Source organism: Eucyclogobius newberryi, unplaced genomic scaffold (genome assembly GCF_026437365.1).
Source record: "Eucyclogobius newberryi isolate DKJ021-1_F unplaced genomic scaffold, fEucNew1.0.hap1 SCAF_9, whole genome shotgun sequence".
Taxonomy (NCBI): Eukaryota; Metazoa; Chordata; class Actinopteri; order Gobiiformes; family Gobiidae; genus Eucyclogobius; species Eucyclogobius newberryi.
The window spans coordinates 27,449,351-27,510,659 of NW_027316532.1; the positions used below are offsets into that span (position 1 = coordinate 27,449,351).

Genomic DNA, 61,309 nt, shown 5'->3' on the forward strand with positions numbered 1-61,309 from the left:
CAAAAGCTAAGCGCGTGGTGTCCTTCTGTCAAAGCCAACGTGTGTCAACATCAGGCTCATTCCCCCTAGTTGTCTCCGCTCATCTTCCCCACGCCTCCTGACGCCTCGCCCCATTGTTTACCTATCCCGGCTCGTGGCATGCGCGTTCCCCTGCTGTCAAACGCGATCAGGATTAGCGCGCAGCTGAACTTGAGTGTCAGCCGGAGCAGGAAATGGGAGTGAGAGCCGGGTGGAGAAGCACGTCTCCTTCACTGGCTGTCACATCTCATCACATGTCCGCCGGTCCGTCACTGCTCGTATAGACTGAGGCTTTATTAGGTGCGCTGACAGCGGGGAGGGAGAGACGGGCAAAAGCAGGTGTTGTCTCTCAGATGTAGAACTGTACGCCTCGCTGCGAAGAGGAAGGGCTTGCATGCTAAGAACGCGATATTCATTCAAGATGGAGCTACACCCACACTATGAATCACATTAATATTGCATATTGCAGGCTGTAAGAGCATTAGAAAACTGGTGAGGTAGTATTCTGGTGACGCCTGCAACCTGGATTTTCCAACATAAAATTGCCCTAGTTTTAAGAAAGTACTCAAATTGCCACATTGCAGCAGTCAGTATGAACAGACACTAACTCAGGGTGTGGCTTTAACTGTTAGTCTCCCCCTCTGATTTGCATCCAGACAAAAGAAAGAAAATGTCAACTAATAATCTTCTTTTCGTGTAGATTAAATGTGACCAGTACTGGCCGAGTAGGGCCACGGAAACCTATGGAATGACACAAGTGACACTTCTGGATACCATAGAATTGGCCACTTTCTGCGTTCGCACTTTCTCCTTACACAAGGTAAGCTTCATCCGTAAGCACACACACGCATATATACTGCCTTACTCCCTTTTTTGTGTCATAAGGGCTTTTTACACATAATGGAGATGTTTTTCAGACATTCGCTTTCAGACATTCGCTGCATACTACTGTACTTGGACAACTCCTCTCAGCCACTGTCCACTGTCCTTGTCTTTTACCTTGTTCAGCTTGTTCTCCCGCTCCTCAATAGATCATCTGTTTATGTGGCCCTGCCAAATTGGAGCACTTAGGTAAAGTGAGCAGAAAAGAAACTCAATATACATAATTGGCAGACGGCTCTCCGTCTTCTGTGGCTGTACACACACACTTTCACACAATAGCACACATCTGAACACAGCAAAGACACTGACTTCAGAACACACATATTCTCAAGCTTTGCATAAGTACATTTTATAGGAATAAGTTGTTTATATACAAGGTCAGCACAGCATATGCAAGCTGCATATGCACGTACTACATCAGGGAACATAAAAGCAAAGCATTTCACCACAAGAATCCTTACTATCTGGTTGACTTCCCTTCATTTATTCTCAGCCAGAATCCACCCCAGTTCTCTTTAGGCTTGTCTTTACCTCCACCAGTGCTGTTGGTTCCAGCTGACCTGTTTTCAATGTACATCTGCAGCACAAACAGACAGTGCAATTGTGCCGAAGCAGCCATGATATGCTTTTATATTATGCATGTATGCTGTGCACTCAGGCAGAATGTTCCACATCTAAATCCTCCACAAATTTAAGGAGAAAACAACACCATCCAAGCACCAATTACAAACAAACCTCTTCCTTAACTCTAAAACAGGGATGTCAAAAATAAGGGAAAATAGGATCTAGGTCAGTTTGCTTTTAATTACCACACTCATTTATTCAGAAAGGAGAGAAACTCTCTTGCTAGAGCAGCAGAAGCACTGCATTGAAATGCAAACAGTACCTCCATTAGAGGATCTTCTGAGGCAAGAGAGGACGACCAAAAGATGCAAGAGATTTCTTTCTTCTTATCCTCTTCTCCTGGATCTGCTCATATCTTTGGTACATCAAGAGTTGAGTTAGAGGGGGGGGGGGGCAGACCGCTGTGTAATGTGAGGGTTGCATGTATCTTGAGAGTCTCCGAGCTGCAGGAACATTACAGCGCTGACATATACGAGCCAGCACACTATAGATTTAAATGTTTTTATATATTGAAAAATATGGAGCTTAAATAAAAATTATATCTATTTTAAAACTGAACTCTACTTAGTCTTGGGCGTTTCTATGGGTTTCACTTGTGCATAACCATTTGGCCAGTAACATTAACATAAGCACTGTTTCATCATACATACAGCGCTAACTCTAAAAATACCCATCATGACCAGGAGTCTTATTTTCTCACTCCAGAATGGTTCCAGTGAAAAGCGCGAGGTGCGGCAGTTCCAGTTCACAGCGTGGCCTGACCATGGCGTGCCCGAGTACCCCACCCCGTTCCTGGCCTTCCTCCGCAGAGTGAAGACCTGTAACCCTCCGGATGCCGGCCCGATCATCGCCCACTGCAGGTCAGTCTCTGCCTTCAGTTCATTAACCAACATGGCTTTTTATTACAATGCTAATGTGTTTATGGCTATAAGTAGGGCAGCTCCTGTGCTTTGAGGGCTCTTGCATTGCACCGCTGTGGTTTTGCCTGACTTAAGGGTAAACATGAAGGCTAACCTACACTTCAAAGGGTCTCCTTTCCTCTCCAAGTGTTTGTGTGAGCGTGGCCATGAGGAAAATGGCTGCCACGCATTATGTAACACACATTATTCCAACACATGCTTCTATTCTTCCAGTCATCCTTTTCTTTTCTTCATCGACCACATCATCTTTTTTCTTCAAGGCATATTTTGCCTTCCTACTTTCATTGTCAAAAGGCTCTCAGTAATCCCCTTCTATCTTATTTTCGCTCGCCCTAGTTTTACAAGCAACTTTTCTCAAAGGGCTTATACAAATTGAAACCTTTCTTTTTAAAAAGCGCAGCCGCGGTGACTCCAAAACAAAAGATAATAACTGTGAAATTTGATAGCTTACAATTTTCCCTGCGTCTTTGTTGTTGTTTGTCCCTAAATATTTTATTTTACTGTTATATATTTCAGTCCAGCTTGTTTCTATATGATGAATGCAAAATACCACACGGTTTCTTAGCATTATATATGTAGTCTATCATTATTGTGTATCTCAAAATACACATGCTCAACATAACTATTGAGTTGTGAATAACTCAGCTCCTATTAACACTTTATTAGATGTGGTACACAATTTACAGTATTAGGGAACAAGTAAACATTTTGTCTAATTGTGCGCATTATAAGCTGTACGTTAAACCTGTTAGACAATCCGGTCAAAGACATAAACAACAGCGGTTTGTCTCCACAGCGCGGGCGTGGGCCGGACGGGCTGCTTCATTGTCATCGACGCCATGTTGGAGCGCATCAAGCACGAGAAGACGGTGGACATTTATGGTCACGTGACGCTAATGCGCTCGCAGAGGAACTACATGGTGCAGACAGAGGACCAGTACAGCTTCATTCACGACGCACTGCTGGAGGCCGTGGCCTGCGGGAACACGGAGGTGGCGGCGCGGAGCCTCTACTCCTACATCCAAAAGCTGGCCCAGGTGGAGAGCGGCGAGCATGTGACAGGCATGGAGCTAGAGTTCAAGGTACGCTTCACTGTGCCCACCACTCACACTCATCTCATACCGTTGTACTTTTATTTATACGCAGCAAAAGGAGGTTCATATTATTTTGGTTCCATTTATACATTGTCAAAATAAGTGAGCCTATACATCAGTTAATGAGAGTCTAACATATTCACTAATAAGATTGTTAAAATGATCGCGATTGTTCAGGTCACAATTTTAGAAGCAACGATTAGTCTTTTTAATTCAATCTACAGAGCAAACACTAAATGTAAAGTACTTTTTATCTGGCATTTGCTGTCACATTAAATCATTCAGAAAGCTGCTCACAAACTTGAAGCATAGTAACATGTCAGACGATGGGATCTCAAAATCTCACAGTAGTTTGGACTCAGTAATTGTGATGTTTTTTTCTCACAGTAATTGTAACACAGTGAAATTAAAATTAAAATTAAGGCACTTCTCCTCAAGATGTCTTATCCTTCCGCTGCAGGTAAATAGATTAAAGGCGTGTTATTTGTCAGCTCACTTGTTCATTTCAGGTAATGAGATCACAGCGCAGCACTAGAAAGACAGCTTGTCTTTGACCCACTTCATTTCACACAGACTTTGTACAGTATTTCTGCCTTAAAGAAGCAAAGGAATTATCAAAGCTTTTCATGATTGGCCTGAAAATTAATTTCTTTAGGATTAAGAATAATATGCTCAAGCAAAGACCGCGTGTTTAATCCAGCGGGCACAAGACAAAGGATTTCACAATGGCTGGAAGCGTCCTGGATTTACTGTATTGCAGGAAAAACCCTGACAAAGCAGTAAAGCCAAGAGAAACAGTCATGCACAATGTTTACATAGATCTCCATTAAAGATCTCGACAATCATCAACTTTTAAACACACCTCACCCTCGTCGTTCCCGCTCATATCTGCTGACCTTGGACTGCACGGGCGCTCGCCACTTTGAGAATCATCCGTCATGTTGCCGTCGCCATTCATCAGCGCAGCCCCCTGCCAAGAGACAATAATAGCGCTGGTGTGTTTTGACTCTTTTTATAAAAATCACCGGCGCACAGCGGTGACGAAATCTCGTCGTGGGTAATGCTGAGCCGGCGTTCAGACTCGGGAACAGGGATTAATAACGTGCGCGGCGCTGCACGGGTAGTGAAAGAGGCGTGTGTGAATGAGGATTGGGGAGCGAAGTAATTAATACTTGATGATGACAAATGGAGGTGGATGGCGGGGCAAGTGGAGGGAGGGACGTTTGGCTAATGAACAAAGGAATGGCTGTATGCTAACGCGGCACTTAGGAAGCGTTCTGACAGAATGGGTCTCCGCGGGGACCGGATGGGCGGGCGGCGGCGATCTCAGGTGGGAAAATGGAGTCGTGCGGAGTTAAGCGGGGGACTGCTGGGAAATGCGGTTCGGATCGGATGGAGGGCGGGGGCGATCTTGTCACACGGACCGCTTACTGTCATATTTGTGGAACTTGCAACGCATCACGAACAAAACAAAACATCTGGGGCTTCGGGGATCTGTAAAGAATTAGGTGACGTTCATCATTTCTGTTTTAAAGAGTCTCTAAAGTGACAGTTTGATTCAAATCTCTTTTGTGTTGGCAAGCGGTTGAAATTTGCACAGTTCTAGTTAAACATGTTTTGGATTTTCTCTTTTGGTACATGCTCATCATCTGTAAACATTTATCGCAGCAATTGTTTGTTATATGAAATAATTAATAACTACACTTTTAGTTGTATGAACAAAGATTTCATTCTTGCTTTGTCTGTGGCTCAAGTTACTAAAATGCACTGCAAGTTACTAAGCCTGGATCATTCTTAATACACCATTTGTGCATTTATTAAGGCTAATTAAGGTGTATTTACTATAAAGTGATGCCAAGAAATCTTTAGTTTGACCAACCAGCATTTGTGCATTCATCTGACCATGAGAAATGACCCCTGAAGTCCAACAAAACTGTTATTTCCTCTTTGTTCTCCGTTAAAATTACTGTATAATCCTGTGATGTTTTTACATTACATTCACACACTAAATCCCTGTTGTTACAAAGCCACATTAAGTGTACCGGTAATCCCATTTGACTAGTGCGCTGTAAATGGTGGCCACGTTGCCAGGTTTGGCACATTTCCTCGTTCCCAGTTGCAGTGTTCCATGGTGTGTGGTTTTTGTTTAGTTTTTTTTAGCTCTGCCAGGCCACCTTTGTGAAACATGGATCAAAGAGAGGACACTAGCAAGGGATTGTGGGAATAGAAAAGCTGTTGTGACTGATACAGTATTTCATTCCAATTCTCCTCGCACTATCAGAAATGAAAAATGTATTTCAGTTGTTTAGCTTTTTTTCACGTTCTTGTTCAATTTGGCTAAAACATGACTTCCATTTTCGAGGGAGGCTTTGACTGACTTCTCATTATTCCACCCAAAAGTCAACATTTTTACCGTTCAATTGGCAAACTTGATATTTTCTTTTGTGAATAGAGCTGTGCCGATTCTCTACCATATTTTATGCACACATATTAAAGTGGCATATTCAAAGGTGCAGATGACCCACTTTTTCACGTCTTTTCTGTTTCCTTGATCTGCAGCCTCGTTAGTCTCTCTGTGTCAAATCTTCCCAGTCATTAAATGCAACCTAACAAGACCTCAACAGCAGCAAATGTATATAATAAATGCCATTCCCATCAGACTACCATAGATTGAACATGTTTTGTTTCATGTATATTCGTATCTCTGTATGTTCACTGTGCACTCGCCTTCCACAGCGTTCATCACGCTTGGCATTCCTCATTGCAACAGCTCTTTTCATTTCCCTTTCATCTCACACCTCCCATTCCACACTTTTGATAAGATTATTACGTCTATATATGTTGCGTGTTTTGAGCTGTGCCGCCATTTTTGTTACCCTTACCTTTATATTCTTAAAACCCTGCTCACAATCTCTCCATCTTTCCCCCCCCTGCAGCGTTTGGCTAACTCCAAAGCCCACACGTCGCGCTTCATCAGTGCCAACCTTCCCTGCAACAAGTTCAAGAATCGGTTGGTTAATATCATGCCCTACGAGACCACGCGTGTCTGTTTGCAGCCGATCAGAGGCTTGGAAGGCTCCGACTACATTAACTCCAGTTTCATAGATGGATACAGGTACGAGGCAGATGTGCTCAATTTATGGATGTATGTGTCGAGTCGATGTTGTTGTGTGTGGAATTCTGTCACACGCCTCGCCTTTTTCCCCTATTAAAGCTCATCGATACAGACATATTATGCTAAATCTACTTAGATGAGCTTTTAACCTTGTCTCAGCGGTGTTTCCTCATTACTCAAACTTGTATTTTGATTGATTGATACATGTTCTTAGTTATTCCTGTATTGTCCTGCAACTGAGGCTCAGAAAAATGCACCTACCTCCCTTCCCACTTTTTAAAATTCAAAACATTCTGCAGTTTTCAACAGGAAGGTTCATTGACAGTCAGTGGACCTGTTTCGTTTATTAAGCCGCTTTAGATCAATATTGCGGTTTACAGTGAAAGAAATGTAAAACGGCAAAATCTACTTATGTCATAGTTTAATACTGTAGTACGTGGAGAAACATGTCTCCTTAACAAACTGTACTCTCGGGACAAATCACGTTTTTGCATTGTATTGTAACGTATTTTTGCATTGCTATTTTGCTGCAGACAACAAAGAGCTTATATCGCTACACAAGGGCCTCTAGCAGAGACCACAGAAGACTTCTGGAGAATGCTCTGGGAGAACAACTCAACCATCGTAGTCATGTTGACCAAACTTAGAGAGATGGGAAGGGTAAGATACAGCTTAACCATGGTGCAGACTGACTGTGGACTTTAAATTCTTTGAAAATGATGATGATGTTGTTGTTGTTGTTTTTTACTTGAACAGGAAAAGTGCCACCAGTACTGGCCAGCAGAGCGCTCAGCCAGATACCAGTACTTTGTGGTGGATCCCATGGCTGAATACAACATGCCACAGTACATCCTGAGGGAGTTCAAGGTCACAGACGCAAGGGTAAGACCAGCCAGTCTCATCAATGCAAAACATGCCACGCACACAATGACAAGAAGTGTATGATTGTAATAATATTGTGTATCCATGGGTTTCAGGTTGATGAGAAATTAGGACCGTCGCCATAATTAAAACAAAATCTTTTGAATGGAGGGGAAAAAAATCTGAAAGTCATGATCTGACACAAAATATACAATGAAAATAACATTGTATTTGACAACAAGAGCCACTGTTAAGTTAGACTCCTGCATTTCACAGCTCTTCTGTGGCGGAGGCTAAAGCGCTAAAAGGTCTGAGAAGCAGTGAACCTGTGACAGAGCATTTGTGAGATGTGTCGGACAAATACGTGAAATCCAGGAGGACCTAAAGGCTCTTAAAGGATCTCACATGTATATACTGTGGCTACAATATGACAACCCAACATGCATACTGTGTGAAAGAGCCGAACAATGTTATCTTTCCAATCATTGCTTTCTCTGTAGACCCGGGGATATTGAGTTTTCCCTTCATTTAATCATGTGTGTACATTTTAATATTTGATGAGTACTATGAACATATACAGAACAGTGCATATGGGTGCACTGAGAATACCATGCAAGGTTTATTTTTTGATTAATTGAAGAAATAATAGCACAGCTTAAAAGGACAAATATGAATCTGTGTGAGATTTAATTGCTCTTACAACGTAGAATGTAAGACGTTTCTGACAAGTTACAAGTTTATGCAGCTCAAAATAAGAAGGATCTTTGCCAATGGGTTAAGTAGAATTTTCTTTCACCATTGAACTGTAATCTATCTAATAAGAATATGCAATAAGAAGTAACGTATTGAATCACGTGAGAAACATCTTGAAATAATAAACAGAGCTACATTTATTTGTAGAGCACAATTTGCACAAGCGTTCAAATGACTTAAAATGAAAATACAAATGCGTAGAATCACAGTTCACTATAAAATCCCCCAAACAAGCAAATAAAAACATAAATAATCAGTTAAAAATGTATGCTAAAAGAGAAAAACGGTCGATAAAATAAAAAAAAATAATGATAATCTTTGTCAACGCTACTGAAATTAGGATAAATGTGCTTATTTCCATTCTCGAGCTGTACTGGTGTTTCGGTGAACGTTGCATGCTTTTGCGCAGTAATAGCTCTCAACGCTCACATCCAGCGAGCCAGTTACGTATTTAATCACACAATTTGACACGGTAGCATTGCCCCTCAGGTTGTGTGTTAAATTCTCCCCGTCTTTCTCTTTCTTCAGTTGGTTTGTTGCGTTATTGTCTCCGCATCCCCCGTTTAATTTTTTAATCCCCCCACCGGAGAAGACAAACGTGCAGCGAGTCCTTTAACAGGCAAACAGTCGGGGAAACAAAAGAGGTTGCTTACTGTAGTCTGTAATTTACTGAACGCCACAGCTGTGTGATGTGCACGGCTCGTCTTGAAACAGAGCAGCTGGCAAACACGCAGCAGGTTTACGCACTCTTCAAACGGGCTGATTTTGGCGTAGCCTCTGACATTCACGCTCTCGATACTCGGATGAGAGACATGTTATCGTAGAAATGCACAATGTCGGCAAATACCACTTTTCCCTCGTTACAACTGTAGAAACAAATCCATTAAAACAGACTCTAAATGTGTAGTTTTGATTGAGTAAATTTGCTCTATTGTTTGTTAATTTAAAGATGCTCAAATGTAGTTTTTCTAGTTTGCCACCTGCTTGTTTCCATGGAGATGGCATAAACCCTAAAGAGCTCCGTGAAGATAAGCAGGGCAAGTCAAGTCTGTGGCGAGGCGGGTCTGCTCACAGGAAATGGTTGTCACAGTAATTTTAGTATTAAAATTCAAAATAACGTTCATAGCAAAGCAAGAAGATAAGATGGAGACAAGCAGGTGACAAGCCCCTCACCTGAAAAGTTACATAGTGCGCCTTTTATGTATTTCTGACTGGATTTAATAGTTTTGGTTCTCTTTGACTGTCAGATCAGTTATAAAATTAATTGCACATCAAATCAAATCAAATTTATTTATAAAGCACAATTCATACAAACTGCAATTCAAAGTGCTTTACAGTGTTTAAAACGCAATTTAAAACAAGTAATGAAGTAAAAACACAATGCAGTTTATAAAAATGTAAAACAATGTACATTAGAGTAAAGTAAAGAATAAAAAATAATGTAGTATGTCACATAAGTCAAGTGAACTAGTCAACAATTCTTATTACAATACTTTGAAGCCAGTCACAAATACATTGAAAAAATAAATTAAGATACCGGTACATATTCTGAATTTAAACTTGATGTTTTTTTTTTCAGTAATTACAAAATGCCTTTATTAGAGTATTGATATTGCTTTGCTCTCCGTCGCACAAAATAATATCAATACTGGAATAAATTGCTCCAGCTGACATTTCGCCTCGTGGCCTGTCAGTATGTCAAGCGTCTGTTTTCAACTTGAATCATCCCGTCTCTCTGTGGCTGTGTTAGTGCGGCCTTCTCGCGGCTTTTTTGCCCAACTCATTCGGCTCATCCATCAGGTAGCACTATCGATCCAATGGCGGGATTATCCTATTCAACATGGTGTCTGGGAGAAGACGCTTGTCACGGCAGATACACTATCGATTAGCTTTAACTCATGCTGCTCGCACCAACTCACAGCAGTGCAAGCAAAACAAATATAGCGCTCGGAGGTTTGGAAAATGTGTAACATGTATTGCAGTGTAACGTCAATGTACCGGATTTTTCGGACTATAAGTCGTACCGGAGTATAAGTCGCACCAGCCAAAAAATGCACAATAGAGAAGAAAAAAAACATATATAAGTTGCACTGGAGTATGAAATGTGGTTGCAAGTGTGAAAATAACAAATAATATCACATATAAGTCGCGACGAAGTATAAGTGTATAAGTATATAAGTATAAGTCGCACCCCGGCCAAAACTGTGACAAAAAGTGCGACTTGTAGTTCGAAAAATACAGTTAGTTTTGCATTTGAAAGCTACAACCTGCATTTTGGACAGACATTTCTTCAAATCGACGGCTAACGGATTCAGTTTTTCAGAAGCATTCCTTTTGTAAAACGTTCTGAAATTTCCATGTATTTCTAATGTGTTTCTCCTTGTTTTGCAGGACGGTCAATCAAGAACGGTTAGACAGTTCCAGTTCACAGATTGGCCGGAGCAAGGTGTCCCCAAATCAGGAGAGGGATTCATCGATTTCATTGGTCAAGTTCATAAAACCAAGGAACAGTTTGGACAAGACGGACCAATCTCTGTCCACTGCAGGTTAGTACACTTTGCAGACGGCGTGCAAACTCGCACATCGAGACATGAACTTGTGGCATTAAAAGTTGAAATGCCATATTCCTCAAAGGGATATATTTAACCGGGCGTCAAAGGCCCTAAAGGCTTTATGCATGAGGGCAAGATGAAGTCACTTGCGGAGGTGGCTGTTGTTTTGCAGTGCCCCGCTTCCCGCTGTGCAGCCCCACCAGCATAATCAGATATTCCCCTCCCATGTTTTCGCCTGCGCCGTACTCTACCTCTCAACCTCCACAGGCCAATCTGCTCCATAATTGATAAGACTCGAGATGTGGCTTGGCATTTGCAAGGAGGCGGCACATGAAATGATACAGCCATTCTTTTGGGTTTTACGATCAGGGCTCATGATGCATTTTTATCGCATGCGGTGCTGCTTTCAAGGTAACCTTCATCATTATCTGCACAAGATGGAGCCTTATAAGCAGTGGTATTTGTTATTGGTCACCAGTAAGGCCTCATTTTTTATTTCAAAGGAATAGATTATTTTGTATGGCAGAGGCATAGGAGGAGCAAGGGTTTATTTACACCGTTCGTTGACAGGTGTAAGTTAACCATAACTGCAAACACGAATAGCAAAGATCATCTTTTCATTACACTTGTGGACAGTTTGTCCTTAAATTTAATCTAGAAACCTCAAACATGTGCAAGAATAAAAAGACAAATAATCATCCTTGCTATGAGTATTGGCCTTCAATCTCTAGCTCAGGCCAATGTTTTGTTTGGCCTGACGAGCTGAAAGACCTAACACTTTAGTACAAAATGTGACTACCTCTTTACAGGTTTGTAGTGAAACAGGGAACAGATGTCTAAAAACACTAGTTTTCCTCTTTACACTACTAGAACAATGTGCAGTTATTCAGATGTAGTCACTACAGATTTATTTTGGGTTAAAAACATAATTACATCAGCCGAGCTTATTGGTCGTCAACTGCTCTGGATTTTTATTTTATTTTTAAGTGCATATGACAAGTTATACAACACAGTTCATAATTTTCCATCCTGATTGGACATGAGCAGCAGATGGGACACTCCACAACTGTTACCTAGCAACCGTAATCTAAATCCAAATCTAAATCCAAAATCCAAATAAATTACATTTGACAAATAATAATGCCTAATAACCTTTATTTTGTCAAGTGATTGTTTAAACTGTCCGAAAAATGTGTGTTGTGAGTAAATGATGCCTGCATTTTGAATGTTGCTGATTGGTGACAACAAATGAGTGATTCTGTTTCAGAACTCAGCTCTATTTCCTGTCTTATAGTTTTAGTTTCTCAGGAAAAGTCTCCAGTGTCTCAGGGAGCTTGTGATAAGCCTGAGTGAGGGAAATGCAGAGCAAAAGCTCACATCAGAGGAGTTTGTACTTTTTTGACACTTTATTTCATATAAAACATCCCAGGAACCAGGGAAGTACAGCTCAGAGAGCAAGTCTGAATTAATACGTGCTGCGCAGATCATCGCAATCGATCAGCATTTTTAAATGTGCAGCAAGGATTTTTGCCTTTAGATATGAACAGAAGAAGACACATAACCTGCTTCCCATAACTGTGATTGTCCTGACGAGAAGAGAGGGAGAGACAGGAGCAGATCGGAGCAGTCTTTCTGCTTTACAGTTATCATCATTTAGCAATACAGAGACTGTTTATAGGTTCTTAAGGCTTCAATATATATATATATATATATATATATATATATATATATATATATATATATATATATATATATACATTTTTTTATTCAACAGGAAAGGACAGAGTGAAATGGGGGATGAGAGATGGGGGGACATGCAGTAAATTGTCAGGAGTCAGGATTTGAACTCACAACACTGTGGCTGGCTGCACTTGGAGCCTGGCATATGTGTGCTGTGTCTTAACCACTCAACCATCGGGCAGCACTACCAATATGTTTTAGAGAAAACGGCAATGGCGTCAAAGAAATTCTGTATATGAGATTTACAGCTTTAAAACAAAACTGGGCTAGTTTAATTATCATGCAAGAGGCCAAAATGCTTGAAAACCAGAACTCAAACCTTCATGTCTGCTTTACAGTATGTATTTTATCCCACAAGGTAAACCTCAGAAGGCCTATTAAGTTAAATGTAAACGTAAAGCATAAGGATACGTTTAAGGGTGCCCCAGAGCTGAAAAGTTTGAGAACCTCTGGGTTTTCCACAAGCGATAAGGCGCAACAAATCCCCCAGCAACTTAACTTAACTTGTCTTAAATATCTTAGCACATTATGTCATCTCCTCATTGGACATCATTTGGATTTACCTTTTTTTTTCTGTACCAGTAGTGTTCCCTCTTGTGGCGCAGGCGCCATGACCTCACTGAACGTCACGTCACCTCCCCGTGTGTTAAAAAGCCATGATGTCATCGCCTGTTAGATGGCCTTATGGGGGTTGTAAGACGTGTCAAGGAAGCTCCAATAAGACTGAGTTATTCCGCGCCTCTATGAGCCCGTTATTGGAGAGGAAGAGAGCTGTCTGAAAGCCAAAGGGCCTTTTATTGAGGAAAGAACGGCGGTGCAGAAGTAATGGGTGGAAGAGACCAGGGCCCATTACGCTATAGGTTGTATTGAGCAGCACGGTTAAGAAAGAGAAGGCTCCTTTGATAAGTGGAAATAATTATATGTATGTTACCTTAAGCATTTACACTCGGCAGCAAACACGCCTTGTTCATATTGTACGAGTAATCACATTAATAGTCGTGATTTCCTTTGTCGCCCTATTATGTTACAAATGTGTTAGAATGAAGAATAGAATCAGCTTCTGTTCAGATTCATGTGCGCTCGATCTGCTGCTCACAACCTGGAGCAAAGCCACTCGTCTAATCCACACATCACTTATATATGTGAATATATGTATTCACAGCGCTTCATTTTTTCCATTTTTTCCTTATTCCAGAAAGGATTAAATGCCTCAAAATTCTACAAACAAAACCCCATAGTGATAACTTGAAATAAGCTTGTTAAAATCCTTTCCAAATGTATATATATATATCTAATTGTCATGAGAGTACGAAAAAAAAATCTGTATTTAGAGCCTTGGTATACATTTGCTAACCTAAGAATTTTGACCTGCACAGGATACAGTACAATGTATAGCGTATAGTGCAAGACAATACACACTGTCCTACACTTTGACGAGATCTGTAGTAGTTTCATACAAATATGTTCACAAGGAAAACAGACAGGGAAAAGAAATCACAGGACAAAGAAAAATATTGTGAATTTCCTCCCAGACTAAACGCTCTTAATCTGCGCTAAGAGATTTTGATTTTGTGCTGGATCTGGATCAGCAGGCGCCGCTCTAGTGCCGGTCTATTGTTACTGCAACATGGAAAAATTATCATTAAAAAAAACTCAAGCGTTTGTCAAAGATTGTTCAAGTGCGGTGCCGAAGTAATGGGAGCGAAGCAGCCGAGCCCATTAAATCAATGTTGCATTGAGCGGTGGGTAGGCACAGTTAAGGAGGTTTCTTTAGATTTTTATAGTATCATAAGCGGATTAGCGCTACAGTGTCACTCCAAGTTGCTGCCTGGACCAGTTAGTTCTACTGCTGAAGTTAACGTGCTAAAACACAACCCCTCAATGTGCAGAAAATGTGTATTTAATTTACGTTTCAGTCCAGTTTGAAATGTTGTGGAGTAGAAGTTCAGATACCTGCTCTCAAATTGTACCCACTGAAAAATTGGCTTGATGTGGATATGACAGGTATTTTTAAATATATCATTATGACTTTGTTTGGGGAAATAGTACATAAATATTCATCATAGCTGCAACTGCAATGTCATCAATAAGCAACATTTCTTTAAAAAAGCAGACAATTTACACTCAATTGAAACAACTTTCAGGCGGTTAAAACAATAATTGAACCAAATAAAGGTGTTATCAGGTATTATCATTTGTCAAATCATAAATATTGTGTCGTTAATTTGGATTTTTGCCCTTGTTTACAGTATGGTCGCTAGGTTACAGATGTGTAATTACCTCTATGTACGTCACATCCAGGAAGTACAATTACAAATGTCACCAAAAGAGTAAAACATTGAATATAAAGATATTCACGACAGTTTAGTGCTCACTTTTGTTCCACCACTGCATTATATAGAGTCTGACGAGTGAAGTTTTCTCAGACTTTTGGTCCACCGTTAAGAGGATTAGCCCTACCACACGATTTGAACTCGCAGACTGATTCAGATGCTCGGCCTAATTACATTCTCACTTTTGTGGCTTAACAGCAGGTGTCAGTTTTTCTCGATAGATTTAGTTTTTCCCCCCCCTTTCAGAACCACTCCCTGTTGTCATCCATTTCCTTCAGGCTTTGTCACTGGCGGTGGTAGAGCTTATACCTCCCTCTCTGCTCCTCTGTATCTGCCCTCCGTGCCTGTCAGTCCCCCCCCCCTAATCCCCCCCCATCCATACGTCCCGACCCTCGCTCCCGAAACTCTCCCGCCCGCACGTCTCTCCGCCGCCACTATCTAATAAAGCCACTCGCGTTTTTGTCGTTAATTGCCTGATTAGTCGGTGTGAATGGGAACGCCAAATCCTCTCAGTCTGCGGCGGCTCAGCGAGTGTTCAGATTTGCTTTGGTTGATGTTTGAGTGAGAGGCAAACGCAGAGGAAGAGCGGATCGAGGGGCTCTTGATGGGGGGAGACGAGAGAGAAACAATCGCAGGGGAGAGAGTCAGGCCAAGTCGGGCCCTCCGAGCGAAGTAATCCGGCCCACAACCCACAGTGCAAATATTTTAAAATAAATTCAAAAAAACTTGTTTACTGGTTTAATTCTGGGTTAGGACTAGTTTAGATTCTGGGTTCGTCCTGGTTCAGACCTGATTGGTGACGGTCTAGTCCTAGTTTCATTCTGGTTCAGTACTGGATTTGGTAAAGCGATGTTGTTTAAGCATTTTGTATGTAATTTCTCTTAAAAATCTAATCTAACAGTAGTTATTTTATTGTATTAACTCAATTTATTGGAACAGTGTTGGAGATATTTTGTGCAACCCAAACTTTTGTTACACTAGTGGCCCTCGGGAAAATTAAGTTGAATAGCCCTGGTGTAGTAGTAGTAGTAGTAGTAGTAGTAGTAGTAGTAGTAGTAGTAGTAGTAGTAGTAGTAGTAGTAGTAGTAGTAGTAGTAGTAGTAGCAGTAGTAGTAGTAGTCGCTGTTGTAGTAGCAATAGCAGCAGCAGTAGTAGTAGTAGTAGTAGTAGTAGTAGTAGTAGTAGTAGTAGTAGTAGTACCAGTAGTACCATTCATTAGGTTGTTGTTATGTTTATTATGGTCACCACCTGTTTAATATGAGGATTCTATTCATTTGCAAAAATCATATAATCGAAAGTACAATTACTTCTGTTCAGAATGAAATGTACGTTCTACAATAATAACAATGTGCAATCTACAGTGACAAAATGAGTAGTAAATGATATTAGGTCTATAGTTTTTTCTTGACAGTGGAGTAAGCTTTTGAAATAATCATGTTTTCAATCACGAGGCAGATAATACATGTTCTGTTTGCGCTAAAAGTACTCGTAGTAGTAGTAGCAAAAATATAATAGTAGCAGAAGTAGTAGTAGCAGTAACAGTAGTAGTAGCTGTACTTGCAATAGCAGTTGTAGCAGTAGAAGTTTATTAGTAGTAGTAGCAGCAGAAATAGTAGTAATAGTAGTAGTAGCAACAGTAGTGGTAGCAGTGTAGGTTTAGCAGTAATTGTAGTAGTAGTATTAGGAGAAGCAGTTCTAGCACTAGCAGTAGTAGTAGTAGTCGTAGCAGTAAAAAAAAAAATCCAAACTTTAGTATCAGACCTACCAAGATAAAAAGGTGTCACTGCGCCTTCTTTTCATTTAATCGTCACATTTGTCCTTCAGCACCAGCATTAAAAACAGTTCACGCTCTTTCAACCGCTTTTTCTACACATCCGACAAAATAGCATCAGAGGAATGGAAAAAAAAGTCTAAATAAATCTGTTGTCACATCAATTATTGTTCCATTGCTGAAGTGGAAGTTATTTCACAGCAAAGCAGCTTAGAGAGGACGCTCTCAGAGTATTTCAGGCCTTAAGTCTGCCGGGCTGTATTTCTGGAGAGCGCAGCAGTGGTGGTGATGGTGGTGGTGGAGGAGGCACAGGGGAGGGGCTTTACTGTGCTGATGAATTGGTGCAGTGGTCCCCAACCTTTTTTTTTATCTCGAGCACCCCTAAGCTTTCTCCCACGCGCCGAGATCCAAAGAAATCTTCAATGTTTTTCAATATTGATGTCCAAAATCCTCCATTAAAGCTGTGAAATGTACTGCAAAAGAACATTTCTAAAACTCAAATTAGAGCTGGATTAGATATGATTTTTTATGGGCTGATATACAACGTGTGTCTTACTGTTGTGGCCTATTACCATAATTTGCCAATACAGATAATAAGACAACGGATATTTATTTTATATGAATTTATGTACTTCAGTTATTTTAAACATCATAAGTAAATATTCAAGTTTGATTGAATAAACAGGACAATCTCACTGAAGACGTTTAAAGAATTAGACACAGGCAAGAAATCAAAAGACACTAGTTAATAATGCTGATTCTGAAGATTTATTCTATTTTAGTGTTTGTGTTATGCGAGCAGTGATGGGAAGGAAATGGTTAATAAAAGGAAACACTGGTTTGGTGTGTGGCAGCTCCTTTTGTCCTTTGTTTGTTTTCTGATTCCACATCAAAGGGGATTATTAGATCATTTTTGGTGTGTGATATTAGCTAAACGGCCACATCTCCATAATGTGTGATTCAGAAATCGTATACTTTGGCACTCGCTCAGAAACGTGCAAAAATAGTTAAACGTGTTGACACAAATGCGCTGCAAAATTCAACCACAGAACTACAGAACCACAAACTTTTTTGAACAATTATCCTGCCGGCGTCTCCACTTTTCCAATACTAAAATCATCCCGTGGACTAGACGCAGCCGGGTCTATATAGTGCGAGTGTTAGTCGGGGGGGGGGATGTGGATGTGTTACGGGTGTATTGACCGTTTGGATGTTTGCAGCGCTGGCGTGGGAAGAACCGGCGTTTTCATAACCCTCAGCATCGTGTTGGAGCGGATGAGGTACGAAGGCGTGGTCGATATCTTCCAGACAGTGAAGATGCTCCGGACACAGAGGCCGGCCATGGTGCAGACTGAGGTAAGAGCCCGGCACATTCATCAACCGTGACATCATCAATCCGATAAATGCTAGCAACAATACGCTCTAAAAAACGTTTGCGTACCACTAATAACCCCGCTTTTCTTTTCTCTCTTTGTGTTTCCCCCTTAAAGGATGAGTATCAATTCTGCTATCATGCAGCTCTGGAGTATTTAGGAAGCTTTGATCACTATGCAACGTAAAAAAGCCATCTCTTCCCCCCCCCACCAGAACCCAGTCACTACCCACCCAATCCTTGACAGTATCCTGAGCCATAGAAACGTTACAATCTGACCGCAGACGAACACAAGGACACACTAAAACGGATTCTATTGTAAATTTTCCTTTCCGACCAAACCAGATTCCAATTGGACTAAACGGAAACGTCCCATCCAAAAGAACCCTCGGCAGGAGAGGATCCCGGCTCGACTGTGGGGCGGAAGAATTGATCAAAGTGTCTTACCTCAGCTCTCTCGGTGCGGAGGACGCCGTAAACATTCGTGGATATTTCTCTCTTTCAAAAATCCTTCTGCGAGACACAAGCAACAGTTAATGACGGAGGAGGGGAAACGGCTAAATCGCTCGGTGCAGATGGATGTAGCCAGGTGACTTTCTCTTGTTCCTTTTGATATGCCTGGTTGACAAAGGGCCTTTTCTGTATCACACGCGCATTTTGTGGGTGATGTTCAGAAGAATCTGCGGAAAATCACGGCTGCCTGAGTGAACACTGGTCGGCTCGACGGGGGGACGGCAAACATTGCGAGCGGAAATCTCCTTTTCGGGCAAATACACAGCGTCTTTATTTGCGTGAAGCGTTAACACTTTTCCATCAAATCACATTAACACAGAACTGATTATAAACGTGAGGTACCACGATATCAGATAAACGGACAAAAGGACAGAGAAAGCTCATCGACCGCTCCTATCGATGACACCAGTGCGACGTGGGGGCGCGGTCTCCATGACGACGCCACACACGCTTCGGGACAACAAACCAACACGGAAGGCCACACAACTCGGCCTTCCCTGTGTACAGTGACATCAAGAACCCTGATTTACAAGGACGTCTCTTTTCTTTTTGATAAGTTGGGTCAGACCAAACATGCTGCTTATATTGTGTATGCTGTATGTGTGACTCGGGGGGAATGACAAACGAACAATTCCAACTTTGCTTATGCTGAAGCACACGCGACTGAACTCATCCTCATGACATCCTTCACCTCTTGAGTTTCTCCTCCTCGACATCCATGTGTTTCGACACTCGAGAGCGGTGGAGGCCCGTGACAGCCGCACTGTCCTGAAAGTGATCATCTGTTCGTTCGTGTGTGCTGAGTTAAACCCAAGTCCACGTTTGGGCTCCGCAGTGTGTCCATTTATGAAAAAAAAAAATAATGTTTCGGCAAAGAACCAGACCTGGCAGCCATGTCTGGATGTGTAAATGAGATCTTTGGTACTTGCACACGCCCATCAGAGAACATTATAAACTTGAAAGCGAGACTCCAGAACAAGTGCAGGTGTCATGACGCACCACAGTGTAATGTGAGCGACAGACGGGACGTTCTGGGGACGGGTGCACAAACATCCGAGCGATGGACACAACTGTGTTTAATCTCTTCTTATTTCCAAAAAAGCCTTATTGTTGTTATTATGGAGACATTAACGTTTTATTATGACAACTTATTTTACTTTGTTACATTTTCTAATTTTTTTTTAAATTTGTTTTTATGTTTCGCTTTTAACAGAGATAATGTATCACTTTTTTTTTTATCGCAGGATAAAAGAAATGCTTATTTGTTCATATTATGTTTTAAAGACATTCTATTTTTTCACTGTAGAAATGTTAAGTATAACATGTCTGTGATCATATGTGCGTATTTATACATATCATGGTATGTATATGTACTGCACCCTCACACAGACATATATATTTAAAGTAAAATATAAAGATATATCCAAACCTTTAGTATAAAACTCATCAATGTTTAAATAGCAGCCAGTTCAAAACATTTGTGTGTGTGTAATTGGAACGTGAAAGGAAAGATTTTTATTTTATTTTTTACATTTTCTTTATTAACTTGTAGAAATTAGTAGTTTTTTTTTTTTTTTTTCTATTATTAATGTTGAAAAAAACATTTATCAACCAAAATCTCGTAACTGGTCTGTCATTCTTTTTGACATCACCTTGACGACGTGCTGTACCGGTCTGTACGGGGGGTCAAAGGGCGTCATACTTTTCTTCATTTCAGCTGATTTTCTGTCCTAATTTTGGTTTCAGATCCACAACTATCTAGAAATATGCCTGTAAATAAACAAATATATAGATTATATGTATTTGTATCATTCGACCCTCGCGATCTCATACTTTAAGTGGGCACACACAAAGATTCATTCGGACCTCCTCTTTTCTACTCTCGGGACAGAACACGCTCCTCTTAAACCTGCTCCCAAATATTCAATCAACAATATTCAGTTGGATTGAACATGAATTTTGTATCGTCAAACCCACTTTATTGGTATTAAAGAGCCGTATACTCAACGTAACACTGTCGATTGTCAAAGCACACAGTATAACAAAACGATTAGGGGCCAAATTGTGAACAAGACAGTAGTAGAAGTGAAATAATGATGAAGTTTTAGTGTGAAAACTGCTTTTAATCACAACTCATAATGAAACACCACGATACAGAGCCCAAATGTCCAAATGCCTTAGATGTGTGAATTTGAAATGAAAAAAACACCGAAATGCACATTTTATCTGTCATTATTTTGCCTACTGTACGGTACTTTTGACCATTGTACGAAATCATATTGTCCGATTATGTTCGACCGCGTGTTCTTCTTCTTATTTTTTAATTTTTTCAACGGGATGCAGTTAAAATCAGTGCTCTGTAGACAAGAGGAGACGCGACGAGACTGAAAAACCAAAACTTGACCGAGAATTGACAGTTTCTGAGCGCGTCTCTCAACGCAGTGGGGGAAATGAACTCCTGGAATACTGAACTTTGGAATCCTTACTAAAAAAAAAAAGAGAATACACGCCGGTCCACACGCCAAACGGTGGAGATCTGTTTTGGAAGCTTGTGCAATGTGTTACTATTTTTATGTAGAGGTTCTAGACTATACACGGCACCCTACGAAATTGGTGAAATATGTGGGTACAAAAAGATACGGGAAATATTGAGGCTTATATGACGTAAAGAACCCAAATTTGGTGGTGGGTTTCCTTTGTATGGGGCAAGCGCTATCACCATCCAACTGTTACTACGGACTGAAATAAGAATTGGTTAAAAGCCACTGTGTATGTAGATATGTTGACTTTGTATTAAAGAAATGTTGTCTGAAAATCGTGCGACTGACTGTTTTTTCTGTGATGAGTTTTGCATTTTGAGCCGCGATGAGCCGCTGACAAAATAAGATATTGTGGGTTTGATGGAAAGGTGAATACATTTACTTTTTTTACTTTTACTACTGCCACGTCACGTTTTATTATGTTTTGAAATGTGTCGTGCAAGTTCTGTTCTACGTTCTTTTGATTGAAAAACGTAACTTTAAACCAGTGGTGGAAGAAGTACTCAATTTTGTTATAAGTAGGGTAAAAGTACACGTATACACAATAAAGTTTAACTTAACCAAACCTTAAAAATACTCGTGCAAAAGTAAGAGTAGCATATAAAAAATCTACTTGAGTAAAAGTATTTAGTAGCTGTTTAAAAATGTACTTTGAGAGTAAAACAAAGGTATTTCACACAGATTTTGAACATTTGAAAATTTAAAACGATAAATGTAGTGAGTTTGGTCAATAAACGTCTAATTCAAATAAATATTTTATTTATCGAGTAAATGTAAGTGTTTTATTTTGTATGTTTTACGCTTAAAGTTCAGTCTTGAACTCAAAACCTTTAGGCAGAATAAATAAAACAAATAAGCTAACTACTTGGAAATGTTAATCGTCAACTTGGGTTCGGGAGCTGGACCACGCCTCAACCTCTACTCCTCCCGTAACCACGCCCCACTCTTTAACCACACCTCTAATTACCCAGAAGCCCTATTTATGAGGCCTATTCACAGCATCTCTTGTTGTCTCTGCCCTCTCGACCCCATGTCTCCATCATCTCCACCTTAACACGTCACCCATCATCTCAGGCTGGGCTGATTACCTGAGACAAACCCCCCATCCTGAGTCTCTACCCAGCCAACTCTCGTCGCTCCATCATCGATCCATCATCACTATTATCAATAAACATTCTTTCATATTCCATTGTTGTGGCGTGGTCCTTGCTAGTGAAATTCTCTCAAATTTAATGAAGTAAAAGTAAAAAATGATCTGTAAAAATGACTAACGATACCTAAACATTTGACAGTAGGGCAGTACTTTTACTGTCGTACTTTTGTTACGTTCCACAGAGATGCACAGACTTTTAGATGTCATTTGTGGAGCCAATCCCAAACTACTAAAACATGATAAAGCTTGAATACTTAAATCTCCCACAGCGTTTCTTCAGCTCTTGCTTAACATCTGAGCTGATCTACTCCCAGGCCACATTGTCCTCTCTCACGACTGTACCTGCCCCGGGGGAAGCGTCCGGGAGAGCCGCCTCAGCTACTCTCAATGCAAAGGAGCAGCAACTCTACTCTGAGCTCTCCCCGGGGGTGACTAAGCGTCGCCACCCCTGAAAACTCTCACATGTCAACCTAACATCATTTAACGCGTCAATCATTCATCGACAAATGTTCCCTTTGCAGATTTTTACGCCGAGAAGGACGAGCACACACACACACACACACACACAGGAGACAATGCCCTTTTGTGTAGGATGCTGTGTATTTCCCCCTGGCATTTGTTCTCCGACCTGTTCAAACACTTTTGCTTCCCAGACCTGATATTTGCTCTGCTTTTCCCAGGAGGCGTTTATTTGTGGAAGCTTAAGACAGATTTCACACATGTTGGTCCCGTTTTTAGCAAATACCGCCGGCTGTACATTTATATTTCAAGTAAAGGAGTAATGTGCATGGAATGAGGAGCATTTGGTGGCGTCCCAGCCCGGCCTCCTCTAATAGAAGCCAGAGGAGCGAGTGTTAGGGCAGGGAAGTGAATTAGGGCGGTGATTATGCAGTGATTCAGACAGCAGCTCATTAGGGCCCAGCTAAGCAAGCAATCAACGAATCGATGTGACAGTGGACCCCAAAAGCCGCAGAAATTTGTAATAAATGGCAAAGCGATAAATTGGATTATCCACAGCCCCGTGGCCAAAGCTCTTTTCTGTTGCAAATGACAAATCAATCCAATCACGAGGAAAAGAAGAAGAAAGAAAGCCAAAAATCACGAGTTAGAGAGGACTTTGAATGTATCTGTGTGAGATGTGCCTGGTGAAAGTTTTCCAGAGGTCATTTTTCCTTCCCCGGTGTTCGAGACTCTGAAATATTCATGACCATTAGATGTTTATGGCCGCATTTTATTACAACTAGATTTACGCATGTTTCACGACCTCAGCCGGAATAGTAAATTTCAGGAGGAGCTGCCAGTTGTAATATGCACATTACTTGCCTTTTAAAGATGCTGTGCGCCTTTCATTGAGGCAAATGAGGTGATACATAACTGGGTGGAGGTCTGCTTTGTTACCTCTGCCTATTTTAATGTAAAAAAACAATATGACAATTTGAGTTTTTCCCTCCATCCACCTTCCCATGTCTGTCAGAGGCTTTGGCACACACTGTTAAGCTGAGAACATCACACAGATATCTCATCCAGTCTGGTTTTTAGCGCACAGCATCAGATCTGAGCACGACTTCAGAGGGACCAAAGTGTGTTTTTGAAGTGCACTGCTGCCATCTAGTGGAGGTCAGTTTGTAATAAATGCAACAACAAAAGATTTGATTCACATTATCAAACTGGAAAACGGCCCTCACCAAAAAATGTATGACACAAAATGTACCGACTGGTTTATTTTTTGATTTTTTATGAATAAGTGTTGAGTCAAAACAATGAAGACAACATTCTGATTCAGGTGGTGCCCCCCTTACCTCAGACGTTTGGCACATTAGAAATACCTTTACCATTACCATACCATTATTTCTTCATAACAAATAAGTAAATACATGTTTCAAAAAGGAGCAGAGGAAATTATATTGACAAAAAAGGAAAAATGTAAAGGAAAAATTTGAAAAATGTTTGGACAAATATGCCGGACTGAATATGTAGGATTATTTAGATGTGTTTGTGTGAATTGTAATGTTTCCTCTCTGTGTCATGTTCTTTGTATTGTTCTGTTTAAAAAAAAAAACAAAAAAAAGTATCCAAATACTTTCTTCAAAAGTGCTCCCTTCATTATTTTGGAAGTTATGGAATCGCATTCATTCTTTTAGCCCTCTTTATACCTTTTGACCAAGTGGAGTCAAAGTGCCCCTGATTACAAAATGTTTTGAACCGTTTTTACTGTAAATGCTGAGATTTGTTCAAAGTGCTGGATGTTACATGTGATATTAACCCTCACCTTGCCACACAGACACTTCCCTCACACGTGCCCAGAAGTGAATTGAGGGAATAACATATTTGGAATGCAATGCTGTCATCTGGTGGACACATTCACGTTCTGAAATATATAGTCCACATAATCCCTGGGTGTCGGTGTAATCCCTCATTCGTCCAGGCGTGTTCCATAGTAGAAAAAGCTTCAGTTGTAGTCATCTGGACTCAGTTTGAAAAATAGACGTTTCGACTCTCATCCAAGAGTCATTGTCAACCTGACAATGACTCTTGGATGAGAGTCGAAACGTCTATTTTTCAAACTGAGTAAATTAATTTACAAATTAATTTTGCTTTTGTAGTAGGGAGTGTCTACAGAGCCGCGGCGTGCGGCCGAAACTGTCATGTTATTTTGTGCCGCGGCGTTTTAGACCGCGCCGGGTTAAGGTCAGGGTTAAGGTTAGGGTTAAGGTCAGGGTTAAGGTTAAGGTTAAGGTTAGGGTCAGGGTCAGGGTCAGGGTTAGGGTTAGGTTTAGGTTTAGGGTTAGGTTTAGGGTTAGCCATGAGGCTATATACACCCCCCCCCCAAAAAAAAAAAAAAAATTGACCAGTTCTACAGGAAAATACTACTTTATTTATCGCAAGAACAAGAGTGCAAAGTGCATAACAAGAATAAAGTGTTGGGAAATATAGAAGGGGGCGCAAAAAACTCTGCCAAGCAAAAACAGATATATCCATCCATCTTCTGCCGCTTTATCCGGGGCCGGGTCGCGGGGGGCAGCAGTCTGAGCAGGGACTCCCAGACTTCCTCCTCCCCAGACACTTCCTTAACAAATATTTAAAAAAATGTATTCATTTTTTTCCCTGAGGGTGGCGCTGTTGGCATTCAATATTCTAGCCTGTCTATCCAGAGGTGATACCCCTGACTTGCTAGAATTTCGATTTTCGATTTTTCAATTTTCTCCTTTCGTTAGATTTATTTGTCAATTCCAAAATAGTGTTAGGATACATAGAAGGGGGCGCAACAAACTCCGCCAAGCAATAAAAAAGGTTAAAAAAATCCAGAGGGGGCGCCCCCCCGCAGTGCCGCCCCAGGCACCCGCCTATCTGGCCTAGTGAAAGGGCTCTGCAGCCACGGCCTTTGTAATATACTAACATGAAGTATTTACCTGGAATATCACATTATTTGTTGCATGACTGTATAAACTTGCTCTTCTATTACCATGTTCACTCATTAGTTAAAGAACTCAGAAAGACAAATCTGCTGTTCAGTGTACAAACTGGGAATGACACTTGGAAACAGAATGAGACAGAGCGGAAAAAATATTGGTGCCAAATATTGGCTAAATTTACAATATTGGACCGATATCTGGGAAAACCCTCTGATAACTCATTCCCATAACATAAACCTCCACAGACAAAGACTTAATATCAGTCTGATGTTTGTTATTGAGGATATAATGGTAAAGAGAATCTGAAACTTGCAGTCGTATCATTTGGGCCAATTCAGCAGGAAACCCGAGGGTCAAGAAAAAAATGTGTCTGCGGGCCACATTTAGCCTCCGGCCACAGTTTGGCTCTAATACGATAGAAAAAGAAACTCACACAACAAATTTCATATTCATACAAACGTTCTGGTTAAATTGTATTTTCTTTTTTTTTTAATTGTTTAAGGATTTTGTGCCTGTAGGCTGTATTGTACAATTTTAATCCTTTCCCATTTGTTATTGATTGTTATTTAGACCAGACTTTTCCCCAAACTGCTGGCAGACTTTATTTTTTAATGTTAAGACATACTGTAGCTGCTCTCTCAGATTTGTGCGGGCCAGTTGTATTATTGTTGCATAAATCCTGATCATGTGGTTTCTGTGAGAGCATTAAGCTAACTGCTCAACGTGCCCATAAAAGAACAAAGAATGTGCTTGTAAAGTGTTTCTGCTGTAGTTTATAGGACCAGATATCAGTGACCCTAAAATAATAACGTTAGGCAAAGCAGACTATTTGGAAGTCCATCAAAGGTGTGTGAAGAAGAGGAGCCCGTTTGAGGCTGATGGGACTGACACGCTGCATTCTGTGGAAGGAAAAGGTATTTATGAGCATGAGAGATTACACAAATATCCATGAAAAAACTACCGTATTTTCTGGACTATAAGTTGCACCGGAGTATAAGTCGCACTAGCCAAAAAATGCATAAAAGAGAAGAAAAAAATAACATATATAAGTTGCACTGGAGTATGAAATGCGGTTGCAAGTGTGAAAATAACAAATAATATCACATATAAGTCGCTCCAGAGTATAAGTATAAGTCGCACACCGGCCAAAACTATGAAAAAAGGTGCAGCTTATAGTTCGGATAATACGGCATATTGTATCTGGGTGGCAAGATTCTTTTTACTGCTGCTGCTGGTGTTGGTCTTTTTTATTGTTGTTGGGTTTTTTTTCAGGCCAAGAAGAAAAAGAAAAGGAAACTAAGACACTAGTAAATGTACAATTATGAGCCAGTCAAAAAAAAGAAAAGAAATAAAGATAGATTTGAGACATTTGTCGACTTGTTATGCTAAATTTAAGATTACCACGTTCTCATGTTGATTCCAAAGAGGAAGTTGTTTCTCAAAGGGAATTTCGTCTTTCAGACTTGGGGTTAATGGCAGCAGTGGTGAGCATTTGTGCATTTGGGGGACGTGTTAGCCGAGCACACGTGAATCCTGTTTCGTGAGTGTAGTCTCTGCTCGCTCTTAGGTCAACCCCGCTCTCAGAGATTTACTGATGTGCACGCAGGGAATCGTCACACATCTGTTTCGCAGGCGGAGAAAAGAATTTGTACAACACACATGTGATTTTAAGAGGCTATACTTACTCCTGCAACTAATGACTACAAAAAGCATGTGTATTATGCTTTTATTTGGTGTTTATTGTATTTAATTCTAATATGAGGTAGTGAATACCATACAGGTGAAGAAAGAGTGAAACACATGACGGCTCAGAATCATGTTCCTTTCTCGTATATTGTTTTTTTTTTATTACATTTTGGGTATTGATGACGCAGAGCAGCGGTGCCAAATCCTTTTGTAGTCGCGTACCCCCTGCTTCCATCTGAAATTAAACATTTTGATCAAAATTCCTATCAAATAAAGACAATATAGCAGTTTTATATTTCCCTAAACTCCTTTTGCATATTTTTTAATCATTCTCTGCACCCGGACATCCAAACTCATTTTTCTATTTGGTCTAATTTTCAGCTTTTCTTCACAAACTGTCACTCGACTGGTGTAACACTGAAAATATTGATACATGTACTATCTAACTGATAACTGACACAATACATGAAAACCTGCCATACACACTTTCACTGTTAATAAACTTTATGCTGTTTTTGCATAATATGTGTTACAGTGAGTTTCTTCAACATTAAAACAACAAAGAGCTGGAAATAAGAATTGACTAAAAGACTAAACTGTTATTTTCTATGCTTTACCTGCCCTTGACCTTCCTTATGTCCTAATTCCCTGATAAAATCTTTGCATAATGTGAGATCAACCCACAAACCCTCATTTCCATCTTCCTTATAGGCTCATCCTCTCGATTACTGGATTCCTGACTACACTGTGTGATGTCTGACTGTTCGTCCCACCCTCTTTTCCTTTGGGGAGGGTCTTGGTGAGCAAAAGGAAGCCCGTTTGGGAAGTGAAACTTACACAAGAAGGAGAACAGCAAAGGGAGAACTGGGTGATGCCGGATCATTCATGTGAATCTCTCAGCGCCTAAAGATGCTGTAGATGGAGCTGTGCAAACTTTAGGCTTCATTTAAATGGTAAGAAATTGTCTACGTTTGTGTCTTATTGTTTGCTTTTGAAAGTGCTAACCTTGCTAATACTGTTTTGCAATTATTCAGAAAGAAAGGTAAGATGTTCAGTCACATTTAGTCAACATGAATGAGCCTGTGAGAAATTAATCTAGAAATAAAAGGGAAAAAGAAAACGAATGATGCATGTACAGTCAAGAAATTTTGGCAGCTTTAAAATCCTCGGCAGGTACCCGTATTTTCCGGACTATAAGTCGCACCGGACTATAAGTCGCACTTGCCAAAAAATGCATAACTGTTGTACGGGACCCATATGTCCCACAAAGACCTTTGAAAGACAGTACCTTTTCAACTCAACACCCTGTTGCAAAGAGCAAAGCACAGTGTTGGGTGTAAAGGAATGTCATCTCTTCTGACCCCCACGGACCAGGACGCTGTCCTCACTGCCCTTCCCCCTTTGAATCAACCACCTCTGATAAGGGAAGGAAGGAACGTTTCCTTGATTACTGTATTCCACATTTAAACTGACTTAATGCTTACTGTGTGATCTAAACTTAGTTTAGTTCGCTACAAGAACTGGTTTGAAATGTGTTCATGTCGTACTTAATGTACTTTCTCATTACCTGCTAATGATGTGTGTTCATTGACAATGTTACAGTATTTTGTTATAGTTACATGTAATTTTGCTGGTTTAAATCAAAATTGTCCAAGCTGAGAATAATTGACCAACAGTTAAAGGTTAAAGGTCACTCCCAGGTCAGATAAAACAGCGAAACGAGCCCTGCTCTCTCTCTCTCTTCTTCCCATGATCTGCCAGGACACTGGGTCGTGGACTGGAGTTGCACTGGAGTATAAAATGTGGTTGCAAGTGTGAAAATAACAAATAATATCACATATAAGTCCCTCCGGAGTATAAGTATATGAGTATAAATTTAAGTATTAATAATTTTAAGTCGCACCCCGGCCAAAACTATGAAAAAAGGTGCAACTTATAGTCCGGAAAATACGACACTTAAACTCAAGGAAAGATATTGCAATTATGAGCTTAGTGATACTATCACCCACTTTTGATGTTTTCAAAATATCCCTTTTACAATGAAGGAATTATGATGTAAAGGCATTAATGAAGGAAAACACTATAATACTCCACAAATTTCACTTTTGAGTCCAAACTTGTTGCATTGGACCAAATCATTAAGATTAAGATTTTTCATTCTTTCTATTTTAAGATTGTGTGTTTTCAGAGGCAATATTCTCAATAAAATGTTTGTGGTCACTAGACATTTCAGAATACAAACTACAACACTCCTTTCATAGTCAGAGGTTAATGCATGGTGGGATTGATGGAAGCTAATGGCATCTTAAATGCATTCATACCCCGGACATCATCCTTTACCCATTTGTTTGTTCCCATTAGGAAGCCCGATGCTAAGTGTCTGCTTAGAGTTGAGATGTACATTCAAATGCCTCCTTCACAGACGTCTGTTAAAACCAAGAACTCAGCATTTCCTTGTCCTGTGCCTTCTATCTGTCTGACCCTAACTATTCTATAGATGGTATGACTGTGGCCTTTTCAAATTCTCCTTCAAATTACAGCAATTTACAAAGAAAGAGACACAAATATCATGGTGTCTTAATTTAAATAACAATATTGTTTAAAAAAAAGTAACATTCAGGGCAGTTGAAAATATTTGGCTTCAAAATGTATTTTCCACTTGATCTCAGAGAGGCTGGAACACAGGGGAAATAATCAGGCTTCAATGCAGAGTGCACTTCCTGTCGGAGCCTCGGTCATTACACCAGTGCACTTCCTGTCGGAGCCTCGGTCATTACACCAGTGCACTTCCTGTCGGAGCCTCGGTCATTACACCAGTGCACTTCCTGTCGGAGCCTCGGTCATTACACCAGTGCACTTCCTGTATAGATGCGTCCTTTGGTCCCTCTCATTACCCCAACTGACCAGGCTACTGTCAGTCTGTGCTCAGTTTACTTACATCACTGTGTGTGTTCCAGAGGAACTTCTTCTGTTGATTCAAACATGCTACATTTTTGTTTAGAACTTTAGTTCTAGGGCTAAAAGGCCACAAATGTGCACTGACTGGTAATCCTAAAAATAAATTGTGTCAATACTTATAAAATCCTTTTATTATTATAATTATTTAGTGAAACCCGTTTGCAGCAAGTTATTTTAACCACACATCTTCAAGTAGGCAATTCAACCGAAAAATATTAAAACTGTATCCTCAAAAAATGCACTTTGTTGTTTTTTGTTGTTATTTTCTAAATATTGAGACTAAATATGGGTAAAATATGTAACTGAAAGTTTAATTAACTACCATCCTTCAAACAGAGCCTCAGGAGTAGTTAAGTCAACTTTTTTTTTTTTTTTTTTTATAAGAAATTGTTCCTTATTTGGACAGAAAAATCCATGTCGCTTACTAATGAACAGTTTGGTGGAGTTTGATGGATCACAGTAAATAACCTACCAATTTATTATGAGCCTATGAATCATCACCATTACTGCCTATTCAGACGTCCCGAGTCCAGTGTTTTTGGAGCCTAAAGAGCTTGTAACAGCGGGCGCAGCTATCAGAGCATGTGGAGGCAGTTTAATGGAGCTCAAATCTGGAACAGTCTTCCTGAAGATGTGAGACAGGCCTTTACTCTGACAATGGATAAAACAGTTCTGCTTAGCTGTGCATTTGAAAAGATTTTATCTGCACTCTTTCTATTATGAGAGAAAAAATAATAATGATTCTATTTACTTTTTTATCTCTTTGTATTGGGATTTGAACGCATCTTTCCCCATCATTTAAAGCACTTTGAATTACTTTTGAATATGAATTGTTCTCAAACATTAAACTCGCCTTGCCTTTGAGCTGGGGCAACCTGGGAAGTGAACCACTGCTGATGAAAATCCTCTTTTGTATGTTACAGGTTGAGGAAGATTTGCTAAGCCTTTTCAGATCTCCACGTTTACACCGCCGTCCACCATGAATGCCTCACACCAGAACGACACCACCCCGCTCTGCTACTCCCTCAACAGTCCACCCTTCGCGTACCATCCCACCATAGCCTCCGCTTACTTCTCCTCCATCTTCTCCGCTCTCGGACTCACCTCAAATCTGATTGCCTTCGTTGTCCTCATTCAGTCCTTCAGGCGAGTCAAAACCCGGTCGCGCTCCTTCTTCCTGGTCTTCCTCGGCGGCTTAGTCGTCACCGATTTTCTGGGCCTTTTGGTTACCGGTTCTATCGTTGTGTCCTTCCACGTCACGCATTTCAACTGGCGCCAACTGGACCCCAGCTGCCGTTTCTGCAACTTCATGGGCATGTCGATGGTCTTCTACGGGTTGTGTCCGTTACTTCTTGGTGCGACAATGGCAATCGAGCGCTTCATAGGAATTAACTGTCCATTTTCAAGATCCCAAGCCATGCCCAAGTGGAGAACTATCTCCATGGTCTTTATTGTGTGGATCATAGCCGGCTTCATCTCGTTACTTCCGATCTTTGGAGTTGGTAGCTACCACATGCAGATGCCAGGGTCATGGTGTTTCTTCAACATAAGCTCAATTGGGACTGATAAGATCTTCTCGCTGATCTTCTCCCTGGTTGGGTTGACGTGCCTGGCCGTGTCGTTTTTGCTTAACACTGTGACTGTGGTGACCCTCATCAGAGTCTGTTGTGGACCAGGAAGTGCCCAGAGGCGACGGGATCATGAAGTAGAGATGATGGTGCAGCTCATTCTTATAATGGTCATAGCTTCAGTCTGCTGGTGTCCGCTACTGGTAAGTGTACATTCAATCAATACAAATCAAGATTCTATGACAGTATAAGCAAACACTAAAGAAGGGTGAGTGTGTCCAGGTCAAGGTATAGAATAATCAGTAAGTCTCAGGTCACAGTATGATTATAGAAACATTATAAGACATTTTAGAAGCTGAATTAAGTCATTTTAATTTAATCTTTACTCAAAATAACTTTGCACTATACTTACTGTATTTTCAGAATGTTTTATTTTATAAAGCTGTTCACATACTGGAGTAATAGTATCTGTAAGTCAATTATTTAACAACAAAACACAGAGATGCACAGATATTTTAATGAAAGTGCTTGGTCTTGTCAACTTGAAAATGCTCCGCTGTCTGTCTCTGCTGATAAGAATGGGTCTGTTTTTTGGCGCACCAAAAGCAAAAGGAATGCAACTTTACATTCTAAATGTTACAATGGGTTTCAATCATGTATAAGAGTCAACATTAAATTAAACATAGTCTTTTTTTTATTTTTTAAACATGACAACCTCGTGACCAAACTCTCTGCTCTCTCTGTTTCCTATCTCCATGCCCCATTTCCTCTCCGCAATGCTACTTTACCACTGTAAGTGATTTGCACACGGCTGAGATAAAAGAGGTGCATCATTACAACTGGAACTTTGATGTTCATGCGAAACAGCCCAAATGGATATTTACCTGTCAAATATTTAATTCAACTCATTACCTTTCACGTAACACAATTTTAAACGTCTTACAACAACACATGGTAAACCGATGCCCTAAAGCTAGCGACCCTTAACTTTCAAAACACAAATAAATGTAAAAATCAAGACGACCACTCATAATTCAAAAACAATGTTAAAAGTTTTTGTGATTTTTTTTATATTTTTGTGTTGATTAAAAATTCTTCCGAGAACCAAAACACTTTAACACATGCATCATTTATTTACTTCATGAATGCACTCAATATTTTACTTTAGTAGCTTCTTTCAAGTGTGCTTTTTGAGTTTAAATGGTCAAAGATACATCAATCGAAAGAACTAAAGCTACTAAAGATGTTTACAAGCATACATGAAGTACATAAAGGATTGGTGAGTTCCTCCGCACTTCCCTCTGGCGTCCACTGGAGATCATAAACAGACAACGTCCCCTCTAACAGCAGTGTTGTGACTCAGGGCTGTACTTTTCTGAGCGCTGTGACTGGGGATCCTGTATCGGCTGAAAATATATTGTTCTACATCCGAATGGCCACCTGCAATCAGATTCTGGACCCCTGGATTTACATCGTGCGTCAGTGGTCCAAGCTGAGGCGAGTAAACGTTGGGTTCAGTGTGATGTCATCGCTCCGTTGCTCTGGGCTGTGATTGGCTGGCTCCCCAACATCGACCTGGACTGCCGACTCAACTGCCAACTGAACGACTGAAGTGTTTCTCCTCATGCGGCTTTATTAACTTACCATGAGCTCACTGTACATGGGCGCTTGCTTGTTCATACAGCACTTCATCACATCTGAACTCACCATTGATTGAAGTTTTCATTCCATAAACTAACCTGAATGCATTTTTATCACGACCATCATCACAAAACGATCAAACAGAGAGTGCTGTTTGATCGGAATATACGTTCTCTTGCATCCAAAGAAGTGATTTCAATGTGCAAAGCTTGGTTAATTGTAATGTTTTTTTTTTTTTAACTCTGATCATTAATTGACAGTGAAAATATTAGGAACACACTATTCATCTTATTCCACACTGCCCACTTTTGCCACGGATGAGCACTTCCGTTGTAATGGCAGTTCCGGTTGAGCAGAAAGTGGAGAACGAGGGGAAAAGTCTTGCCGCTAAAAAATGCTAAAAAGTAAATTGATTTGTGTAAAATTTCCAATGTTCGTGTGACGTCAACAATGCATCGATTCCCTGAGCGGCCCGAAAATGACTTTTTAGTCAGTGTAGAACTTATTTTAAGTTCGACAGCCCAATGTTAACTAATACAACCGGAAGAAGGATTATGTCTTATGGCGGGGCTCAGGTCAACTTCCAGCATAAAGTGAATATTCACACCTAAAATGATAATGCCTTGCACTTATACAGCTATACAGGCTTGCTCGTCAAAGCCTCACAAAGAGCTGTTATTCCTTCACTCCAAGATTGTAAAACAGATTCCTGGACTATGTGTTGTTGGTTTTTGTGTTTTTTTAAGAGTTTGCCTTGTTAGAGTTCCTCATGGTGCAGTTTTCTCCATCCTGTTTAAACAAGTAGGCAGTTCCTTGGAGTAGGTAGTACAGAAGGCAATTGTTTTGTCCAGTGTACTCGGAGGTGAGGTGAACAATAAGAAAACCATTTTTGAATTAACCCAATATTGTGTTCTCTGCTTTCTGTCCTTTTACTGTTTTTGCTGTATTCATTTCTTCCAATCCCAACTCAATTTTCCATCTTTTTCTTGATCCCCCTCACTCTTTTTCTTCATCATCTATTAGGTCTTTGTTGCTCAAACTGTGCTATCCGAAAGTCAGCTGCAAATGAAGCATCTGCTGCTGTGGCTTCGTTTTGCCACATGGAACCAAATCCTGGACCCATGGGTCTACATCCTGTTCCGGAGAGCGATTTTTAAGAGGATCCGTCCCAATTTCCAGTCGTCCAGAAGGTCCATTATGACACTGTACCCGTCTCTGAACAGCACTATGCGCAGACTGACCACATTTTCATTTAATAGTGACCACGAGCAAGAGGATACTGCCGAAACCGCGGGCACAAATGACAGAATTACTACAATAAAGACCATCAGTACCACATAAAAACAGTCTGCATGTCTTTATCACTATTGAAAGTGCACTTGCATGGGTTTAGGTTGAGGACACTGGCATGTCCGAGCATGTTATTGATGGGAAAAAAGTGTCTGCACAACATTTTGCTAAATTTACATTTGAATGACTAACTATCACATGCATTTGTCATGTATTCTTGACCTAACTTTGCACAGTGTTGCAATTGTTTATCTGTCTTCTCTTTGTTTCTTTAAAGGGTGCACTATGTAACCTTTCTGCTGGATAGAGCTTGTCTCTTTGGAATTGTTGTAAGCATGGTATTAAAGGAGATATATAATGTGATTTTTTCCCCCCCCAGGTTCTTAGTATTGAACTAGATCATATAAAGTAAATCAAGATTTCACATTTTGCTCATTGTAAAATGCTAAATTGATCTAATACGGCTTGATAATAGTTACAAATCCATTGACTTTCTGTTCAAAACTGAAATGATAAGCCCTGCCCACCTCTTCATAGTGACATTTCACCGTCACAAGCAGAATATATTCATTTAAATGTTTTTTGGTACATTGTTCATTTTTGAAGTGGCTATGTAACGTTTTAGAACACTAAACATCACATGTATCACTCAGCATCAAGAATCACAATTAAGTATCGGGATGTGGGCGGGGATAGGGGGTAGGTGAAAGAAGGAATTTTTGGAGCACTCGAGCCTCAATTGCAGGACAAAAGAGGATTACTCAAACATGCAAGAATAAATCAAAATACATCTTTGAGTACAATGACGTAACGAGGTAAAAAGCTAATTAAAGTTGATTTTACATAATATGTCCCCTTTAAATGTATCTTTTTCAACGTACCAATAAAAACACTGTAAATGAATAAATGCAAGATGGATGAATGCCTGACAATAATATCTCCATGGAGACAAGCAGGAGGCGTACTCACCATCAGAAAAGTCACATAGTGCACTTTTATCGAGCTGCTTTACAACACTTAATATGAGAAGGAAAATAAAAGTCTGTTTGAGCCTGAAGTGAATGTAGAGGTTTGAGGTGTTTTTATATAGCACTGCAGACACTCCCTTTTATATATGCTAAAATGTGTTTTTACTGAAGGTGTTTTTGTAAGTCTCAGATGAAGGGTATAAAGCACACATACATTGGTATAAAGCACTGCATGGATACTTCAGTTATCTTTAATGTATAAAACTATTAACAGACAAACTGACTTTAGACTTATTGCTTACCATTTCATAACTGTGACTGTTTTATAGTTTGACACAAAGTAAGTGACTTTGTTGATTTTTTTTTCCTCCAATATTTAACTGTTTTTCTCTCATTTGTTTTAATTTACTGTAATATAATGCATCATCTGGTGTTTGGCGTAGCTGAATCTTGTATCTGTTTTTGCAACACACTGTGAATAAAGTTTTCAAATGTAGGTAATGAATCATAATTGGTCATTTATTATTCAGAAACACCACAAAACAACTATTTTGCAGGTGTCATATTTTATATACATAATTTCAAGGTTTCAACATCAAAAATGCAAAAATGTTTTCAACATTTTGCAATACACGTCGATGTAGCAAAAGAAACTGAAAATGGCTTTGTTGTTTTGATCATTATCATGGGACGTCATGGGCTGGGTTCCTGTTTGAGTGCAAAGCATTGTTTAAACATCAGAGGTATTCAGGGCTGCAGATATTTGATATATACATTTTACAATCTCAAGTGGAGCAACCCGGATGTGTCACTCAAACGTTTGTCTAGATTCTGCCATTTTTGACATCACCAATAACGCCCCATACATCAAACAGGAAGACATCTGGGAACGCGAAATCACCCAGCACGGAGTCCAGAGCCTCTGCAAAGTCATCGGGGTTCTCCTTGTTTTTTCCAGCTTCCACAATGGTTGTAGCTATGAAGACAGATAATGCACACAGACTTTAAATTGAGTGGGTTTACCTTACATTTAATAGCTGATTCACATTGCAAACATGTGTTAATTTGTTTGGATTGAGATATTGACCATAAACCCGGTCAAAACATGAAAAGAGTATGTAGACAAAACCCTAACTATTATACCTCCTCACCACCATGGTGAGGAGGCATGTGAAATAGCTTCTTTTACGGTCCCCTTTGTAAATGTCAAATTACCCCATTTTCAAAAATAATATAATAGACAAAGGTAAGAAGAAAATATTACATTTTGCTTCACAGATTCTAACAGAGGTGTGTAAAAACAAAGCTGTGCTACTATAGCTATAACCAGATGTGTTTGTTATTCAGGTTTCTCATCAATCATGTCTGTTTACCTTGTACTGACACTATAGGTTTGCACGAAGCTACAAAATGCAAAGACGAGCTTATAGGTTAAGAAAATATCGATATAACAATATTTCCTATACAAATAACTGCAATACACTTGTCTTTACCAAATAATTCTTTACTTCTTAGCTTCAAACACAAAGACTTTGATTGCCACCATCACTATTACTACGACAACTGTTATTTTCACAACTAGGATGATTCAATTGTATCTATATCTGAAGGTGGCACCGATTGCGCCTGATGCACGGCTAATGTGTGGGGAATTACCCAGCTCCACGTCACGTATCCCCATGTAGCTCTCCAATAAGTCATCCACTCTCTGGGTCGCCTGCTCCTCAAACTCGTTGGGCTGGGAGGAGAGTCACAAATGTTTCAAAACACTTCTATCCATATATGGAGACACAAACATGATATTTTCGGTGTCTACTCGTGCCAAAAGCATTACAGCACTTCTCCTATTTATCCACTGGCACTGCTCAGTAAATATAGCACTTGCTGGTTGTGTAATAGCCCTGCATTACGTATATTGATTTATCTGTTAATTCAGTTGTATGTGCTTTGAGTGCTGCCGGGCTGTTCTGTCTCAGATTAGCCAAGGTGAAATTCTGTACGTCTTACATTATTCAGTGATATTTGAAGCCAGATATAGCGTGTGAGGATAGTTCAAGTTTTCCAGTTGTCAAGTGGAGGTGTTTAGTTCAGTTTAGTGTGTTTCAACAGTGTAATGGTCCATTTAAAAGTTGTGTGTGCAAGTGCAGCTGTGAGATAAAACTAAAGTTCACTGACAGGATGAAACTCACCACTTCCTGAACCGTGGCTGCTCCTTTGGACCGTAGGCGCAGCGTCTCCTTCCCATTCACCATCTTGCCCTCGCTGGACTTGGGCGCTTTAGTTCTCATGCCGATCATGTCTAAAGTCATAAGAAACAATGCAGCACTATTGCAATTCACTTATTGTTATTGCAGTCAGTTTATTTCAAAGAAAGAACGGAAGTTAAAGTAAGTTACAATTGTGCTAATCATCAACAAATAAATAACAACCGGCGCCTGAGCAGTTAAGTAAAATAAAAGTAAGAAATACACATAGATAAAATATTTATAAAGTTTCAAACTGAACAGATGCTTGGTTTGGAAATTCCACCAAGAATTCCACAGAGGAAAAGGCCCTACAAGAGGTCAAAGGTTACATAGCTGTCCATTGGTCCCTAGACAGTCATTTGAATGTTGGCTGACGTATAACTGCCAAATTAACCTTCACAAATATAATATATCAATAATCATTTGGTAGAAAATTCATACAAATAAAGACAAGTTTCATTTCCTGTATTTTCATCAAACTTGTCTGGGTCCTTCCATATCAGCAGTCGCTAATTGTTAGTGACAGTAAAACACAGTAACAGAACGGAAAAGGCCAAGGCTCAGCTCTGATAAGGCTGTCCCTGGCCTGAAACGAGGTTATGGTCGCTGGTTGTGTAAGAACATTCACTGACATTTATTATGTATAAACTATTAAGACGACACTGGAACTTTTCAATTCAACCATTTTAAACACTCGGGGTGCCAGCTTGCAGAAAGAAAAGAGAGGCATGTTAACTATGGAACATCTTGAATAAATATCAAGGTTTTGCCAGCTGGAGTATGAGAGATGTCGTTCTGTTTTTCCGACACGCCATATTTCCATATTTAGTTGACCCTTCCCTGGCCGCACTTGACCAATCATGCAAGGTTGTTTACGGTACTTCGAGCCGAGAAGATATCATGAAGATGTTGGCTCATAAACAATAGCTTCTGTGGTGACTTGGCCAAACACAAAATGACCAATGGCCAATAACTTCCAGTTATTATGTTATTGTTGGAAAGGTTCCTGTGCATAATGAGGTCAGCCAACATAGCATAAGATGTCAAATCCACTTTTAGTTAACACTAGGAGGTCCAGAGGGCTAAGACAACCTGAGAAGGAATTGTATTATTTGTAATATTTGTTGCCAGTCAGGATTACTGAGGGCTTCAGGCCTATACATGAGTATTAGAACAAAATGTTGTTTGTTGAAATGCTTTAATTTGAATGTTTGGTGGTAACTGTGTAAATAAGATAAGATAAGATAATCCTTTATTGTCCACACATGGGGAAATGTCATTTAATTAAATTTCATTTAATTAAATGTGGCACATTTTAGTTGTTGCATGTTAAAATGCAGACGCTCTATCTTTGCAGTCTGCACATGAAGGGAGCTTAGAAGAGGAAACAATAGTGTCATAAAACAAATCTTGGAATTTTTTATGTATATTCTAATTTTATATATCTGATCCTTTAATCAGCTACTTAATTTTGCATGATTTTACAAATTAATTTTGACAGCTTGGCGATCCATAGAAGGGTTTTATAAACAAAGGCCATCTATTGTAGTAAGAGGCAGTTACATTGAAACGCTGGAAACGTGGAGGAGTTGGAAATACATTTTGTGTTTCTGAAGTCTTGATTGCACTCACCAAAAGCCCTCTTGGGTTCGACCAGTCGTAGGGTGAACGGCGTCCCTCGGGGCTGCTCTTTCAGCATCTTGGCCACCTCATAATGCCGACAGCCCACAATGCTCTGGTCATTGATAGCCTCAATGTGGTCACCTACACACACATTCTTCAGTCGATCTATGGTGCTGCCCTCCTTTATTCTCTGAAAGAGCAACACAGGGGTTTCAGTGTTTTAAATCTAGCAGCTGTTTTTTAACTCTAGTCTCATTTACCTTGATAAAAGCATAGCCTGCTCCATTGTCTGTGATGGTAAGGCCCAATGCATCTTCTGTTTTGGTGACCTCCACTTCTTTGGTTTCTCCTCGAACATGAGCAAAGATGAAATCTTCTAGTCCAATCTGGCCACCCAGCAGCTTCTGCATGTCCACTTTGTGGGAGTTGAGGGTGCAAAACAATATCTGGAAATGTAAGATTATGTTTTAGACATTAAATCCACAAATTATTGTAAATTTCAGATGTGCAGGCAAGTAGCCCGTACATTGGAAAAAAAACAACGTTTGATAACTGTTTTTTTTTTTATGTAGGCCTTAAATAAAGGCTGCTAACACCCTAGTGCCTTCATGATATCTGTAGGTCTATCTTCTGACCAGCAGAGAGCATTAGTGTTCTGCAGGTGTTCTGCAAGTGTTCTGCAAGTGGCCATTTTGATCAAATGCTTTTTCTTTTTTTTTTTAAATGCCTCTTTATTTTTTTTTATTTTTTAGAATTTGTATTCTAAATAGCATGGCATTGAAACAATTAAATAAATAGAACCCAAGCATCCCCTTAATTAACATTTTCTGAACAATGACTGGTAATCTGGGAGTCAAAGTTCAACCCAATAATCGTCAAACAGAAACTTCTTTCTTTATGTTTGTGTGTTATCTGGCTCACATGAACAGAGTTCAAGGTCTTAGTTGGTGTGATCTACAGATGCTGTGCATGGATTAATTTTATCTTTTGTTTTACCTTATAGCCTATTTTCATCTTTATCTTATAGCAGATTTAGATTTACATCGTTTTTCTTTTTGACTTTATAGGTTGTTTTATCATTGTTCATTGCTGATTTGGTGCAACATAAAAATGTTGCACCAAATCAGCAAAGCAAGTTCCTATGTTTGTGAATTCTGTTCATTGGCAATGGCAATAAACCTTTTCTGATTCTGATTGATGAGAATTCCCATAGCTCGGTGCACACCGATGAACAATCATTTATCAACCCAAAACACAGGGTGATTGACAGTTATATATAAACTCCATATCACTTGAAATGTATGTTGATAATGTTGGCCTATAGCCTGATAAAATGCCTCAAGATGTCCTTCAGAGTAAGATAACTGAAGAAGGCCACTGCGAGATAGAGAATATTGTTTTGTTGCCATGAGTCATGCTACAACTGCAGAAAGATCATGAAGATCGTGAATGAAGAAATAGGTCTACTATTATAAAACTTTTACCATCGGCTTACCATTTTATTGTTCTTTTACTGTAACTGTAACTCCCTTGCCAGTTTCCATAAAAGCTTGAATACAATAAAACCATAAACAACACAGTTATGTACATGTTTTAATATAATCAATATTTAACCTCTGTGGCGGTGTCTTATGAGATACATTACATTCACAAACATAAGAAGAGAAGTGGGAAGTTTGCAAAGATCAAACGTTGTCTTTATAGTCAGGCGTTGTCTGATGAAACTTTGTGAATTTTGTGATGACCAAAAAGAGATATACTACACAAAGGGCAATCTGTTTGAGTTTAAATGAACATCGAGTCATTTTTAAATTAGTCTCAAAGATTTAATAAGGAAAACTAAAGTTGTTTTTTTGTGTTTTAAAGTAATTCCACCTAAATATTTCCCACTTGTATAATTAGTTTTTTTTTTTGTATCTTTCTGCATAATTTGTTGCTTAATGTTGACCATATGACCATTTTATTAGTTCTGTGAAGTGTCTCTAAAAGCGCTATGTAAATAAAATGTATTATTATTGGTAGTTACGTATATGCTTCCTGTATGTTTTGGTGGGAAGTATTTGTGTTTAGGTTTTTTCTGGTTGATGTAGGGAAGCTAAATATAAAAGTGTATTGGGAACAAATGGAATTAAATACAACACCTCAACGTTCCACCAATAAGCAACATAGCGTGATATCATCCAGTCTCACAATAATATCGTGGGCAGTCACAATCTATTGTTTTGTAGCAGCAGCAGCTAAATACAGATAAATACATATACAATGATCTAATCTATGCCATGATCCTTTGCTCCATTTCAATACAGATGAAAAAATAAGTTATCAAGCACTTTTATATCTGAATTCTTTGGAATATGGCAGTAATTATTCACACCAAAATCTTATAAAGTAAAATTTGAAAAGAAAAAAGGTATACTATCTACAATTCTGTTTGCAAAATATTATTAATTATCAATATCGTACCGTGAAATAAATATTGTGGTAATATCGTGCCGTGAGATTTTCATTTTGCATCGTTACACCCCTCCTTCCCACCAAACCAAATCCTTATTGTCCAAGCAGTAACGGAATATGCCACACCCGCTGTGTTGTTTTGCGTACCTCAGACGGCGAGATGTTGAAGACTTCTGCGATCTTGACGTACAGTTCCTTGACGTTGGTGAATCCGTGGATGCGGCCTGTGGGACTGCCGTGTGCCAGCTGTGTGTGGAAGATGAGCCGGGGCCTGGGGTAGTCGGGTGGTCCCGGCGGCGGAGGTGAAGGAGGTGGCAGCGGCGGCGCAGAGGGCTCCACATTCGGGGTGTGGGCCTTCTGATCCTCCATGGCCCCGGCTGGCTTGGTCTCCTGTGGGCTCATCGGATCCCCGTTCTGCATGGGCCACGGCACAGGTGTTGGCGGGGGGCCTTCGGGAGTGTTCCTGCTGCTGGGGAAGGTGATGTCTGTCCCCTTCGACTCGCACCGACTAACCATCCAGAGCTCAGCAGATGAATTAGTGATGAGAGCAGCCCGGTAACAGTAGCTGGAAGAGGCCGTCCTGCCCTGTCAGGTAGAAACCCAATCCACCTGTAGTTGAGGTTGTATGTGTTACACCTGAGACAAAGCAAACACACATTGGATAAAAGCAACCGGTGATTATGACACAGTTACGACATTTTATCTGTCAATCTGTCTGCTGGTTTGACTTTTGGAGATGGTGCGGAAGCAAACGTAATATGTTTTGAAGATGTGTTGTAGGTAATATGATATGTTGAAGTTTACTGTAAGGTGCCCCTCCCCCATCATTGGCTTATTAGATGAGTTGTATAGATACATTGAGTTCTTGGTGAGGCACTGACCTTTCTGACCTGACACAGTGCACAAACAGATGCCATGTCTGAGCAGATGAACAGATTATTTATTCATTATTCGTTTTCTTTAGGATTCTAGAGTCATCCCTTTCTGACAGAATGACAAATAAGAAGAATTGCCTGGAATGCCTCACAAACAAAAGCACCCGTTCATGAAGTAAGTATTTGTAAACCATGTGACATTACCACATACTTGCTTTTTTTTTTTTTTCTTGGGAAAAACAAATCAATAGTTCAGTTTTTCCTCTGCTTGTTAGTTTCCCCCAGCATGAAAAATGTGATCGTCGTGTGATTTTATGTCTCAGCACAGAACTATTTGCATGTGGAACTTTCCAATACAGCACTGAAAATTCCAGCTGGAAGACCTTGTGGTAAAAATACAACTATGCCTTTATATTACTAAAATGAAGAGGCGTGAAAGCCGTAGTAGTAACAAATGGTCTTAATGTAAATCTATTGCTGTTTTTAGCTTAAAAATAACACCTTTTAAATGTATTCAAATTAAAAGGTCTTTCTTTAGAGAAATTCTCTACAATTCTAAAACTACTATTTAGATACGATTGCATTTGAACATGTTAGGAGTGTCTGGAATGCCAATGTGGTCCGATAAATTTGGATTTGGCTAGGTGTTTTTATTTTTATTTAGGTAATTTTATTGTATTTCTGTTTCTGTAATTTCTTTGTGATTTGAATGCATTTTTCCTGCTGTGTGAAGCACTTTGAATTGCCTTGTGTATGAAATGTGCTCTACACATAAACTTGCCATGCCTTGCCTTACCACAAGACAATCAACCAATTTTGTCGTCATTGGGATAAGATGAACTGGACCTGGAAGTAAAAAGAATACATTTTATATTATGCCAACATGACATAATTTAATCTTATATGCAAATATGTGTAGTATAGGAACTAGTGATGAGTGGCTCAATACCAAAATATAGATATTTCGAAACTGTGTGAGGCATAAAAATGTTTTGTTTTTCATGCAGTTTTTTTTAAATATTATTGTTTTTTTTTTAATTTATTACTTATTATAATACATTTTGGAAACTCTTTGTTTATATTTCTTTATTCACACATCAGTTCTAGCTGGGTTTGAGCAAAAATAATTATCTCTTTATGCCTAGGTAAGCAATCAAACCCATTGGCGTGTCGGGTCGATATCATAATACTCACCTAACGCTATCAGGAAGAGCTTTCCCAAGTTTTTAAAGTTCATGCAATTTCAGCAGCATGGATAATTTTGGCCTCATTTGAACTGCATCACCCAAACTATTGCTCAGAAATCAGACTGCTTTGTTTTACAATCATAAACATCATAAAGTGTGAATGAAAATAGTCTAAAAAGCATGAACTACACTCATAATAAGATGAATAACAGTTCTTTTGAGAGATGCTTTGAGGATAATCTCACTGTGAGCATGAATGCAGCTGTCTGTCTGTGCGTCACTGCTATATCCAGGCCAAGGTGTCGTCGTTTGCTTCCAAGGTTGAATATTCACTTTAGCCAATCACCATAAAAATAGATAATTCATTGATATTCAGGCAATTATCCCCCTGCCCATTTGCTAAGAAAACACATCACACTTACTTTTTTCGTGTCTTCCATATACTTCAGGTTCAGGGTGTTATTTTGTGATTTGTTATTTAATTTTCGTGGAACTATTTGTTTATTCCTTCATTACACATGCATTCCCATTTGTGGGGGTTTAACATCCCAGTCTTGGTTATGCGGTTGTGGGTGTGAAAATCAACACATACAGTTTAACCTGATATGCATAGGGAGATAAAAAGGGAGATAAAATGCATAGAAAATCTGTTAAATGTGCACTTCTCTGGTGGGCAGACTGCTACCTTGGGAATGTTACTGCTTTATAATGCACAGTATGACCTTAACTTATCTTGCATTTATTGTGCATGTTTTTACTGCTACAAAATGCATAGAAAATGAAGATGGATAAGCGCAATGCCTACTGTCGAATATATCTGATAAAGCAATAACATCTCCATGGAGACAAACAGATTCCACCAGAAAAGTTAGTGCACCTTTGAGAAGGTTTGTTGGCTATAAAGACATTCAGTGTGTGTGTGTGTGTGTGTGTGTGTGTACAGTTGTCTTTGCATAACAAGTGGATGAGAGAAGTTAGAGCACCCACACCATAGGCCTACAAGTTCCTACCATTTTTGTAGCCTTTGGTACTCACCCCCTGAATGAGCTCACAGTCACACAAACGTAATTATGAGGTGGGCATTGTCTTGGCGTAGGCTGGAGCAGGGAAGACTGCCGGCTCATGCGTAGGACAGCCTGTGTGCGGGTGTGTGCTGTGTCATGTGCCTGCAGTACAGTGCTCCTTGTGTTCCTGGTGCGTGCGCCTGTGACGCTAGAGCTTCCTGGGGTAAAAATTAGACTGTTTTGGACATTTATTTTGCATGAATTCTATAGCTGCTTCCATATGTGTTATTTCCTGTAGTCAAGCTCCCATGCTGCACGATGTAGTAGGTCAGAAAGAATGTTTTCCATACCAGAGAGTATAGGTGATAGACAATACAGAAATAAATACATACATACATACATACATACATATATAAACAAATAAATACAAACATAAATAGTTTTACTGGTCTTTAACTTTGTCATCTCATCAGACTGAACATGTGTAGGTTTGCAGTGGACACCTTGCCATTTGCTGCCACAGTTGTTGTCTTAATGAGGTGCGGGTGGGGACCCCATGGTGGGGACTGGGGATGTTTCGCTTAATCCATGCAGTACTGAGAGATCAAAACACCCTGCGTTTTTATTTTTCAACGGTTTAAACTTTAGGACATTTGAACATTACAAAATGAATAAAAGTCTAATTAAGCTCTAAAGCACTTCTCTACATTAAATAGGCTAGCACACTATGTTCTCTTTTGTATGTTTTTGCTGCATTTTTCTATTTGCAGTTAGAGAACTTACAGTTTGTTTGTGTTGTGATTCACAAATTGTTCTCATCCAGGATCTACAGTACGTCTGAACGTGGCGTGTAAAGAGGAGTATTCGCCCGTGTGAAAGTGATACGCCCCACACACCATATATGGCACTAGGCGGTCCTCACAGCCCAGCCTCCGCATTCTGATTGGCGGATCAACCTGACATGACCAGTTTTTTCACATTCACCCGTGGCTCTGATTGGCTGCGAGGCTTGGTCCGATTCGAGCTTATTATCTTAATCAGCCGTAGATGAAGCGAGAAAAAAGCTCAGGCTAAACAAGAGCAGAGTGTGGCGTGGAGCGAAGTGGCTGTGACACGGAACAACCACCACAGAGTGAAGGAAGGATGCTTGAAAACAAGAGAGACAGATTAAAAACCTTCCTCAGGAAGATTGACGAAAAGGCCATCGTCAGAATCAAGCATTTCATGAAAGAGAGGTGAGTGAAAATGAATGTGGCTAACACGCTCAGCTAACCTGGGCTGTCCCGTTATCTGCATCAGTGACGATGACAGCTATTGTCTGATGTGCTTTAATTCTCATCGTTTTTATATATCTTCGCTGCATATTTAAACCTGCTTCTGCTACAGTATTTAAGTGAAAATGTCATGTTTGTAGCCTTTGGCATTGTGCAGAAGCTAGCATGCTAGCTGTCCCGTTAGCAGGTGTGTTGTCAGGACTGGCCTCGTCTGTCTTGGGACAATCTGTACTACTCTCTGTCCAAAGGAATATCAGAACCACAATATAGTCACGGGGAGCTGAGGGTCTGTGTGACTCGGGGTACACTATGCACGTCACACAGATGTGATTCAGGGTGTTTGTTGACCCTGAGTTCGTCTTGCTCATCCTCTGTGTGTCCTAATGTAAGCACCTGCTCCTGATCACACACATTAGAGCCTCTTTTATCTCTTTAAACTGTCTGCGAACTCTCTAGAAAGTCTTGCTGATGTTATCACAATTACAACTTGATAGATGGACACAAAATGCATACACACATTTTATTTGTTACCATATAAAGCCTATTAGACCTTTTTAAGAAACATGACATGCCAATATAAATGTTAGTTATTATTACTGACATTTTTTATTCAACATTACACCATTTGTAACTGACATTACTTCATGGCTGTATTTCTTTATTTGGCACTTACCATACAGAGGCCTGACATATCTGTGATTTCCTAGAGAGCCCTATTTATAGGGTGCATGAGTCAACTATGGTGCAGTGTGTCCTGTGTCAGGGTCTGTCCAGGGGTGCTGCCTTTCACTTCCCTTAGATGGCGATTTGATGTTGAGTTCTTCTGTCTTATCAGTTTAACTTTGTGAGCTTCACAGAATGGAAGTGGTTGTTGACCAGACCATGTTCATGAGTTTTAGGCATTTAGACTTGTTACTTTTCTGCAGGGCTGCAACATATATTGAAAAACAATGAATGTATCTGCAGTTATCTAAATATATTGCAGTACCATCAAAGTTCTTTCTCTGACACAAATTACTGTATTTTGAATTAAAATGATGTTAAACTGCACTTAACCGGCATACTTCCAACATCGTACAGCGCCACTTTTCATGACCACCAAAGCTGAACATCATGTGAACTTCCTTGAGTGGAAAGCCTAATGGTTTTGCAGATCCGGGAATAGTCTGGGTGTGGTGGCCTTTCTGGAGGCGTATTCTTCAAGCTGCTGTGGTGGTAAATAATAAGCATCTGTCCAGGGCTTTGGGCACCGATCGCCTCCAGCGGTTCAGAGGCAGGACAAGTTTTTGGACGCAGAAAAATCACATGTTCTGAAGAGTTGCTTTAAACCCGGTGGTCAGGGTTGAGTTTGTCAGAGAAGTGTTAATGGATTCCCCTTTGAGCTTCCCATTATCTGTGGAAAAATATCCTCTTTGTAACATGTCACAATAGGCTGTTGAATTCCATTTTCCTTTGTCTAAATCTAGGCCTTTCTTGGTAAACAGTTTTTTTGTTATTTTTTGAGCCATATAAAGAATACACAATAAATTAATTGCTCAATGAAACAATTAAGTAGATCATATCGACAAAAAGTTTTAGATCGTTGTTCTTCCTTTTGCAAAATGTTCAGATGACAAATGTACGACAATAAGTCAGTTTACTCCAATTAATCATAGCAGCCCTAATAAATGAATTTTCTATTAAAATATGTTCATTATAATTTGATCATCATTATCTGAATCATACAAACTCTAAAGCACATTAAGATAACTTGAGCCGTTACAAAAAATACGCCTTCAGTCACCATATTCCTTTTCAAGCCCATCTACCATTATCTGGAAATATTATACCGTCACCAGAAGGAGTGCACCTCTTTCTGTTGTGTGTTTGTTCTTGCGTTTCTTTGTTCTGCTTTGGCACGTAATATCCCCGTGGCCTGCTTGGCTCTGGTCAGGTGAGATGTTTCCACTGGCCGCTCACATGTCTGAGCTCTGTGGTCTTTTAAAAGGCTTCTCTGTCCCTGCAGTCAGGGAAGTAGCCTCTGGTCTTGTGACTTGCCACACTGGCGAGCACAGTTGGTTACTACATGTTTGGTTACTGCATTTAGGGCTGGGTATTGCCCAATACCTCCAGAGGGTCCAGGAGGAAGGTGATTATGTAGAATAACAGAATGCATTGAAATTGTGTATTCACTTTGCCCCTAATATCAGTATATCAATGTCGTTTCTCACCTTTTTCAGCCTTAATGGAGTAGTCGGCAGGTTAATATGTTTATAATTTGGCAATTTATAATTAATATAAATTGTTTAAATGTATCTCAATACACTTGATCGATACATGTATTGCCAAGGACTCCGTCTGGATAAATTGCTGTATCGATATTTTGAGTACAGCCGTGTTGATTATTTCTTCAACTTTGTGTTCGGATTTGTCTTGATATATATCTAAATGGGGCTTCATAATGATGTTAAATCATTTTATTAATTGTGTTTTGATCATTGTTATTTGGACTACACCGGCTCTAAAACTTATTAAAAAGATTATATAGGATTTTCCTAAATGCAGTTTATATTCTTTTGTTTAGAAGTCTTCAGTCATCATATTTAAATTTGTATTTGGTTAATAATACATTTTCAAAGTCTTAATATACAAAAATGATTTGCTCAATTTGTCAATTAAAATCTAAATCTGAATCTAATCTTATACAACAAAACCATGTTGATCAGGTTCCACTAGATGGTGCTGTTATGTCAAACAATACAATGTGACTGAAGTGTTATAATTCTAAACAATTAACATTCAAAGGAAGGAAAACCTCCAATGAACGAATGCTTCATGATTTTCATGATGTTACTCTTAAATTACGCTCCTTGCAAATACAGCTCGTCTGTTGTAAGTACATTATTCACATTTTTGGACGGCTGTAGGTTAATTGTTCTTGCATTTGTGCCCATTGTCATGTACATTGTACCATCAGCTTTAATGGCCGCTTCCTTTGTCATTGAGAGCAGAGTTTTTGTGGGTTTTGTCGAGTCTCCCGAATTGGGAACAGTCTGGCATTGGCCCCAAATTACCCTCCTCCACTTTCACCCCCAACCTCCAACTGTTAAAGTCCTTTGAGACTTGTCCATGGTAACCATTGGCTGGGCATTGTTTACGAGCTCCTGTGAGAGTTTCAGAACATTCAGTGCTTCATTCATGGTGCTTCTTGTAGCTCACTCTTGGCTCTGGTTTATGCTGCAGTAAAGAGGACCTTTATACCTGAGCGTGTGGAGATCACAGTTCAAGGCAAAAGGAAAACTTCTTGGACGTGGTCAGAGTTTACAGACATGGACAAAGGCAGAATGGATTCAGACCGGACTCTTTCTGCTAGTTCTTTGTGTTCTTTGTCTCCTGAGAGGTAAGTGGAGTTAACAGGGTTTGTTTTTTAGTTTGAGGTTAGTTTTCTTTTTTGCATAACAGAAATTACAGGGTTTTATCTCGCAAAAGTAATTCTAAAAAAGGTCTTAATCTGTAATCACGTTTTTGTATTTCCATAGTCCACATTGTGCATAACCTGCTGTTTTGAAAAGGTCTCTTTTTTTTTTTTTTTTTTTTTTTTTTTTTTTTTAAGAGTAGACTGTATTTGGACTGGGGCCAAGTGATTGCTTAAACAAGGAACTGTGTCAGAGGTTGTTCTTGTTGTGCAGCTATATTGGGCCCGGTGTATTGATTTAAAATCCCTGCTTTTAAATCCTGAAGAAAAACAATTAACCAAACACATTTTCTTCTCGGGAAAAGAAATGTGTACGTTTTCAGAAGCAGTTTTTTTTTGTCTGTTGCTGACTTGCTAAACAGGAGAAAGTCTGTTGAACTAAAGGTGGGAGTTTGTGGTTTTGCGGCTTTTATAGGAAGTGGTTTCAACAGGGCCATGTTCACTATTGCTTAAGTCTGTGTTTTTACTCTGCAACTCATAATAAACCTTTATCCTAGTTTCCATATGATCTGCCATATCACCAGCTGTTCATCTTTTCACCGGAGGAAACACACACTCTATTATAAACCCTAACCTTACCAGACCAGTCCAACAGTGGAGTTAAAAATGAGTTGGAAATATTCAGAGTGTAAATGTTTGTGCTTCGCTTTTCCCTCCACACATTCTGAATCCAGTTTGGAGTTGTGTTGGATAACAGTCTGTAAAGCGCTCTGTTCCGCCCGTTTGCCTCCGAGGGAGTGGTTACGTTTGACGTCACTGACTACGAAAGTGTCACACCATTTCACCAGAGCGCTCGAGCAGCAACAGGTTTTTTCCTCTGGGACTTTGTGGCGAAGAAGTCGCTCTCTGATTAGACCGAGTTGAGAAGTCGCTCTGCAGGCGAAGGACTAGAAAGTGTTTTTTTCCTCATAGCTCTGGAGAGTTCACGCAATAGAAGTTCAGACCAAGTGTGGTACTTACAAAGAAATGCCTACAGTTAGTAGGTATATAAGTTTCCGTGCATCCAAGCGTTTCAAAATTCCAAGGTAAGAGTTGTTTTTAGTCTGTTGAATTTGGCTTCGGTCAGTGGTATAGTCTTTTAAACTACTTTTTGGGTTAATCAATCCTACTTTATTTGACTGTATTATGAGCGTGATGTCTTTTGAGCCTTTGAGCTTCTCGTTTGAACTTGGTCTGTGAACGTGTTTAGTAATAAAGAGAACAGATGTACTCGTACAGACGCCGCTCCAACACTCGTGCAGCTCTGACAATAACGCTTTGCTCTGCTTGGAATTTTCCAAAGACTTTAGTGGATCTTCTGTGACCATTGGTCATAGTAAGTATTCATAGTAATAGTAAAAAGTATGTATGTTACGTGTGCTTGTTTTTGTGGTTGTAGAGAGAAATGAGAGACGTTTTTCTTTTCAGCTTGAGCATAATTGTTTTGACTATTATCTATAATTGGCCTGTTGCAATGTTGAGAGAAATTTTTCTCTAAATCTGAGTACTGTCACTTTATGGGGACCTGATTGACAACATAATTTAAAGTTCATATGTGGTTTTAAAATAGGTTAAAGTTGGCCAAATACTAGCCATTATATTTATGGTTAGAATTGGTCTCCAGGGAATGAGTTTGAGTCAGTCATCAGCCCATAAGTCAGGGGCGTCCAAACTTTTTTCACCAAGGGCCGCATTTATAAACTTAAACGGGGCAGAGGGCCACAAACAACTGGACAATGTCGAATTTGTTGACTGACAAAGTGAATCATTCCAAATTTTGCATTTGATGTAATTGCGATGAGCCTCCACACCTTTTTAATTAGACCTGGAACATTCATATTAGGTTTGTATAACATCAATATGCCTGAATTTTCCCAATTTCACAGTAAAAAGTACTTGTTTTTGTTGTTTGGGGCGACATAGCAGGAAGCTGGAGGGCCATACAAAAATTGGTCTGAGGGCCGCATTTGGCCCCCGGCCCTAGTTTGGACATGCCTGCCATAAGTATTAAAGTGTGTCTGCTCTTGTAAAAGTCTCCCGCTCAAACCCCGTCTCTCTCTGTGTCCAGCAGTTACCCCGTCGAGGGCACCGGTGGTGGACTGACAGCCAAACTGAAGAAAAGTCGGAGCAGTTTAAGTCATGGAAGCGCCAAGAAGGTGGAGGCGCGGAAAGCCTTAAGTCTGGAAGCGGCCCAGCTGGAGATTCAGCAGCAGCACAAGACCCTCACTCGACAGGGCGCTCTCAGGTGCGGACACTTTACTTTTGTCAAACACAGGAAATGCACGCGTGTTGACTTCGGATTTAAATGTAAGCCGCATCTTTTATTGGATCATAAAACGCGGCGGCTCTTTCATCACAAGACCTGATCAGACGGCTGTTCAGTCCTGACATGCACATGACCACGGGTCATGACTTTGGCTACGCTCAAATCATATGAGTCGGACGTCCTTTACTTTCTGCTGCCTTCTCTGATACACATCCTACATGTGTTTCTACAGGTCTCAGACATTTGACGAAGACAGCAAAGGTTTTGAAAGGACGGAAGGCACTGGCTCCCAAAGTGTAAGCTTATTTTAATTATAGGGTTGGTGTATTTTGGGAACATTGCACACCTGTTTAGTTCAAGTTCACATAGACGTGTATAACAGGTTTATTTTTCTGTGTTCAGAGCTTCATAAAGCACAACAAGACATTCCACAAATTGTTTCCTGATATTCCTGAGAGTGAAGATTTGATACATGGTAAGTAAAGCTTTGTATCCTAAGTGTAACATTTTAAAAATGGAGCATATTTGCTAATGGCAGTTCTTTTTTCTCCCTCCACTTTTCCAGCTTACCTGTGTGCGCTGCAGAAGGAGGTGCCCTACCATGGAAGGCTCTACATCACAGACAAAAATGTTTGCTTTTATTCCTCCGTTTTGCTCAAGGATACAAAGGTAGGCACACATTTCCCCTTGTCCTTTTTGTTTGTTTTTAAACGTGTTCTGACACTGGTGATATTTGCAGGTGGTTGTTCCAGTTTCCTACATCCACATTGTGAAGAAGCAGAACACGGCCCTGCTCGTCCCCAATGCCGTGTCCATCCGCACCACAGAAGGAGACAAGGTTTGTTTCTTCACCTCAATAACACGACACATTTACTTCTGACCCCACTGTTAATACTTTGTTCTTCTTTTTTAGTTTGTCTTTGTGTCTCTGCGTAACAGAGAAGGCTGTTATCAGCTTCTACGTTCAGTGTGTCCTCAGATTGAGGTAAGCTACTTTGGCTACATCAGTTTCTTTTGTTTCACTCAACTTTAAAAATGTTATGTCTTTTCAGGATGGCAGCACAAACGGTAGCCCCCTGGTTTCCTCTGCTGAAAACAGCTTTGAGAAGAGCAGACTTGTGGTAAGAAAACTACTTTTTTTTACCATTATTACCACACCATTGCCCTATATTAATGATATACTAATAATGGTGAACTTGTGGTTTTGTAACAGAACTCCAGCCAGTCGAGTTTGGAAGATGGCTCTAACGTCCAGACCCCAGCGCAGCCTCTCTTCAGACACCACAGAGGTGAGGGAGTCTTCATACCCACGCTCACTTCTGGACTTTCAATGCCGTTTGCTAATGTTCTAACGTGCCATTTCAGAGGATGTGCCCAGTGATAGTGTTTCAACTCTAAGAAGCCTGTCCGAGCAGCCAAGTGATAGCTCCTCGTCTGAAGACCTGTCGGTGTCAGGTAAACGTCTTACTCACCAGCTCATGCAAATCGCAGTTTGAAAAGTTGTTCAAATAGAAATGATTAACCTGTTTGTCTGAACTGGCAGGTGGTTCCTGGGTTTGGAGTGTGACTGAAAAGGCTCGAGTCATGTTTGTTCAGAGGGAGGCCAGCACTCTTAACACTTTACTTTTCATTTACTTGATTTTGTAAGTAAATACATTCACATGAAGAATTAAATGAAATGAAATGGAGAGAGTCAAAGAACTGACCGCAATTTGATCTTTTTTTCCAGGGTTGTTCTGCTGCTACTGTCTTCTGGCTATATAGGCCTGCGTATTGTTGCCTTGGAGGAACAGCTCACGTCTCTAGGAGCCCTACCCGAGTTTACACTACAGAGCGGGTACGTTTCTGTGCTTTAATCTTTTTTAATAGCTTTTGCTTTCAGTAGGTTTGACTTCATGACAGTAAAATGGTTTTAGAGCATACAAAAGCTATAAGCAGTTGCATGTTCTACTGTCGGAAGGATCTAATCATTTCTGTAATGGGTGTGCCTTTGCTCGAAGTTATTGGAACAATGCCTGTCTAAACTGTATTTTTCTCTCTTATAGATATCGTCAGGAGACATAACCCACGCTCGCTGAAGGCGATATTATATGACTTGTGACTAGAAGAATATTTGCATCTCTTCCGTGGAAAAGAGAAATGTTAAGACTGTTCACAAACTTGCCTGAATGACTGGCCAGCCTGTGCAATAGACGATGACTCAGTGATCTGAAGGGTGCTGAAATCAGCATGCCACAACTTGTTTTTTGAGCCTAGCCAAAATGGATCAATTCACTGCCTGGTTGCAGTGTGGTTAAAACCAAAGCCAAATGGCTCTGAACTCGGTGTGCCACGTTGGAGGCAAACACGAGCTTTCATATCTTGCTCATTGCTCTTTGTTCTTAGCATGCAATCAAACAGGGCTATACCTCTGCGCAGGTTTGTTGTGCTATGCATCGCCAAAGACTTACTTGGGGCATCTTTTGCATGATTGCACAAAGATTACTTTTAATATTGGTTACTGGGTATTCCTCTCAACCGGGTCCTCTATTCTCTTAATGACTGAAGTGCTTAAATCTGGTTAGATCGACCTCCAGAGGAGCTTTTTCCGGATGGTTATTTCTTGCCTTCCTCAATCTACTGTAGTTTCAGTATTATATTCATCTTTGTTGAGGTCTAACTTCACATTGTGATCCATGTTGAGAGAAACTCCCAACAGACTCGACTAGAAAATGCCTCATCAATGCAGTTATTTCAGTTTGTCAGGACATGACTGTTTAGCCCAGGTCCTCAAAGTAGGTTTGGGAACTGTTTTCCAGCGCTGTCTGAAGGGGATCGGCACCTTGTGTTAATGACCTGTAACAGGCCTAAAAAGGACCAGGTGACGTTCTAGAAGAAAGGAAGTATTTAAAGTAGCACCAGTATTTGTACTTGTCCACATTTTCACCGACAAATGGGTATTTATTCTCTTCCATTGAACGAGAATAAATACCTAACTATTTTAAGGTCTAAATTTTCAACATCTATTTGATGGTCTCAAAATACATTTCAATATGCAAAAATGTATCTGTATGCATGGTAATATATCTATGTGTGCCGTTTTAAGGAACGTTTTCTTTGTGTGAGGTTGTGACGGGAAAGAAGGTGAAAGGAACAGCTCAAGGGAGCGCTGCACTTTAAAAGTGCTTTGCTATTCGGAATCTGAAGTCGTGTTTAGGTTGAGTCTGATGGTGCTAAGACCTTTTTAAACTCTTTTCACTCAGGGGTGAGGGCCACTGCCCACCATGTTGAATCATTTACTCCTTTTTCTTATGACCTTTCCCTCACTCTGATCTTTTAACTAAAACCCTCCTGGATTTGTAACTCGAACTGTATTCCCATCCATCTTTGCGTAACACATTCACACTGTAGCCAAGGTACAAAGCCCACATCATCAAGTCTATTTTAAGATCAATATGGTGTCCACAGCAGTGTCAAGTGTATTCCCTCATACGGGGGGCACGCATACCCTCTGTCGTCAAGGCGACCTGTGCAGATTTCTCACTGAGGATAAGATGTGGGTGATTTTTGCACTATTTCAATGTGTTGTATATAATTTTGTATTGATTATGTCCTTAAATCTATTATGGTCCTATATTTATTTTTCATTCTTTGTTAATTCAAAGTGGTCTCTGTGAGATGACTTTGTTATTGTTGAAAATAAATTGAATGTTGCGAAGTATTTTCTGAGTGCTCTATCTGAATATGAACATAAACGTCAGTGGTCATCGCTCACATGGAAAGTTTAGTCATATTACCATTTGTCATTCACAAGAGCACGTCCTCTACTTGGAAATCATGTTCCTCAACATTTGGCTTTGCTGCCTCTAGTGGAAACAGTCTAGTTGTATAGTGATTAGTGAAGTTTTTGCATTTTAAAAGAAAACAAACAGCCACGAGGCATATTTTGACTGAATTGTAGAATTGGGTTAATTTATTATATTATGGTGTACATTTTAAACGATTGCCCTCGCACCATGTCTTTTTCATTCACACTGAAAGCACTGCAGGGTCAGTCTTCTCAGCTCTCGATGGTATTTGAGGGCGCAGGCTGTAAAGTGGACCTCCGGTAAGCACACAGCTGAAATACTCCTGGAGGGGAAAATATGTACTTTAAGGCAAGGTTCACTACTACTTAGAAGCATTGTTGAATTGAGAGGAATAGAAAATATTGCAACTACCAGCCACAAAAGCCAAAAGAATGGCCACCCAGCCGATAAAGTAGGACCACGAAAACCTCCAATTCAAGAAGCGCTTGCCAAAGAAGGTAACCATGACTCCAGTGTAGATCGCCAGGGCCAACAGTGCCAGGAACGCTGTCAAAACCACACGGCAAGTTAGAAGCATAATGAACCCATGGTGTCAGAATTATGTTCCGAAATTAAGTTGAAGGGGTACAAGAATTATCAAATTATAGGAGCATGTGCAGAGGTGTGTACTTGAGTAACTTTAGATAATTTGTACTTTTCCGAGTTGTTTTTTTGGCCGGATAGTTTAACATGTAAGAAAGATAGATTTTGTGAATATTTTTATGTATTGTCAATTATAAATAAGCTGTTACTGTTACACTTGAGCAGTATAGGCAGATTCCACAAATACATTTTGCTCTTACTTTAGTATTATTTGGACCACAACTTTGTACTTCTACTTTAGTAACATTACTGTATTTTGAAGTAATGTTACTCTTGCTTAAGTAAAAATGTTGGACAATTTTGGTGTGTTTTTCCTGTTTGAACATGATCCGCAGATGTGACATACCTCAAGGTAATTCCACAACTGTAACCTAGCAACCATATTACAAACAAAGGCCAAAACCCATACTAATTACAAAAGGGTTTTGAAAAACGACTGTTTAAACCAGGGGTGTCCAAACTTTTTTCACTGAGGGCCGCATTTTGAAACTTACACGGGGCAAAGGGCCACAAACAACCTGACAATATCGAATTTGTTGAATGACAAAGTGATTTCAAAAATGTTGCATTTGACATAGTTTGGATGAACCTCAACACCTTTAATAAGACTTGGAACATTAATATTAGGTTGGTAACATCAAAATGCTTAATCTTTCCAATTTTACAGTAAAACCTACTGCTTCTTGTTGTTTGGATCAACTTAGCAGGAAGCAGGAGGGCCAACAAAAATGTGTCTAAGGGCCGCATTTGGCCCCCGGGCCGTAGTTTGGGCATGCCTGGTTCAAACTGTCAGAAGATCGTGTCAGTTGTGCATAAATTGTCCTTGTATTTACAGTAGTGTGGAATGTCGCTTATTGATGACATAGACAGAGGGAATCTGCTTTAAAACTCGACTTTGTGCAACTTTTTTTCACAAATTGTAACTTGACTGATGTAAAACTATGAGACATTTTTACCATACGTTCTATCCCACCAAAAACATGAGAACCCGTCGCTTTTACCATTGTGTAAAGCTTTGACTGCCCAGTGCCCACCTGAAAGAATAAGGGCAATCCCACCAGTGCGGACCCTCCTGTTCTTGGTCCCGTTGGTGAAAGCGCTCAGACCAAGCACCACTCCAGCGAAGCAGCTCAGCACTGACAGCAGCATGAAGGCCCTGGTGGCATCCCAGAAGGCTGTGATCAAACATGTCACTGTTAAGTCAGAAACACCTCACAGAACGTGTCTCAGAAGCGTCACTCACCCACAGTCAGGGTGTGGCCGTGGCACTTGTGATTAATGCAGAACCTCCACAGCCCCTGATTGCCCCCGCTGCCCCAGCTGCCCGAGTGCCGGTACTGCAGCCAGAAGTCTGTCGCCGTGGTGACAATGAGAAGCACCAGGGAGGCCACACCACAGAGAGTGCCTCCTCCAGCTAATGTGCAGAGCATCACGCAGAGGCTGAGAGAGGCACCGGCTTCCTAAACATAGAACTAAACAGAGAGAAAGCGGGATTTCTTCTGTTTATACAACCTTTAAGAGATTTAAACTAAATACATTCTAAATTCCAGAATGAAGGCAAAAGTTAAGTGGAACATAATGTGATTTCCATGGAGAAACTGGGATTAACATTTTTGATGAAGGCAAAATCTTCATGTTTAGGTTTTACTTGATGAATACTTCCAGAAATGTGACCGTACATTTCATTTACACATTACACATTACCACATAATAATACTCAAAGCTCAAATCCATATTATATATTATATAAATTATATAATATATATATATATATATATATATATATATAATATATATTATATATATATTTATATTATATATATATTTTATGTTATATATATATATATATATATATACATATATATATTCTTTGTAACTATATGTAAAAATCATTTTTTTGTTTTGTTATAAAGACAAGTGCCAGTTAATCTCGGAATATGTGGTATAAACTACTTAATTTTTTCTACATTCTGATGACAAAATAATTTTAAGGCATTATTGTTTATCAACATTTTGCACTTCTAATCTAATTTAAAATGTCTATAACTGTCATGAATGTTCATTAATAATATTGTATCTGCACATTTCCAAGTACTTACTCTGGTAATATATTTTAATGGTGCACTATGCAACTTATCCATCTCCATAGAGACAAGCAGGTTGTGTTACAGATCAGAGCTATGGAGAGGCAAGCGTGCTCACAAAATGCATTTACATTTCTTTATAAACATTTGTAATTGAATAAATGCAATATAGATATGTTTAATATGAGCCATGTAACGAAACAGATTTACTAATAAAGGGTTAGGCCGCTCTGTGTTGACATATTGTACAATACAAAATTGCCTGTAGAACAATAAGATTGCCCATGCAGCAGGTCTGGCCTTTGTCTGGCACTAAATCCTCCCTTTACAGTCAACCATGTTCCACTGCTCAACAACTGAACTGTCAGCATGTGCTTTTCTGTCACTGAACAGTTTCTACAGACAAACACTGGCAAATTTCAAAAGCAGATTGATAAAAAAAAAGCATTACATTCTAGAAAATACACACATAGAACAAAATGATAAAGTAATTTACACTCAAAAGAATAAGTTGGCTTGTGTTGATATTCGTTTGTTTCCTTAATTTGTCCACAGTAAATCTGCACACTTCAAACCACCCCAGTAGCTATAAATGTAGATGAATACCGTAATGTTGATGTCTGTCCGATCGCTGGCTCTCTCTGGACCCGTGTGCCCTTTAAAGCCCTGGACCTCTGAATCCCATTGTGGGCCTCACAAAAGAGTGAGCGATCAGGGGGAGCGTGCACATCATCATCTCTGCAGCAGCAACGTGTTTACAGAAATAAAATGGATACACTTATTGACATGCTATTGTTCTTGTTTTTTTCCTTTTCACTTTTCAAATTTGAATTTTCAGAGTCATTCTATTGTTGGATATTTTAAAAAGCAGAAAATGTTCAACGTCTTCTCTGTCAGCAGAAAAACAATTATTTTTTAAGGAATAGCTAAGAAAAAGTGGTGGCAGAATTCAATCATAAATGTGCAATTCTTGTCAAAGGACTCTGAGCCATAAGTGGAATATTCAAGTTTGTGGAGCCAATTGCAAAGAATGTATTATGAGGTTCATCTACCTGCGTTGCATCAATGAAATTTCCCCATGTGGGACAATAAAGGAATATCTTATCTTATCTTATCATTTGTGAATCATAAGTTTGGATATTTATTTTTAAAACAGTGAATCTATTATTGAGTTGTAAAGGTGAAATTATGACTCACTAATATCTTAAACTTTATACAGTCAATGGCTTGAACATATTTGCTACTTTCAGAAAAGTAAAACCACATCCTTAAAACTCTTTTACACTTTGGTAAGACATTTTTTAAAGGTTGTCATCCGGACAATGTTTATTTGTGGTTTATTGTTAGAACACACTCATCCTCTGCTTAGCAATCTGCTGTCCATCTTCATCTTAAAGGAAGAATCTCACTTTTGAGGACAGTGAGGATTTATTTTTTCTCAGGGAGAAAGACTGGTTTGAAAGACGAGTGAAGGAGGCCATTTTTGTTTATCTTTTATAAACTTTTTTATAAGGCCGTGGCTACAGAGCCGCGGCGCGGTCAAATAGCCTCATGGCTAACCCTAACCCTGACCCTAACCCAAGCTGTGGCACAAAATAGCCTAACAGTCTCGGCCGCGCGCCGCGGCTCTGTAGACACTCCCTTTTTATAAACAGAACATCCTCCCAGGAGTGCATAGCACCCTTGTCTCCTTGGCAGAAACCTACCAATCAAATGCTACTTTGCTGAAAATGCTGGATTTTAATTTAATGAATGTCTTCTTTGTTTTTTTTTCGCATAGTAATATTTAATATATATACTATTTAATAGTAATATATAATATAGCATATTTTTTATGTTAAGTATGTTTTAAACTTAAGTTGATTCAAAAGCAAAATAATTAGGCAACGTAATTTTTCCCAAAGCCGAGGCGCCTTGTCTTGGTCTGATCTGGGACCCCCAGAATACATGTGCCCTTCATTCTTTTCACATTTACCCTCTATTGTCTTAAGTTACTGATTACATTAAAAAAAAACTTCTATCTTCAATAAAAGTAGAAAAAGGGAGACTAGAGAAATAAAATCTTGGTGCTCTATTTATTTCTTTCAGTTAAAAGCATACACGATGAACTCAGGGGAAAACAAGAGGAACTCCTTAGGTACAATTGTCATCACAATGTGAACCAGGAGAAAACACACAACCAGAGGAAACAATACATTATTAAATTAGATTTGTTCATTCCTTTAGCTGCTTTGCATTCTTTAAAGTGCATCATTACCAGAAAAAAACTAACAGTCTGTCAAAACAAATAATAATTATAACAACAATTATACAAAGAAATATATAACAATAATAATAAAAAAAATATATATATATATTTTTTTGTGCTTTTATTTGTGGCAATCTGATGTTGGACATTTTAAATACATATCATGCAGTAGGTACTTTTCTAGAAACATTCTGCAATTCAGTTCCCTAAATAAATATCATTGTCCTCCTAAGTTAAAGTGAGACAAATAAGCATGAGATTGTCCAGAAAAGTAAAACAAATAAATAATATTAAGTGTTATTTATTGAGGCAATTTATTGAGAAATTTATATCATTCTAATTATGAGGTAAAAACAATAGTGTGCAAGTTATAGAAAAATAAATACAAATCTAGTGATATAGTGCTTAATTAAACAATTA

The 61,309-nt window shown here is 39.7% G+C and overlaps 5 protein-coding genes across 25 annotated transcripts in view; 3 read left to right on the plus strand and 2 right to left on the minus strand.

The window, feature by feature from the left end:
- ptprsa (protein tyrosine phosphatase receptor type Sa) overlaps positions 1-20,058 on the plus strand; it is a 219,882-nt gene extending 199,824 nt beyond the window's left edge. For all 16 annotated transcript variants that reach the window (XM_072438688.1, XM_072438689.1, XM_072438695.1 and 13 more), the window contains 9 exons: positions 719-838; positions 2,230-2,384; positions 3,241-3,526; positions 6,475-6,653; positions 7,187-7,313; positions 7,410-7,535; positions 10,659-10,813; positions 17,884-18,019; positions 18,154-20,058. In XM_072438688.1, the coding sequence (XP_072294789.1) occupies positions 719-838; positions 2,230-2,384; positions 3,241-3,526; positions 6,475-6,653; positions 7,187-7,313; positions 7,410-7,535; positions 10,659-10,813; positions 17,884-18,019; positions 18,154-18,222 (1,353 nt within the window). In that variant the 3' untranslated portion in view covers positions 18,223-20,058. The remainder of the gene's footprint in view (positions 1-718; positions 839-2,229; positions 2,385-3,240; positions 3,527-6,474; positions 6,654-7,186; positions 7,314-7,409; positions 7,536-10,658; positions 10,814-17,883; positions 18,020-18,153) is intronic.
- An 8,168-nt stretch (positions 20,059-28,226) lies between these two features.
- tbxa2r (thromboxane A2 receptor) lies at positions 28,227-36,089 on the plus strand. The gene is made up of 3 exons (XM_072439279.1): positions 28,227-28,293; positions 31,222-32,069; positions 34,531-36,089. The coding sequence occupies exons 2-3, from the start codon at positions 31,278-31,280 to the stop codon at positions 34,846-34,848; spliced, it is 1,110 nt and encodes a 369-aa protein (XP_072295380.1). The 5' UTR covers positions 28,227-28,293; positions 31,222-31,277; the 3' UTR covers positions 34,849-36,089.
- A 180-nt stretch (positions 36,090-36,269) lies between these two features.
- On the minus strand, positions 36,270-42,865 carry gipc3 (GIPC PDZ domain containing family, member 3). Its single transcript, XM_072438559.1, has 6 exons — positions 42,236-42,865; positions 39,895-40,080; positions 39,644-39,824; positions 37,955-38,064; positions 37,422-37,503; positions 36,270-36,741 (listed from the first exon to the last, which is right to left on the minus strand). Exons 1-6 carry the CDS (start codon positions 42,602-42,604, stop codon positions 36,590-36,592), a joined length of 1,080 nt encoding a protein of 359 aa, XP_072294660.1. The 5' UTR covers positions 42,605-42,865; the 3' UTR covers positions 36,270-36,589.
- A 3,316-nt stretch (positions 42,866-46,181) lies between these two features.
- On the plus strand, positions 46,182-55,827 carry LOC140353649 (GRAM domain-containing protein 2B). Of its 6 annotated transcripts, none has more exons than XM_072438305.1 (13): positions 46,182-46,389; positions 51,933-52,106; positions 52,360-52,423; positions 52,530-52,602; positions 52,693-52,796; positions 52,867-52,965; positions 53,041-53,112; positions 53,180-53,248; positions 53,341-53,416; positions 53,493-53,582; positions 53,671-53,770; positions 53,857-53,964; positions 54,173-55,827. In XM_072438305.1, the coding sequence occupies exons 1-13, from the start codon at positions 46,298-46,300 to the stop codon at positions 54,189-54,191; spliced, it is 1,140 nt and encodes a 379-aa protein (XP_072294406.1). In that variant the 5' UTR covers positions 46,182-46,297; the 3' UTR covers positions 54,192-55,827. The 6 variants fall into 6 exon arrangements, with proteins under 6 accessions (XP_072294406.1, XP_072294405.1, XP_072294407.1 ...); XM_072438304.1 differs by having other exon boundaries at positions 46,183-46,389; positions 51,930-52,106; XM_072438306.1 differs by lacking the exon at positions 46,182-46,389 and adding an exon at positions 49,605-49,807 and having other exon boundaries at positions 51,930-52,106.
- Positions 55,828-56,050: 223 nt separating this feature from the next.
- lim2.2 (lens intrinsic membrane protein 2.2) lies at positions 56,051-59,338 on the minus strand. Its single transcript, XM_072438310.1, has 5 exons — positions 59,248-59,338; positions 57,801-58,029; positions 57,592-57,732; positions 56,327-56,461; positions 56,051-56,237 (listed from the first exon to the last, which is right to left on the minus strand). Exons 2-5 carry the CDS (start codon positions 57,985-57,987, stop codon positions 56,167-56,169), a joined length of 534 nt encoding a protein of 177 aa, XP_072294411.1. The 5' UTR covers positions 57,988-58,029; positions 59,248-59,338; the 3' UTR covers positions 56,051-56,166.
- Positions 59,339-61,309: the final 1,971 nt, after the last annotated feature.

Bases quoted from the DNA above. Each gene is read 5' to 3' on its own strand.
- tbxa2r (XM_072439279.1), top strand. From the start codon at position 31,278: ATGAATGCCTCACACCAGAACGACACCACCCCGCTCTGCTACTCCCTC. The intron at 32,070-34,530 runs GTAAGTGTACAT...ATCATCTATTAG, and splicing joins TCTGCTGGTGTCCGCTACTG to GTCTTTGTTGCTCAAACTGT.
- gipc3 (XM_072438559.1), bottom strand. From the start codon at position 42,604: ATGGTTAGTCGGTGCGAGTCGAAGGGGACAGACATCACCTTCCCCAGC. The intron at 39,825-39,894 runs GTAAATGAGACT...TTGCTCTTTCAG, and splicing joins CAGGCTATGCTTTTATCAAG to AGAATAAAGGAGGGCAGCAC. The intron at 36,742-37,421 runs GTAATTCCCCAC...CTGTCTTCATAG, and splicing joins GATACGTGACGTGGAGCTGG to CTACAACCATTGTGGAAGCT.
- LOC140353649 (XM_072438304.1), top strand. From the start codon at position 46,298: ATGCTTGAAAACAAGAGAGACAGATTAAAAACCTTCCTCAGGAAGATT. The intron at 52,107-52,359 runs GTGCGGACACTT...GTGTTTCTACAG, and splicing joins ACTCGACAGGGCGCTCTCAG to GTCTCAGACATTTGACGAAG. The intron at 52,966-53,040 runs GTTTGTTTCTTC...CTTCTTTTTTAG, and splicing joins GCACCACAGAAGGAGACAAG to TTTGTCTTTGTGTCTCTGCG.
- lim2.2 (XM_072438310.1), bottom strand. From the start codon at position 57,987: ATGCTCTGCACATTAGCTGGAGGAGGCACTCTCTGTGGTGTGGCCTCC. The intron at 57,733-57,800 runs GTGAGTGACGCT...GTTTGATCACAG, and splicing joins CGGCCACACCCTGACTGTGG to CCTTCTGGGATGCCACCAGG. The intron at 56,462-57,591 runs GTGGGCACTGGG...TGGTTTTGACAG, and splicing joins GATTGCCCTTATTCTTTCAG to CGTTCCTGGCACTGTTGGCC.